This window comes from Heloderma suspectum, chromosome 2 (assembly GCF_057233095.1).
Source record: "Heloderma suspectum isolate Gila_16-S chromosome 2, 16-S_ref, whole genome shotgun sequence".
Classification (NCBI taxonomy): Eukaryota; Metazoa; Chordata; class Lepidosauria; order Squamata; family Helodermatidae; genus Heloderma; species Heloderma suspectum.
The window spans coordinates 34064846-34136934 of NC_139459.1; the positions used below are offsets into that span (position 1 = coordinate 34064846).

Consider the following 72089-nt stretch of genomic DNA (forward strand, 5'->3'; position numbering starts at 1 on the left):
AAAGGGGGCAGTGGAGCCAAAGGCAAAGGGAGCAAGGCCAAAAATGCAAAAACAAAAACACCCCCCCACTCTTGAAAATTGTCAGGGTGGACACTGGGCCCATAGAATCCCAGAGTAGTTCTGATTCTGAGGAAGAGGAGCACGCTCCTCTCCCAGGAGCGACTCCTCTTCCTCAGAATCAGAACTACTCTGGGATTCTATGGGCCCAGTGTCCACCCTGACAAAAATGAAATGACTCTTTCATTTTCAGAATTTCATGGAGGGAGGGGGAAAGGTAAAAACTCAGGACAAAGAAGCTGGGAAAGGTGAGCATTTCAGAGAAATCTTTCTTGGGGAGGGGAGCAGGGTTTCCACACACCTTTTTAAGTGTAAGCAATTCTTGAGGAGTCTTCTTTCTTTTTATTTTTGTAAAAACACCCCCTGTACTTGCAGGAGCCCAGGTCTCTTCTCCAAATTGGCACTTCTTTCTGAACTCTCAGGAGACCATGTGACCTCTCCAATAGGCATTCAGGAAGTACTCCCAGCTGCGTAGAGTCCTGGGCTCCTGGAAGTGCAGGGGGTGTTTTGTTTTGTTTTTTAAAGTAAAAAATAGATAGAAGAAGCCTCAAGAATTGCCTACACTTAAAAAAAGTATGTGTGAACTCTGCCCCTTCTCCAAGGCGAAAATTCTCCAAAATTCTCCCCCAGCCTGTGAAAGAGGCAGAAAAAACAATGCCTCCTTCACAGGGAGAGAAAAGGTTCCTGAAAATTGGGGGCAGGCTTTGGCACAGCAGTAACTTACAGCTCTTACTGTGAGCAACTAAGCCTTAGGAAAGGCATTAGTATGGGGGGGGGGGTGCATAAAAGCTGTCATGTGCCCAACCTCAGGTCTCTCTTTGTGATGGATCAGAGAAGTCAAAGTGCAAAACATTTTTTATTATTATTATTATTATGCAAGCAAACTACAGTCAAATCAGCAGTGCTTCAGGTTTCAGTCAGAATCCCCGAATGGCTGAGAGGTCTCTAGACAGCTTTGTACAACAGAGTGCAGACTCTGTTATACAAAGAGTGCAGGTCACGGAATAATGGGCTTAAGTTACAAGAAGCCAGATTCCAGCTGAACATCAGGAAAAACTTCCTGACTGTTAGAGCGATACGACAATGGAACCAATTCCCTAGGGAGGTGGTGGGCTCTCCCACACTGGAGGCATTCAAGACAAGGCTGGACAGCCATCTGTCAGGGATGCTCTGACTTGGATTCCTGCATTGAGCAGGGGGTTGGACTTGATGGCCTTGTAGGCCCCTTCCAACCCTACTATTCTATGATTCTATGATTCTATAGCGCAGGACCACTTAGGCTACAAGCCACTCCCTCTGGTTAATGCACAATGTTAGATTGTTGCAATGAAAACTGGCACTAGCCATCTCTTCAACAACCTGAGTGGCTGGCTAAGCCCCTCCCTTAGGGAGGGTCTTTCCAGAGGGACCTTCCCTGCATGGCCAGCCTTTTGGAACACCTCATGAGTTGACGTTGCTCCTCTTGCCTACCCCGACATCTCAGCCTGGGATCTTGTATTTCTAACTCTTCCTCCTGCTCTGGCATTTCCACAGGTGAAGAAGGCCCTGGCTGGCTACCTTCCAGCTGATTAGCTTCTACACAACCCCCAGTCTGGGAATGTCAGTCTCCTGCAACCTTGACGCCTCAGCATGCTTTAGCCTATGGGGGAATTGCACATTTCTGGCTCTGTCTTTCTTTATTTTTGCATATTTTTTTCTATGACAAAATTTGTGCCAAATTTAGAAAAGTTAGAAAAATGGTCCAAAAGTCTACAGAATTCACCTGATAGCAAAGGAGTCAGTCCACTGCAGAATCTATGGGTTGGATTCAGAAAAATCCGAACTCATTTGGTTCCATTGTGGATTTCTCCAACATCCCTAGGAGATCTTGGAGACTGAACTTGGCAAACCTTGCATGCAAAACTTCCTGTACTACTAAGCTCCAGCCCCCAGCCTCCTTTGTCAGGAAAATGTATAACAGGAAAGGTTGGTGGTGGAGGTATCTGGAGGGGAATGAATGTGTCAAAATCTAGCATTGGAACCTTTCTCTCTTTTTAACATCCTCTGTTTATCAGCTGTGTGACAAGGAGCTCAATCATTCATATTTAATTGAAATGTTTGTGTCCCAGGAAATCAATTCACAATCACACAGATGGACATTTAGATTTGGGAATGGAAAGCTTAGGGTCAAACCCCCACCAGTTGACCTAAAGCAATCCACTGTTTCTCAACCTAACCTACCTCACAGGATTGCTGTGAGGATAAAATGGCAGGACCCCATGTGCACTGCCCTGAGTATCTCAGAAGAAGGATGGGAATACAGAGGAAACACATATATGCATGCAAAGCCAATACATACAATCACTCTACTGTCAGTAGAGAAATTCCTATTGTATTTAATAGCCAAATTTGTCTGACTCTAAATGGGTGGGAGGTACAATTCAAAGGGAATACTTCTCCAATAAAACTGACTTCTTTCTTTTCCTAACTGAAATTGCTAATATATATTTATTTAATTTGCTCTTAATTCTTTGCATAGGTAAAGTTAACAGAAAGTGGAGATTGGAAGCAAGACATATCTCAACTTGAGTCAAACTTTTCTGTCACTCTCTATTTGGGCTGTAGGCCCTCTCTTTGATAAATGCTGAGTAGACATCAATCTCTTGACTGATCAAATATTTGTAGGTTAAAAAGTGTCATTGCAAGACAGACTGGCTTCAGAGTTCTAGCTTCTCAACTCATCTCTGGGTTCTTAATAACATTGTGCATTGTATTCGGCAAAAGCCTGAGCTAAATTGGGCTCCTGTGAACCATTTTCTGCTTTCTGATGCTTCCCAAGGTGAAGTGAGACTCCCTCCAAAGTCACTGGAACAAAACGTTGACTCACATGAGTCTTTGTTACCAATTCAAGCTTTGAAGGGCACATTTTACCAGAGGTTCCAAATCACTGTTGGGGGTGGGGGGAAGGGATTGGTTACAAATAAAAGTTATCTTTCCCCCATTTCTCTCAATTTATTGTTCAGTTCTGTAGCAACTTGCAAGTAGGAAGTGAGAGATTCTAGAGATGGGATTGGGCGGGGTGGCTTCAAGTTTTGTTCATGATTTTCAAACCTTTTCCTTTCTCCTGTAACTCAGTCCTTCTCTCAGACTTTTTCCTGCAGTGAAAAATATTACTTTGAGAGGGGAAAAGCGACTTTGGTTGAGGTAACATAGCTTTATCTTTTCTGTTGTTGTACTTTTCAAGCAGTTCTTTTGAATCACAATACTTAATAGTAGCAGGAGAAATATCCACCTCTCAGAAGATGCTTCAAGGCTAATGAGTAATAACAGGAACAGTATCCCAGTCTCAGAAGACTGTTCAAAGTTTTCTGCAAAATGCAAATTTCCTGCCTAAATGTTTTCTATATTGGTATATATAACCTATCTATATCACACATATTAATCTGTATAGAGTATAAGCAAACCTGGCAGACTCAATTCTCTGCAATTTCATCCAATCGTGCCAAGAAACTCAAAAGTTATCAGCAGTTCCCTTAAAAAAAAAGAAAGTATAAAGGTTATAGCACAAAAAACCTTGCACCTATTTTCTAACATTAGGCAGGCATAATTCCTTCCTAAGGAGCTGGTATGCCTGCAGATTATTTAATTTAATTCTGAAAAGGAGAAAATAGGTTATGACCATTTTTAGCTTTCCCATGATATGGGAGGCACAAAGTCTCAGATTTCTGAATCTTGACTTGGGTTCAGTACGCAAATCAAAGCAGGTGGCCTTCAAGGTTGTCCAAACTGAACTGGGCCATTTTCTGAAGCACCAAAGTGGGGGCTGAGTCAGGGCTCCTTCACATGGAGCTTTTATCCTGCAATTGAGATCACCTCTTCACAAAAGTGTGTGGGCTCTTTACATGATGCCATGACCCTGCCATGACCCTCCTGCACTAAATGCCCTTTATTCCGTTTTTAAATAGATCACAGATAATGAGCTATCAAATTACCCTGTTGTGTTCCGCTTGAGTTTCCTCCATGGAAAAAGGAAAAGCAGCAGAAGAGGGGTGAGATCAATGAAAGATAATGGAAGACTCAGATATGGGTGGGGAGGAAGCAAGTGAAAAAGGGAGTCGTCGTGATCCTGCATTTAAAATAGAAGCAGAAAGCCTGTTTTAAATGCAGGATTTTAGGCTGGTGTAGAGATGCCCAATGTGAGAATGGGAACAGTGGGGAAGTGTCAGAAGACAGAGCTACGCATGTCACATGGCCTGCCCTGCACCCCTAAGCTAACTCGCTGCAGTGGAAGATGCCATCTCATCTGCCCTCCCAGTACTGAGGTCAGATGGAGCTGCCAGTCCAGTTAGCTTCTGTAAGTGGAATGGAGGAGTATCAAAGAAAGACAATGGAAGACTCAGATATGGGGAGAAGGAGGGGGAAGGGGGTGGGGGGAAGGAAGCACGTGAAAAAGAGAGCCAGTGTGGTGTACTGGCTACAGTGTTGGACTAGGAGTCAGGAGATCCAGGTTCTAGTCCCCACTCAGACATGGGAGCTCACTGGGTGACTTTGGGCCAGTCACAGACTCTCAGCCCAGCCTACCTCACAGGACTGTTGTTGTGAGGATAAAATGGAGGAGGAAGATTGTATAAGCTGCCTTGGGGTCCTTGAGGAAAAAAGGCAGAATATATATGTAATAGATAGATAGATAGATAGATAGATAGATAGATAGGGAGCCGTCATGATCCTGCATTTAAAATGGAAGCAGAAAGACCCATTTTAAATGCAGGATTTTAGGCTAGTGTAGAGATGCCCTCAACTCCATTAGTTCTTAATGGTTGAAAACCTCCATAGTGGTGGGATTAAGATGCATACTATGAACTTTTTCAGGGGAGATCAGTGCTGTATTTCTACATGGAGGTTGGCTGGGTGTGGGTGGGAGACTTTATGTGGAATTATTGTCCTCTCCCATGGGAGTTCTTTTCCTTAATCCAATACATGTGAAAGATGCTTGGGTCAATTTTGCTTTACAGCATTACTGATGCAGTGGAGGGTCCTATGGCACTGATGTCCTCTCTGTGAGTTTCCCACAGGCAGCTAGTTGGCCATGGTGTGAACAGAATGCTGGACTAGATGGACCCTTGGTCTGATCCAGTGTGGCTCTTCTGATGTTCAGTTTATAGCAGTTCTGGTGTGCCAGGGCTGGCAGTGGCGAAAAAAGCTTTCTAGATACCCTTGAGTGCACATATAGATTCAAAAGCAGGAAAAAGTATGCACCAACAGTTATTTATTTATTTATTTATAGAATTTTACCCAGAACAGCTTACAAATATCAGCAATCAGACAGTCCCTGCCCTCAGGTTTACAATCTAAAAAAAACACAACACACAAAGAAAGGGGAGGGGGAACTAGCTCAGTTCTCAGAGTTACAGTCTGTATAACAGTCAGCTGGGATAGAAACAGTTCAGGTAGCCTGATAGAATGGCTGCTGGCTAAGTAACAGTTGGGGGGAGCCAAAGACAGCTGATGTCTCAGCAGAGGTGATAGAATAACCCCTGCTTCTCTTCTCTCCCTCTGCTCTCCAGCATCATGGTATGACTGCCAGACAGGTAACCATATGGCAGGGGTGTCTGACTTGATAGGGTCTGCCCCCTCCCCGGACAGCCCCCATGGGCTGGATGACATCAGGGGATGGGGCCCCATCCATGACATCAGGGTCAAGCTCCTGCTCCCTTATGTCCTAAGGTCTCTGAGCAAAGTGTCAGCTGGAGCTCCTCCAGCCAGTGTCTCAGCCAGGGAACCAACTTTGCTCCACCTAGGCTTTTCCTAGCTAGAGAACACCTGGGTGGAGTAAAGCGCACTGTGGCAAAAACAGCTTCTGTGATCTCATCCTCCGGCATGACCTCCATCCTCCACTCTTGAAGTTTATCCTATGTATCCTCCAATTTCATGGTTGTTTCTCCCTCTCTTTCATTCTCTTTCTTTGGTCCATCACTCACCCAGCACATTAAAAAGTGCTGGGATGGGAAAAGCCCATTTGTTTTTCACTCTGTGAGCACAAGGGGCTGTACCTCACAAGAGGAGGCTGCAGCTCAGCAGATCACCTGCTTTCCATGCAGACGGTCCCAGGTTCAATCCTCAGCATCTCCAGATAGTGCTAGGAAGGAATCCTGCCTTGGGAAGAATCCTACTAGGAAAGAATCCTTATTTTTCACTCTCCAAGCACAACAGAATGACTCCAACATGTTAAGGGGATAAGAATATTTTTGCAGCTTTGATCATGCCTTAGAGAGTTCAAAGGCCTTCGGTGTCATCCTTAAACCCCTCCAGCACTGATCAATATCATGATCAACATCAAGTTGTGGTGGTGGGAGAGACAGAGAGATGATGAGTTGCCTAAGGCCAGTTAGTGAGACCAAGAAGGCAATATTTGTACTGGGGAGTTCCTCTCCCAGCTCATGAGCCAACCAACTCTTAACCTGCAATGCTCTACATATACACCAGGGGTGGGTAGCAGTTAGATCAGAATCCCTTAGTACATCTCTGGATAATTTATAGTGAACTGGCAAGGGTTAACAATGGCTGAAATAATATAACTCAGCTCCCCTCTTTGCCCTAAATTAGACTGCAGAAATAATGAAAGCTTGGGGTAAGTTCTGGGCACCACACTTTAAGAAGGAGAGCCAGTGTGGTGTAGTGGCTAGAGTGCTAGACTGGGAGTCGGGAGATCCGGGTTCTAGTCCCCACTCGGCAATGGAAGCTCACTGGGTGACTTTGGGCCAGTCACAGACTCTCAGCCCAACCTACCTCACAGGGTTGTTGTTGTGAGGATAAAATGCAGGAAGGAGGAGGATCATGTACACTGCCTTGAGTTCCTTGGAGGAAAAAAGGCGGGATAGAAATGCAATAAATAAATAAATAAATAAATAAGGATGCAGACAAACTGGAGAGGGTTCAGAGGAGGGCAACAAAGATGATCAGGGGACTGGAAACAAAGCACTATGAAGAGAGACTGAAAGAACTGGGCATTGTTTAGCCTTGAGAAGACTGAGGGGAGATAGGACAGCGCTTTTCAAGTACTTGAAAGGTTGTCACAGAGAGGAAGGCCAGGATCTCTTCTTGATCATCCCAGAGTGCAGGACATGGAATAATGGGCTCAAGTTACAGGAAGCCAGATTCCGGCTGAACATCAGGAAAAAATTCCTGACTGTTAGAGCAATACGACAATGGAACCAATTACCTAGGGAGGTAGTGGGCTCTCCCACACTGGAGATGTTCAAGACAAGGCTGGATAGCCATCTGTCAGGGATGCTCTGACTTGGATTCCTGCATTGAGCAGGGGGTTGGACTCGGTGTAGGGTTGGCGGAGAATTTCTCCCCGAAACTTCGGGGGGCCGAGCGCCAACGTGTTCGGCCCCCCGAACAAGTTTCGGGGAGAAATCCTCCGCCCCCCCCCCCCGGGACGGGACTTACCTTCACTGAATGTCCCTCCCGGTGGCGGGTCCGGCCGGCGGTTCGGCAGGTGTTCGAGCGGGGCGGGAGCGGCAGCAGGTCTTTCGACCGGCTGCCGCCGCCTCCATTGCAATCAAAGAAAAAAAAAAACGCCCCCTGATAGGCTACGTGACGATTCACGTAGCCTATCACGGCTAGATTTGCAAAGTCAGCTGTGATAGGCTACATCAATCGTCACGTAGCCTATCATGGGTGACTTAAAAAAAAAAAAAAGCGCGTACGGATAATGGCGGCCCCCATAGGGAGCCGCCATTCCTGCTCCTTATTTGGTCGCTGTAGTCTACGTAAATGTTTACGTAGACTACGGCGAAAATAAGGGCAACGCAAATAGCGTTGCCCTTATTTTCGCCGTAGTCTACGTAAACATTTACGTAGACTACAGCGACTAAATAAGGAACGCGAATGGCGGCTCCCTATGGGGGCTGCCATTAGCGTACGCGCTTTTTTTTTTTTTAAGTCACCCGTGATAGGCTATGTGACGATTGACGTAGCCTATCACGGCTGACTTTGCAGATCTAGCCGTGATAGGCTACGTGAATCGTCACGTAGCCTATCAGGGGGCGTTTTTTTGTTTTTTTAAAAAACTTTCGCGTTCGCGGCCAGGCGAGGCGGGAAGCCTCCTCCCCGGCCTGAATTTCGGCTGGGGTGAGGCAGGAAGCCTCCCCCCTGGCCTGAATTTCGGCCGGGGCGAGGCAGGAAGCTTCCCCCCCCGGCCTGAACTTCGCTGGGGGAGCAGCGAAGCGCCTCCCCCCCACCGCGAACGTCCTTTGACGACAGGTAAGGGACTTTCGTCCACCCCTAAAGTCTCGGTGGCCTTGTAGGCCCCTTCCAACCCTACTATTCTATGATCTATGAAACCAAGGGTGGATTTTTGTGTATGGAGGGGCTGTGAGCTCCATTCAGTTCTTCAAGGACAGCAAGCTCCTTCAGTTCCAAGTATATGGGTTGGATCCAGACTAAGTCATGTTTAGAGACACACTGAAATCAATGGGACTTAAGTTAGTCATGAGTACATTAAGTCCTTATTTATTTCAATAGGTCTACTCTAAGTATGCCTAAAAGTTTTGCTCCAACTCCATGTCCTTTGCACGTTGCCTGGTTTCTACTAGTAAAAACCAAAGTAGATTCCACAAGCCAGAAGTCTGACCACCCCTGCTCTAGTTTACACACATGCCTGGGAGTAAGCCCCATTGACCTCAAAGGGGCTTACTTCTGAGTAGACATGTCTAGGATTGCACTGATTGTTCCAATCCAGTGCCTTGTGGTTTTGGCTTCCTGGACAATTGCATACCTGGAGGAAAGAAGGAAGATGCCTAAATGGAAGTGGGATCGTGACTGTACACAAGGGAGCATTTGACTGTATTCATATATGCCAAAGGAGCTTAAAAGGGCCCGACACTGTGAAAGAAGGTAACGGAATAGGAAGACCTGGCCCAGTCCTTAACAGGATTTATTCCGAAGCAGTACGTGTGTATTTCTAAAAGGTAAATGTTCAGGATCCGAACTAGATGAAGGCAGGTGTGAGAACATAGGAATGTAGGAAGCTGCCTCCTACTGAGTCAGACCATTGGCCCATCTAGCCCAGTATTGTCAGCACTGACTGGCAGCCTCTCTCCAGGGTTTCCACAGGATTCTTTCCTTGCCCTACCTGGAGAAGCTGGGGATCGAACTTGGGACCTTCTGCATGCAAACATGAACATCGAACTTGGGACCTTCTGCATGCAAACATGAACATCGAACTTGGGACCTTCTGCATGCAAACATGAACATCGAACTTGGGACCTTCTGCATGCTAACATGTGCTCTATCACACTGGGCCCCTCCAGAAAGAGAACCAGTGTGGTGTAGTGGTTAGTGTCGGACTGGATGATCTAGGTTCCATTCCCCATTCAGCCATGAAGCTCACTGGGTGACTTTGGGCCAGTGGCTGACTCACTCAACCTAACCTACCTGGCAGGGTTGTTGTGAGGATAAAAATGGAAAGAAGGAAGCCCATGTAAGCTGCCTCAGGATTTTGCAAGAATGGGGACGGGGGGAGGTAGGATTGAAATATAATAATATATAAATAAGGGCACAATCCTATACATGTTTAGACAGAAAAAAGTCCAACTCCCAGCACGCCCCAGCCAGCATGGCTGCCTGGGACATGCTGGGAATTGTAGGACTTTTTCTGTCTAAACATGCATAGGATTGCGCCCTAAACAAAAATCCAAACAAGTCTTGGCAGCAGCTGCCATAGATAGAAGGGCACTTTATAGAAGCACTGCAGTTGATGGACGACTGCCATTTGCTTCTCTAGGGGAGTGCAAAAAACTGGTAAACTGTCTAGGCAAGAGCATGTTTTGACTACAATTGTTGTAGATATGGACTAGTTTCTAAAACAGCAAAGGCACCTGACAATGGATGCAGCCACCCAGATAGTTACTGCTGGGGTGTATTTTACATGCGCACACACGCGCGCGTGCACACACACACACACACACACACACACAGATTTGGGGTGCAATCCTATGCATGTTTGGACAGAAGAAAGTCCTACAACTCCCAGCAATTCCATCCCTGGGAATTCTAGGACTTTCTTCTGTCTAAACATGCATAGGATTGTGCCCTTAGTGGCAATCTACTTCACTTCTAAACATTCAGACATTCCAAGGGCATGGAGATAGAGATCACACATCCCTCTAGGGGGGTAATCAGATGCAGGTTTAGACAGAAGAAAGTCCTACAACTCCCAGCATTCCCCAGCCAGCATGCCTGGCTGGGGAATGCTGGGCGTTGTAGGACTTTCTTCTGTCTAAACTTGCATCAGATTATGCCCTAAAGAATATAAGCCAAGTGAGCAAAAGGATCTAATACATCTCCTGTTTTATTTTTACCTTGACATTATATATAATATCAGGATATAATTCAAGCATAATTTCAAATGACATGATTTCAAGATCACAATCAGCCACCTCCTTCCTCCTCCTCCTCCTTTTTCTGCACATTTGTGAATTTATTTATTTTTGATCTTAGCCACAACCACATCTACTGGCTTAGGTACTGGACACCAACCCTGCGGAAATATATTTGAAGTCATTTCGAACCTTATTCAGAAGCCCTCTTCAGAACTGTTCCATGCAGCTCCCAAAGGCATTCATGCTGCAATCCTGTAACCACTTACCTGGGAATAAGTCCCATTGAACTCAGTGGGACTTGCATCAGATTAGACATTGCACCTTTCAAGTTTCAGGCTAGATGCAATATGGTACATTGTTGAAAATTATTGGTGGGGAGGGGGAGGGGAATAGTTGTACTTAGCTTTGAATTTAATCTATAAAAATGGCAAGTAAAATAAGCAATTTCTACGTCTAGAAGATGTATACAGATAAGTCTAACAACATTAATAGATTATGTTGATATTGATGATTATTAATTATTATTCATAATTATTATTCATAATAATAATATACCTGTGGTGACCAAATTTTTCACTCCCGATCCCAAACACAATTACTTGACAGAGTCCAAGCGGCTCAGGAAGTCAACTTTGATTTAAATGCCTCTCTGCTTTAGATTTGTGAGCTTGACCTTCTGTTGTGCAATGAATAAATATAACCGTTTGAAACGAAATGTTTATCCTTTTGTTTATAAGAGTATTAACCGGGAGGCAAAACAATATTGGGACTGTTCTTGACTGGAATTCCCTTTGGAAATTGTTTCCGTTTCTTTTTTGGTTTCTATCCCAATTTCGCTGGCCAACCTCCTTACGTCCAGCATATAATGCCCCCCCCCCGTTGGGCTTCTGCCAAAGAAACACACACACCTCTTTCCCAACGCAGTTAAATACAGCGATCCTTCCTTCTTGGCGGAACCGTTATCAAAGATGCGTCTACCAATTGTCGACTTCAAGAGGTAGAGAAGAGACGCTCTGTGGAATATGAAGAGTTAACCCCGGTTTTACCCAGCCCAACGTGAAGAGTCACACTAAGCACACCCAGCCAGAACAGACACAAAGTAACACTAATTAAAAAGAAGGAAAAACATTGGTTGTTGTGGGATCCCTCTCCCCCATATAGGTATAAAGCTGCAGGTTTTAGTTTTCTTTGCTCTAGAGTAGCCAAATGGATGTCAGTGGGACTACTTCTGAATAATAAATGGCTACCACCAAAGAGTCTGGAAATCTGTGTTTTCCCCATACATCAAAAAAGACAAGACAGAGAGATCATTTTTAACCCGTTCTCCAAGAAATACATCATGATCCCCCGCCCCACATCTTCTATCAAAAACAATACATATTTTCATTTGCTCTGAACGTATTTTTACCTTACTCCCTGAATTCAGATGTGTTTTCCCTTCAGTTCCTTTAAAACGCCTCTCCACTTCATCTTCTGGCAAACAGACAAGGGGGGGGGGATCCCAGCCTAGATCCGAGACCTCTTTTTTCTTCCTCGTCCCTGTTTACAGGTTTCTTTGTACGTCATTTAAGCTGAAGATTAAATGTCATTCTCCTCTCCCAGAAGTATTTAAACTTGAAGAAATAAAAATCGAATGGGGGAAGGAGAATTAAAAGCAGACAGGGCAATTTTCTGACAACGAGGATAGGCTGGAAAAATCAGCAATAGTCTCCTAGCTGTATAATTCCCATCGAGGTTGGTTAAGCCAGAAAGAATGCAGACATTTAAGGGAAGAAAAAAACAAGAGCACAAGGGACTTGCAGAGAAATAGCCCATCTATTCAAATCTTTTGACCCCCGTCGATTTTTTATATTATGATCGGGCGTCTTATAAAAGTTATACGAGTTTCCCCTTTTCTTTGCTACCCATAAAAGCCTTTCATTCATGTGGCCCACGAGGGAACCTCATTAGTCTAGAGCGCATAATTATGTTTGTAAGAAATGGAAAATAAAAGGTCACCAGATCTCGGCTGCTGGCACCAGGAGATTCGTTCCGGTTTCGGACACAAGGGGTCGCTGTTGCGATCGCGTCGACCAAAAACCTTACCCTCCACTCTTCAACATCAGAGGCTGAACGAGTGAGTGTGTGCGCGCGCGCGTGTATTAAAAAGCACAGATGTATGCATATACATAGAATATGTGCACTGAGTACACTCCAAATGGACATACTGATATACATACAGTGCAAATGGCCAGAATGGGAAACGTTTCTCATGATACATACAAAAGGAACAATCCAGAACCATTTGCATCAATGCGAGCTTTGCAGCTGATTTACATGGCAGCTGGTTCGGAACCATAAGAGATAAATGTTCAGTGTATGCATTCATGCACACTAATGTGTGTACGCTAATATAGTTGCAATACGCTATATATAGATGTATTATATGGAATGGAACGGAATGGAAGAGAGAGAGAAAGAAAGAGGGTCGCATTTCTGAAATTGGGCAATTGCTGGACGGAAATATTTTTTTTAAAGGAGAAGGTTCATCATTTAAATTTGTATCCAGATAACCAAGGGGATTGTAGCGTTTTCCCCTATTAAACCATTGGAGATTTAGATCAATTGTGCCCTACTTACATCTTCAAAATGGGATGGCGAAGAGGGAAGGGAACAAGTCAACTCCCCTCATCCATTTATATCCTGCAGAACTGCGGTTCTCTCTCCAGCTCCCACAAACACAGCTTCACCAATCAGTGCTCGCGGAATTTCTCCCTGTACATCCTCCTAGCCGGGGGCCAGGAAAAATCCGAGGGTCTCACCTCCGTGTGTGCTGCTGAGCCATGTTTCGGGGTTAGTCTCTATTCTAGTCAAATTATCTAAAGGGAGACCTCTCCCCCCCCCGCCCCTTCCTCCTTTCCTGATGGCATGCCAGGCTACTCCATTTGGGATTGCTATCATCAGCAATTTTCTCGGTAATTGCTTATTGGTTTAAAGAGCTAAACACTGCAAAGGGAGGGTGAGGGTGTTTTTCTTTCTTGGATTCCATGAAATTCACAAGGATCACCTAGCCGCTTCCCCTCCCGCCCCCATCTGCTACAGTGTACGCTGAATCGTGAAATATACCAGTTATGTTTGTTTACGGCACCAAGTTTTCCTTCTGACCTTATCTGAGGATCGTTTTCCGAGAGAGTTATCTGCACGGGAACGTTAACTCACATCCCCCCCTTTTTTTAAAGAAGTAAACTGAAGGGCATATTTGCCTCTGCTTCTGGCAGATCCCAAATGAAATCAACTTTCGGGTGTTGTTGTCCCCATCTCCGCCCCAGTTTGGTTTTATTCTAGAGACCAGTTTTCTAGTTATTCTAGAGTTATTCTAGAAAAACCAGTTATTCTATAACCATATAACCAGTTATTCTAGAGACCAGAATTAAGGGGGAATTAAACATTTCCCCCTTAATTCAGAAGCATCAGCAACACACGCGTTGGATTTCAAGCCTCTCAGGCGTAGTATTTACTGTTTCCATATTGACTCCACTGAAGGGCTTTAGTGAACGAGGCGGGGAGGGCCTGAGAAACACACTTTGGATCTCTTTATTTCCAAATGTTGGGAGTAACATAGAGGCATCCTACCTCCCACCCGCCAGGTGTTATCCCCAGGAGAAGGTCCACCTTCATAGGTAGTCTCTCTAATGGTACAATCAAGCGGGGCTGTTTTGTTTTCTGAACAATCTCCGTTGGAATGAATTGGGGGCTGAGCAAGTTTGTGTGGGAGCATTTCACACCGGATCATTCCCCCACTCCCAGTTTGCTGGCTGCTTGATCTTGCAAACGTATAGTAGTTGTTTTTGTAATGAAGACCAGTAGTCCTAAAATGCAAGGTAAACGTAGAAGTCAATGGATTCATTGGATCTCTTTAAACTTTAGCTGTCAGAGAATCAGCTTTGGATCGGGGTTATACGACGAGTTTTCTTGACTGGATAGGTGGACTTCGAAGTAATCGAGAATCGGATTAATACTCCATCAGCTTCCTAATCAGTTACTTATCTCCCGATCCAGAAGCCAACCGTACTAAACTTCCCGAGGACAGACAGGAGAATTCTGTTCAGTCTCCGAAGAAAGCCCTTTCCGTCAATGGGGCTTACTCCCAAGGGAAGGCACTTAGGATGGGGTCTCAGTCGTATTACTGGAAGTGAGGTTAGACCCTCATTTTGCTGGTCTCCATGAGTATATGGGATGTCTTCCACAATGTCCAACTGAGAAATCAGCAGAAACTCTCAGAGAGGAAGAAAGTGTTTGGGGTGGTTGTTTTTCCAGTTTGTTGTTTTGGTAGTAGCAGCAGTGGTGGTAGCGGCTGTGGTAGAAGTAGGGTGTGGTGGCGATAGTAATTATATTTTCTCCACTCTTTGTCTAAGAAGCTCTGGGAAGTATACCTAGTAGTAGTAATTTATTCTTCCCACAGTAAGCTCAAGGCAACATACTTAGCAGTTGAAGAAGAAAGACATATTTCAGTTTGGGTTTTTTTGTTTTTGTACACTACAGAGGCAAACTTTCTCCGGGTCGTTCCAATCCAGTGGAGTAAATTCCACAGAGATTCCAGTGAAACCGACTTCTGAGTAAAATGTTTAGGATCGGGGTGATCATCTATATTCCTTGTTAATGGCTAAACTCCTGTAAAGGCTCAGGAGCAGTAGTTCCCTGTACATTTATTGGGGGAGGGGGGGAGAGATGGAATAGAAACGATCCTTTTGAAGGAATGGCGGCGGGAACAGACGCTTTTTAAAGGCAGCAACAATCCGAGGTCAACTGGAGTCTCGCTAGCGCTTTTATTCTTCGCCTTGAATAATAATTTCCAAAGTACAGCGGGTAAATATCTAAGCAGCTAAGCTTTATTTGCCCCCTTTTCGTGGCATAATACAGATTGCATTGCTTTTAATCCACCCCTCCTCCCTCAATATTGGATCAGTCACCTGATCAATTTCGCTTCTTGTGTGGAGGGAGATTTGGGGGAAGGGAGGGGAAACAGTTCAGGGAAATCAACGTATTATTTCTTTCTAAAAACAGCCCGCGTGTGTGTGTGTGTGTGTATGTGAGAGAGAGAGAGAGAGAGAGAGAATGGTCCAAAGGCAGCAGCCTGCTTTATAATCCAATGAAGTGGGAGGGGTGTTGAAGCAAGGATGGAAAGAGAAAGAAGAGGTGGGGGAGATATATATATATATGCATGCATGCATGCATGCATGGGTTGTGGGTGAGGGGAGGGGAGGAAAGGAAAACAGATGTGGAGCGACGAAGTTGCCTCCGATTATTTCTTTTATTATTATTATTTATTTTTCTTCCCCCTTCTTCTGTCCTGCATTTCTGGCTCTGCCGCGGCTTGCTCCTGCCCCGCACGCACCGACCGACCGCCCCCCGGCAAGCGCTCCAGCCACTGAAATATGATAATCAGAACAGCTGCTTCTGTGTTCCCTCCGCCCAATCAGAGGCGAGCAGGTTTGACGTCTCCCCGGCCTACGTCGACCAATGGCGAGCGAGCGGAGTTGGAGCAGAGAAGTTTGAGTAAGAGATAAGGAAGAGGCTGGTGGCCGCGGCGCGCTGAGTCCCGCACGGTGCAGCGCCTCGGCCACTCGCTCGCTTCCCCGACCGGCTCTCTCGCCTCGCCACGGGTGTTTTGTTTTGGCTTTTCCTTGAAAAGAATCCGCGTGCTCCTCATAAGGGAACCCAGTAACCCCACCTCCTTGGGACTGATCCTCAGAGAGCGACCGATCGAGCAGCGTCTTTTCTTGCCACTAGACAGCATCTCCCCCACTCAAAAGAAGCAACACCTTTTTTCTCTGTCTGTCTGTCTGTCTTTCTCTCTTTTTTTAATCTCTGGAAAGCTCCATCGCAACCGTGCACCATTTCACTGTGGACACTATATCCTCTTACAGATATGGGAGATATGGGAGACCCACCGAAAAGTAAGGAAGATGTTATTATTAATTATTATTCTTCGCCATAAATAACAATAACAATAACAACAATAATAATAATAATAATAATAATAATAAAATGTTCTTCAAAAAAAGCGGGGGAAGGATAGTCCTGCCTTGCATACGAGAGAGATCGGGGACGTGTAAGAGTGCCTGGTGGTGACCCATTCGGCTTGTGTGACGCTGGAGTCGCCGTGGCATACTTGGTTGCTGTTGGAAGAGAGCATCAAGTCGGGGATGAAGAGGCGAGAGTGTGGAGAAGGAGGTGGGGGTGGATATGCGGCGGTCGGGCGTCCAACCCCGGGTTGAGGGCTGTGGGCAGATGTGGCTGTTTTCTACGCTAAACCCCTGGAAAACATTTGCTGGAAGCGAGTCCCTTTGACAATCAGTGGGATTGAGTTTCCCGTAAATGTACTGAGGAATCGCAATCTTGCACTGCGGGAGGAGGGGTGTAATCGCGGCCCATTCAGACTCCCCTATGAGTCTCCTGGCATAGACTTTTGGTGAGATACGGATGGCGACTCTTTAGCTGCTCCGAAGCGCGCTGGTTTTGAAGGGAGGCATTTCCATGTCAAACTATGGGATTTCCTTCCGAGGAAAAATGCTTCGGATCCGGCCGCGAGTTGACTTCGCCGCTCCAGGTCTACCTTAGAAGAACGCCTTCCCCTACCGAGGCGAATCAGCACTTTTGGCCAAAACAAAACAACAAAGTAAATGAAATTGACAAAAGGGAATGAAACTGACACATCTCACCCTGCCGGTTCTTGCTCGTAAAAGAGCTGAGAGTCACCAGAGCGTTCGGTTTCCTAGCCTTTTCCCTATTCCAAATCGTGAGGCGCAGAATTAATAACACACATGCATTCTTTCCCCCACCCTCGAAAAAAAGAATTGGCAAAAGGGGGTGTTTTGATTGCGTGGAAGGCGTGTGAAATGGGCACGTTCTTTATTATGCCAGTCCGTATTTGAATCTGCGTTCCGCCTCCTTCCTAAATGAGGGGAGCCTTTGATAGCACACACTCCAATTACCATCCTAAAATGCTACTCTGTCTCTCGCACGCCCTCTCCGATTCCACCCCCCCCATATAACGCAACGCTACCAACAACAACAGCACCAACGCGCTCCCAAAGAGTAGAAGCCCTTCGCGGGTGATCGACACTAATAAAGTGTGTTTATCACCGTAGGAGAGCAAACGGTTAGTCAATCATGTCTTTTATTATTTGCCTTTCAGAGAAACGGCTGATTTCCCTATGCGTCGGTTGCGGCAATCAAATCCACGATCAGTATATTCTGAGAGTTTCTCCGGATTTGGAATGGCACGCGGCGTGTTTGAAGTGCGCGGAATGTAATCAGTATTTGGACGAGACTTGTACGTGCTTTGTTAGGGATGGGAAAACCTACTGTAAGAGAGACTATATCAGGTACGAGGCTTCTTTTTCACCCCCTCCCCCCCGATCGCGTCATAGTTAGAAGTAAAATGATGAGACAAGAGAGGCATTCTAGCAGAGGCTTTAAAAAAATCTATGAGTTTGGGGGGAAGCCGTGCAAAAAAACATCCCCACATTTTTTTTTCTTTTCCAAAACAAACCGCGATCTCCTAAACAGTAACCAGGAGGTAAGTTGTTTTGTCGATTTCAACGAGACACTCCCAAGGAAACTATTAATGGTTTAGACTATTAGAGGTACACACACACACACACACACACACACAGAGAGAGAGAGAGAGAGAGAGAGAGAATAGTCTGATGTGTGTTTAATCAAGTAAACACACCGTGTTCAATTGGATCTCAAGGAAGGCTCCACTGAATGTACCTCGGCTCTAAATACATATAATTGGGAAGTAAATTTTCTCTTCCTCCCCCCCGCCCCATTGTAATCAAACTTCCTTCTAAGTAGGACAGGGCGGACACTCCTAAGAAAATGAGTCTTATAATAGTCTTTTCCGAAGCGATTCTCAAGTGGTCTTGAAAAATATGTTCCATCGTATATTACACTTTTTCCCGAGGAAAGACAGAGCCGGATTGTCGACACCTCAGGCCTAGACTCAATTACTTCAAAGGAAGCACCACTGAAATTGACAGCTCTTACTTCCAAGTACATTTCTGAGAATCCGGGCGTTTCCGGGCAGAATCTCTCCAGGAACGTTGTTCGGCAAGGAGAGCTGCTGAAATGGGTGGCACTGACTTCTGAATAGATGTGTTTTGGAGATCCAGGTGTGCCTGCCTTATTTATACTGGGCAACGCGGTGTATAATTTGGGGGAGAAGGGTGAGCGGCTACAGTTTGTCACAGTTTAGTTGGATCAAACCCTCTTTAAACTAAGCGCCCCCCCCCTTCATCCAACTCCAACTAATATCAGTATAATTGAAATTAAGTGTCTTTAGGTTGCTTTACAGCTCTATGGCTGTTGCGTTCAGGTTTATATATTTAATAAAGCTACAGTATAACAGCAAAAACAACATTGGCCCAGTTAAAACAGGCCCTTCCACCCCTTAAGAAATAAGAGATCCTGAGTGAATGAGTTTCCCCCTTGTACGCCACCCCTGAGCTCATTGGAGAAAGAGTGGTAAACAAACGATAAACTATTATTAGTAATAATAAATAATGATGAACCCTGTTCGGTGGCCTTAATAAAGGAAGGTTGCTCCTTATACGGGGCGGGGGGGGGGGACACAAATAAATAAAACATGACATTTAATCTTTTTAAATATTAACCCTTTGGGCGCTTTCGGACTGCCTCTCCTTTCTTATCTTATCTGCCTTGATGAATTGGACAGAGGAGATCAAATTGCCCCTCATCTGTTGGCGAACAATCGGTACATTTAGATAATGGAACAGCTTCCTTCCTAGCATGAAAATCTGGGAGCTGATAAAGTGGTACAGTGGCCACTGCTGACACTGTAGCTAAAACCTTTTTTAAAAAGAAACTCTTAAACCCCCCCCCCCAAAAAAAAACCGGGGCGGGGAGAAGGGGCTCCTTATTTTCCTCCAGCTTTTTCCGGGAGGGTGGGCGGGCGGAAGATGATTTAGGTGAGTCTAGGCTACTGTGTACCCTACTGGATTTGATCTTTGCAGAGGGGGCAAAGGTTGGGTAACCCTTAAAGCGTAGGCACTGGAGGGCACAATCCAGCAAAAAATAATTTATCCTGCGTAAGGTCCCTTAGCAACAAATGGCAAGAGATCTTCTCACTAGATTGTGCCCAGACCTTTTGCGTGTTTGTGTTTTCTTTCTGTTGGTAGTGAGTTCTCAATTAACAAGTATCCCCCTCCCCTCAGATTCCTTCTGAATCACTCCAAGACTCCCAAAGTATAGTTTACTATCTGGAGGTCAATTCTACCGAAATCAATGGGGTTTGCGTGTGGGGGGCGAAGTGTTAATCCCTCCAAATGAGAGAGGAATCCCTTCTCCCTCGGAAATTCCGGCGATCGAGTGGAGAACGAGTTTCTCGCGACTTTTTGCTTGTCTTTGTTTGCAAGAGATCCGGCTGTTCCAAGCGCTTCTGTCGGCCTCTGTTTAGAAGGAAGGGTCTTTTGGCCAAGCTGAGCTGTTTTTTCCTTCCCTCCTCAATCAAGTGGTTAGTTGGTCGGAAGAAAGCACTGTGAAAGATCACTTTTTTGGGTGGGTGAGATCAAATTCTCTCACTGATGTCAAAATATCATGGTCACTGTTTTCAGGAGACACCGGGCCGCCGCCGACTAAGCTTTTTACGCCCGGTCCCAAATGTCTTTGCAGCCCGATTCTAGTCTGGTTTACATAGAAGTAAACTCCCTTGACAGCCGTGGGCATTGGTTTCCCAGAACGTTTGCTTAGGATTCCAGCTTTAGCCATAACTCCCTCCGACCCAACCACCCTATATAGTTACCTGAAAGTAAATGCCGTTGATGTTCAGCTGAGCTTACTTCCGTGTAAGTCAGTGTGTGCTTCGGGTCGCAGCCGTGCTTGAGGAGCTGCTGACCGGAGAATGTGAAAGGGACTTTACTGCCCAAAAGCAATTGCTCTTCGGATTGGTGTATTCGGTTAGTTGCAACGTACCTAGATGAGGACAGAAGCGAGTTCTGCGTGACTGGTTATGCCTTTGCCTGAGATATTAACAGAGAAGGGGGTGCGTTTAGACTTCCAACGGTGCATGCCTACTCAGAAGTAAGTCCCATTGAGTTCAATGAGGCTTAGCTTCAGGTCAGTGGGTATAAGATTGCAGCCTGAATTATACATTTATGCGTTGTTTCTTCCATCCCTATCCCCCTCGTTCATTTTTTAGAGGGGGGAAGAATTGCACATCAATAACATATGCCTATACGTGGTATGTGTACCACTTATGGATCCATCAAGAAACCATACCGAAGCAGAGGCGGAGAGGCACTGCTTCATATAGAAAGGGGCAATATGTATGATGAACTACATTATGCAGTCGGGAGACCTCGTGTATAGCCCGTTCTAGTCTCCGTGCGCTTTTCAGTGCTTCTTAAGCTTCTCTGTTGATTAACAGCAGTGAATGATGCTTCTAGAGTAGAAGACACGTTCCCCTATTCGTTTAAAATTCTCCGCTGCAATGGCTGGTGGGCTATGCAAATACATTTCTACCTATCCATTAAGAATTCTGCTTTTAAAAAAAGGGGGGGTACCGATTCCACCCCCCCTTCAAGGAAACCTTACCTGCTGTATGAAGCAATTCCCTTTGATTTCAGCAAGACTACTCTAGAGCCCATGTTGAGGAGGAGGCGGGTGGCTTGCAGCTTAAATTATGCGGCGGTTTATCAGAAAACGGAGGGGGCGGGGGAGGAAACCCACAAGTCCCGAAGCAGTACAAATAACATGTTTGGAGGGCGGTTTTCTTTGTGGGCTCCCTCTGTCTTTCCCAGAGAGAAGCTAAGCCTACCGACCAGGGACGGCCGTCCTCTTGAACTTGACTTACACCAGAGTAAGTAGGGCGTAGGGACTGGCCGGAAAGGCTTTGAATCCAAGGCAGGCCAAACGCCCTCCTGCCTCGGTTGATGCAAGGCCAGCGGACCCGGGAGGCTTCTGGCCACGATCCACAATTTACCACTCCAGTTCAGGTCTTCCACGGGGTTACTCATGAGTAAAACAAAACCCTTGTGTAGTATATAGCCTTTTCATTATTATTATGACTATTACCGGTCTTTAGCGGCACAGAAATGTGATTCTTCTATTGGGCCTTAAACCAGCAATAATCTCCCAATAAAACAGGAAAAGAAAGAGAAAAAAACTCTTCAAGGGGCCGCGGATGCCTCCAAAAATCCCCCTTTCCACTGTCTATAAAGGGAACGTTTCCGTGCTTCACCTTGGATTATTTGACTTTAGCTTTCCGGATCTCTGGTGAGGCTGAGCAAGACGCAGAGAAGAAGATGGCATATTCAGTTCTTTACAGCCTCCCTACAAGGAAAGGAGTCCCCTTGAACTCAGTGGGGCTTACTAGTCACCGTGCCTAGGATTGGGATGTGTGTGGGGCTTTTGTTTCGCTGTTTAAAGCGAGCTCTCCATTTGCAATGTTTGCTCAGGTCAGCGGGTCCTCCCCCCCCCCCCCCAGTAAACGTCAAGGTATAGCAGCCTTAAGTTATCTGCAGTTGGCTGTCGTTCTGTGCCAGGTTGCAGAGTGGAGCTTTGCGAAAAGCCCTACTGTCTATAATCCAGTCTATGGGGGCAGATTCTCTCCCTCCCCCCACGACACACACTCCCCGGGTCCAAGACAGAAAGATACCCCCTAAGGCGCGCGCGCGCACACACACACACACGTACGTTTCTATATTTTTTACTTCAACCTTCCTGGCTGGTGTGCTGCCCGACGGTGTCGGCAAACCACCGAGCCCACGTCGATTCCTCCCCCTTTTCCAGCTTCTGCTTTCCCAAAGGGGCGTTTGAACGAGCGGGAGCAACGCTGCAACCAGGAGGGCGTGCTGGGTTGGAGGAGGTTAAGAACCGACCGAGGCAGGCTAGCTGGCCGGGCGCAGGCAGGCAGAGCTCGATTCGAAGGGGCGGCCGGAGTGAACTCTCTTTCTCTCTTTTGTTTTCCTGTTCTCTCTTTCCTCTGCCCCTCTCCGCTTCCTTCTCCCCCCTCGCCGGCGGGGCCCGGGCTCAGGTTATACGGCATCAAGTGCGCCAAGTGCAACATCGGCTTCAGCAAGAACGACTTCGTGATGCGGGCCCGCTCCAAAGTGTACCACATCGAGTGCTTTCGCTGCGTGGCCTGCAGCCGCCAGCTCATCCCCGGGGACGAGTTCGCGCTGCGGGAGGACGGCCTGTTTTGTCGGGCGGACCACGACGTGGTGGAAAGGGCCAGCCTCGGCGCTGGGGACCCGCTCAGCCCCCTGCATCCCGCCAGGCCGCTGCAGATGGCAGGTACTTCCCGGCCCCATAGGCAGAGACTCTGGGAACGTGGAGGGCGAGGGCGGGGGTGGGGGGGGACCGCTTTGGGCCTTTGTTCTGTTTCTCTTTCTTTCCCACCCACTTCTGCCTCCCTACCCGTGGTTCCCCGAATATCACCTCCTTAGTGTCCAGCGCTGCCTTCGTTTTCAGACCGGCGTTCGCTCTATGCAGGGAAATTACAGCGCAATCCTATCCACGTCTACTCAGAAGTAAGTCCCATTGAGTTCAGTGGGGCTTACTCTCGGCTCAGAGGATCGCGGCCTTGGTTTTCTGTAGGGATCACAAACACGCACACACAGAGATTGGAGACTAGGTCCCGGTGGTTATCTTGGTGAAATGATGGCAAGGATAAACACACAGCCTTTGCACAAGAATGCAGAAAACTGCTATGCTATCCAAGCTGCAACCCTATAAAGACTTACTCGTGTGTCAGTTAATAGAACGTTAAGACGTACTTCTAAATAAACCTACAGGATAAGGCCATAAGCCTTTAGGTATGGTATGTATACACACACGCACACATATTATACCTGTATACCCATTAATTAAGCACAGCACATTTTAGCTGCAGAGTTAAATACTCCCATTGAAATCGAGAGGATGGACATTTGCTTGAGGTTGGCTGGATCATGCCCTTGACAAATAGTTCGATTTGAGAGAGAGATTAAATAACTGCACAACTTTCCTTTGAAGCCAATGGGACATGCAGCCGGCTCCTTGGCATGTTTTCCTGAAAGTAAATCCCACCTAGTGCCACATAGTACAATAGGGCTTCCTCCCAAGTAAGTGGGAATCTTACAGCTCAGTCTCAAAACGGTTTACTTAGAAATAAGTGTCCCTGAATGAAAAGGGGCGGACCCTCTAATAACTATAGGTAGTCCACTTTCAGTTTCCTTAACTTGCTCTGGATTATGGCCTCTAACTTCCATGGAAGTTGGACCAAGGGATCTCATGCATGACTACTTGAAAGTAAGTTCTGTTAAGTTCAGTGACACTTACTCCCAGGTAGGTGTGCATAGGATTCTAGCCCTACTTTCCTTGTCCTTAGGAACACTGCGGGGAAAAAATACACCAGATTATATACTTTCAGTGAAGTAAGGCTTCATCCCAATCCTGCTGTGAAGTCAGGTCTATCCATGTTTATTTTAATAACCTACTTTCAAGTAAATAGGCAGAGGACTGCCAGGTTAGAAGTTCCATTGAAATCAGTGAAGCATATGTATTACCGTCCAAGGTGATAGATGCAGATATCAAAGTATCCAAGACACATGAGCTGAAGCAGAGCTAAATTAACTCACTTCTACAGCCCTTTCTTGAAATTAATTGTGCAATCATATGTATGTCTACTCAGAAGTATGTCCCACTGAATTCCAGGGGATTTTCACCCTGGTAACTGTGTGCGTGCGTGTGTGTGTTGCAGCCTTAGTCCTAGTGAACTCAGGGGAATTATTTATGATTAAACTTGCTTAGGATCCCATCCTGCGATTAGTGTGCTTAGGATCCAGAAACTAAATATTGCCTATTCTTCCAAGTTAACTCCCTGTGGGCCTGGCTACTAGGAAGATATATCAGAATTGGCATGGATTGTATGGGAATTATGTGGGGTCCAATTTTCCTCCTGTTAAAGTCCATGGAAAATATTGATTGATTGGGATCGGAAGTCTACTAGAGTCCAAAGGGCATTCAGAGGTAAATGGTATGTTATCTGTTTTTTTCTGAAGCCCAGGAGTAGTAACATATTTAAAATACACCTGATGGCTTAATATAAACAGAAAGAAACATTTGCACATATTTTGTATGCCTACATGCCTGTTTATATAGAGCTATGTATCTTGTCTGTCAGGTATATGGTCCGGATAATCATATGGTGCTCCTATCTGATATCTTTTATTGTAAATAAAAGGAGTCAGGGAGGGAGGGAGCCCACGAAAGAGAAACAGGTATAGAGTTGGATTCAGACTTGGCCATAATTAGAATAGACCTATTTAACTCAATGGGAGTTGTTAACCAAGTTGTCCCCTAGATTTCAGTGGGTCTACTCCAACCATGACGAAGTCTAGATCCAGCCCCCTAGACCACAGCACATGCACTACAAGGATTCCCCCCCCCCCAACTGTACATCATGGGTCAGGATTGACTCAAACGTAAGCATTTTTAACCCTGCAGTCCTGCGCGGAGGTTTCCCGAGGCGTAAGTCACTGCCCTTGCAACCTCTGAACCTCCAAAACAAGCCCCATTGAGTTCAATGGGGCTTATTCCCAGGTAAGTGGAGATTGCAGCCTAAGACTTTCTTCTCTCTGAGGAACCATGTGTAGGTTCCGGCTTCCCCTTTCAGGATTTTCTCAGCACGTTTCTAAATTGCGGCGAGGTGGGTAGGGGAGCGTGCGTGCGTGTGGTGGTGGTGGGAATCCTGTTAGAAAAACAAGAAATGAAAAAAGGGGCGACCTGAGAGCGAAGGCGCCTTCTCCTCTCTCCTGACCAGGCAATGCCTGCCTGCCACTCGTTTCCACAAGGTTCTTCCCAACCTGGTCTGTTTTGAATGCAACATTGGGGAGGGTGGGGGGGTCGGTTTCTGAAAAGAGGCGGAGGGAGACTAATAACTGCAGGCGACTAGTTCAACCTGTAATTTAAAACTGTCAACAACCTAATCTTTCGTAATTGGCCTTCAAAGGGATTCTGTTTTCTCCGGTGATTTGGGTGAGAATTTCAGCAGGAAAACTTTCGAGTCGACCCATGATGAGGTGGCATTATTTTACTTTTTCCTCCATTTTCGACTCGAGCTTTTCAGCCCCTCTTTTCGCCGTGCCCCTCTGGGCTTCAGGGAAGAGGTCTTATTTATTTTCCCACCCCCATCAGGGGAAACAAAGCAAGGCTGGCGAAGAGGCGCCTGTAACTTTGAGGCTATTCTTGCTATTCTGTCTGATTCCGGCCCGGCCCGGCCCGGCCCGCTAAATTAGAGTGAAGGCAAAAGTAACGAGACTTGGGCTGCAATCCTATGCACGCTGACCTGGGCGTACGTCCCATTCAACTCAGTGGGCCTTACCTCTGAGTAGACCATCCTAGGACTGTACTGTTAGAAGACGATTGGAATTTTAAACTTGAACTTGGGTTAACCTGTTTGTCTGTTTTTGTTTTTGATTTAAATGAGAGGAAGGAAACATCATCTGACTGACTCCTGTACACAGGAAGTCCCCTTGATTTCAGTGGGATTTCCTTCCAAATGTCCTTCACAAGTTTAAGGCGGAGGAAGCTGAGTTTTCTTTCGTTTTCTTTCTTTCTATGACAGATTGACTAATTTGAGATAGAGAAAACGTGTGTGAGTGTGTGAGGGGGCTGAGAAGAGAAAATCGGTAGCACAGAGGTATCATCAAGTTATGTCCCCTCCCCACATCGAGTTAATATGTATGAATGCAAACCCACCCAGGCCCCTCCTCAAAAAAAGGAAAAAAAAGAGCATCCAAGTGCTTTTGAGTGTGTGTTGGACTGTTTTTACATTTTTAAACATGATTTTTAAATTCATAAAAGTAAGTTCTGCTAATTTCAGTAGCACTTGCTTCCAAGTAAACATAGTCAAGACTGAAATATCGGAGTGCACTTTTTTTTAACACATTTGCTTGGAAATCCGTCCCAGAGTGAACGTTTGTCTTCCAACCAACAGTGCAGTCCTATGCATGTCTACTCGGCAAAAAGTGCCATTGAGTTCAGTGGGACTTGCTCCTGGATAACGATGTAAAGGACTGTTTTATAAGTAGCTTAAACTGCAATCCACTGTACACTTACCAGGGAGTAAGCCCCCTTGGCCAATAGTGGGAGTTACCTCCGAGTAAAGAAGCGTAGGATTGCACTGCCCTAAATTACAACTTTCCTTCCAAAGCGCGAGTTTTACAGACCAATCCTCTGCACATTTACTCATAGGTAAGTCCCCATGCTGTTTAGTAAGGGCCCTAGGATTACAGCCTTTGCAATGGTGCTTCCATTGTATTTTTTTAAAGAAGGAGGGGAAAGTAGAACAGTACTTACAATTTTTTTACTTTATTTTGGTCTCGTTTATAGCACCGTGTGGCTTGGAGAGTATTTCCAAAGGAATGCCGTTAAACGAAGCCACGTTCCCCATCCCTCTTTCCTACATCTCTATCTCTGTGTATTTCTAGTGGAAGAAGTCGATCTCAAATCTCATTGTATCACAATTTAAACAGGCTTTTATGATGCTAAACTGGGTGTTATGAGAATGGGAACATGTGGGTGAGGTCGCTGGTCTAATGGTGGAAGAAGAGACAGGAGGAGGACCGTAAAGCAATAGTTCGACGTGTGTGGGTGTGTTAATACCGAGGGGGGTATAGATTGTTCGTTGTTGCATACTTTAGCCTGTATTTTATACATTAACCTGGGCAGAAGATGGACTAGATCAGGAGTGGACAGAAAATAGATCTTCAGATTTTTGGATTTCAACTCCCAGCATTCTTGCTGATTGGCCATTATGGCAGGGGCTTCTGGGAGTTGAAGTCCAAAAAGTCTGGAGACCTACCTTCCACCCATCCCTGTTCCCCAATGCCTTTTGATCCCTTTTGAGCTCTCAGATTCTGATTGGTGGCTCCGCTGAGGGCGGTGGTAGCAGTCTCTCCCTTCCTGTGTTCCTTCCAAACTACTTGGGATTATTCTCCAAGAAATCTGAAATGGCCCTGCCACCCGCCCCCTTATGAACTACCTAGTTCCCACAATGCCTTCAACATGTCGACGCGGGCGTCAATCCGGTCAGTTTTCAGGGGAATTTAGGCTCTCGGCAATCTTGAGTGTGCGCACTTAATAAGCTCCGGTGGGGGAGGGGAGACTTGCCGACAGGATCGAGCTCCCCAGGGACTCCGCCTCCCATTGAGTTAAACGGCAAGACTCCCACCCAAATGCATGACTGTGGGTTTATCGCACTAAGCAACCCATCATCCTTTTAGGGTGCAATCCTATGCATGTTTAGACAGAGAAAAGGCCTACAGCTCCCAGCATGCCCCAGCCAGCATTAGTCCATTAGGTGACTACTCTTGGGCTTCCTAATCATCACCTGTCACTACAGTGCCATCAGTGTACATGGTGCCTTACACAGCACCAAATAAGGGTGCAATCCTATGCATGTTTAGACAGAGAAAAGGCCTACAGCTCCCAGCATGCCCCAGCCAGCATTAGTCCATTAGGTGACTACTCTTGGGCTTCCTAATCATCACCTGTCACTACAGTGCCATCAGTGTACATGGTGCCTTACACAGCACCAAATAAGGGTGCAATCCTATGCATGTTTAGACAGAGAAAAGGCCTACAGCTCCCAGCATGCCCCAGGCAGCATTAGTCCATTAGGTGACTACTCTTGGGCTTCCTAATCATCACCTATCACTACAGTGCCATCAGTGTACATGGTGCCTTACACAGCACCAAATAAGGGTGCAATCCTATGCATGTTTAGACAGAAAAAAAGGCCTACAACTCCCAGGATGCTTTTTATTTTTCTGTCTAAACATCCATAGGATTGCAACCCCAAGCGAACATGCAACCAGCCAGGAGCTTACAGTCTTAAATAGGCAATGGGACCAAACAGAGGTCAGGGAGAAAAGAACCTGGCAACATGGGTGCTTGGTTACAGTTGGTAATGAGGATTAAGACCATAAGGGCACAAACCTATGCATGTTTTAATTTTTGTGAACCGCCCAGAGAGCTTCCGCTATTGGGCGGTATAGAAGTAAATACATAAATAAATGCGTGTATGTTTAGACAGAAGAAAAGGCCTACAACGCCCAGCATGCTGGGCTGTGTAGGCCTTTTTTCTGTCTAAACAGGCATAGGATTGTGCCACAAACAAAAGCTCTTTGGGGGAGGGAGATTTCCATTTATTTCAAAAGCGTTTATTCCAGAAGAAAGGTGCTTAGCCTAAGTGGTGCTGTCAGGCAACGGCTTTAGGGCCAAAGTCCGGGGTCCCACCCGACAGAGATAAGCAGTAGGGCCCCCGAATGCAGGCAGCAGGGCTGTCTCGACGCAATAAACAGCCCCGTCTAAAGAAGGGGCCCCTTAAGACCATTAAACCCAGGCTCCGAACTGGCCTAACTGCCCTGCTGCTTAGCGTCACGCGGACTGTTGATCGCTGCTGGGTTGGCCCCCTCGGAAAATCTGTGGGAGAGACGGGCGGGGGGAGAGTCTGTCTTCTGGTCCTCCCCCGCCACTCACAGGGCTCCTGTTCCTTCCCCTTTCCCTCCCTCCCTCCCTCCCTTACAGCAGAACCTATCTCTGCCAGGCAGCCTGCTCTGAGGCCGCACGTCCATAAACAGCCCGAGAAGACCACCCGCGTTCGGACCGTCCTCAACGAGAAGCAGCTCCACACCTTGAGGACCTGCTACGCCGCCAACCCCAGGCCCGACGCCCTTATGAAGGAGCAACTGGTGGAAATGACCGGCCTCAGCCCCAGGGTCATCCGGGTCTGGTTTCAAAACAAGCGCTGCAAAGACAAAAAGAGGAGCATCATGATGAAACAGCTGCAGCAGCAGCAACCCAACGACAAGACCGTAAGTGGCCGCCGCCGCCCGGCCGGTAGGGGGAGCCCGTTCCTGAACGAGCGCTTCGTCAAGCGAGGCTCTCCTTCGGCTGAGCAGCCCCCGCCGAGGGCGCAGGCCTTAGCTTTGGGGGCGCTCTTCAGCTCTCCCCACCCTACCCCAGTTTTGGCCTGAATGCCTCTTGAGGTCTGGGGGCGGATTGTGTGTGTTGCTTGTCAAATGGGTGCTGTGGTTTCCAACAAAACAGACGAAGGCTACCAGAGCAGCGTCGAGTACCAATTAGCCGTGCTGTCATTCCAGTTGAAGTGCGAGAGAGAGACAGAGTTGCCACCATTTTTTTACTTCCTCTGGTTCCTGTGCGTTTAAGAGCTGGTATGGCAAGGAAAAAGTGCCAATGGAATGCTTCACCTGTTGAATCCCGGCCTAGGAAGCAGTTGTTAGAAGTACAGTAGTCCGGTGGGGGTGGGGTGGCTACTCCTACTTAGAGAGTGAAATGGCAGGGAACGAAGGGCCGTTTCTGGGGCTTGGTGCGGGGAGGCAGTACAGGTTGCAGGGGTTACTGGGCCGTTCTCTACGCTTTTGGTTGTATAAACGTAACATAATGTATTATTATTGATAGAATTAATAGTCTTATTGATATAGGAGAAAGCCCACAACAACAAGGGTAAACAATATACACCAGCCCCAAATTCGACGGTGTGTTGTTTTAATAATCACAGACTTCCCCAGCCTGGTGCCTTCCAGATGTCTTTAACTATATCCCCTATCATCCCCCATCAGGTTGACTGGGGACAGCGGGCGTTGTGGTCCAACACATCTGGTGGTTCCCAGTCGGCAGCTGATTGGCCACTGTGTGAACAAAATGCTGGACTAGATGGACCCTTGGTCTGACCCAGCAGGGCTCTTCTTATGTTCTTATAAGGGCACCAGGTTGGGGAATGCTGTTTTAGCGAATTGATGCTGCAGTCCTGTACGCAATTACTTGTAGAGTTCAATGGGATTTACTTCTGAGTAGACATGCATAGGGTTGCAGGGCGAGGCTCCAATCTGCACACCGCCTTATTCCAGAGTAACACCACTGAACAAGTTCTCGAGGCAGCGTGTCGCACAGTTCATATATCTTTAAGACATGTAACTGCAGTTTTGTGGGACGGGAAGGATCCCTTTGTAAAGACGTTATTTCCTGAATCCACGTTCGCGTTAACAACAGTAGGAGAATGTACCGTGATTTTAAGAAGGCTATTGAAATCAAGCTAATGTTGAGTGCTGGAAACTAGGTCCTAAATATATGGAGCAAAAACTAGTTGGATGAAGATCTATTGAAAGTATAGCAGAATCCTGTACATGTTGGAAGTAAATTCCCCAGGTCCAATTATTGCTTAGTAAGTGTGCAGAACCCTAAATTAGTCATGCAGACGTCCCAAATGGGACTCCATGGGACTAAAGGTATATAAACCTATGTACGGTTACCTGGAACAAGCCCCATTGAATTCAGTAGAACTCCCTTCCGGGTAGCCCTCCGCAAAACAGCTATACGTCCCTAGACTGCATTTCAGTTGAATATGCGCTTCAGCCCGAATCAAACGTACTCTTGGGGAGCAAGCCCGTCTTACTGAGCAGTGGGGCTTACCTGCGAGTAAACAGGCTTCAGCTCAAAGCTTTACATCCAAGGAGATCGGACTAGTTGCAGCATTCGAAATTAATATCGGAGAGGAATCTTCACAAACAGGATATACAAATGATCCGGCACCCGCTAACACTATCTTACAAAGCCTCCTCCACCCCCCTCCCATCACATCCCATTTAGGTGCTTACGAAGAAGCTACAATGGTTGTACTGCTTCGAATCTAAAGCCAGGGAAAGAGCGAAGGGGAAAGGAAAGGCTCTTAATTAATTTATTTATTTTTAAAGTCCGCCTAGCTGGTTAAGTGGAATTTAGAGAGTTGTGTTTTACCGCGGTGGACTGTAATAAACCCCGATTTAAAGGGCTTCCTAAGTTGCTCAGAATTAGGAAGTTGTTTTGGACATAACCCCCTTCGAATGCCTGCAGGCTTGATCTCCCCCCCACCCCTTCTATTGTTCCAAAGTATAGTGGTGGGTGTTCAGGAAACAATGAGCGGAGCCCAGTCGAACCAAAACTCCAGGGTTACGTTAAACTGATTGACGCTCGCTCCCAAACCAGCTTTCTTGGAAGTAAGTTCCATTGCGACCAATGCGTCTCTCACTTCCAGTTCAAGGCCGGGGAAATGTGAATTCAGCCGAGACGAAGAACCTCTCCCCATCCGCCACAGTCCGGTTACCTGGAAGTACCCGGACATAAACCGGTGGCATCCCACTGACGCCGGTGCAACCGAATTGGTTTCAGTCCAAGCGCCTGAGTTTTTTAATTGGCCTCAAATCGATCCATGGTCCCTGTATAGCCCGAGCCTAGACATGCTTACTTGGAAGTAAGTACCACGGTAGACAATGGGGCTGACTCCCAAGTCGATTGATACCAGCGGCGACTCCATTTCATTTGGGTGCTGGAAGCCACCAGTGGTCCGAACAGTTAATTTTAGACTTATTCATCTTAGCACACGCACCACTTATTTAGATGGCAACGTGTATTATTTCACTTACTTCAAAATTTGGTGAGACGGCCCTGCTGCATTTGGGGGGGTCCTTTTGCTGAGTTCAGTCCCCGGGCCTCTGCCCCAAAGTCCTTCCCAGGTGGCACCACTGGATTTCACTGTTGCTAATTTTCCCTGGTTGCTTCCTACCTCTAGCGACGGGGAGGGTGGGACAGAGACGGACGATGACACTAATTTCGCCCCTCCTAAGCAGATCTTAACTTTCAAGTTAACCTTCATTGAAGGACATTGATTTCCGAGCTAAGTATGCTTGCGTTGCAGGGCTGTGATCCTGTTTACGCTGACTTGGCAGTAAGTCCCCCTTTTTCAATCAGAGGGGCTTATTCCCTAGGAAATCTGAACAGAATGGGCGTGTATGCTACGGACATTGTGATCCAGAAGGCGGTTAAGCTCCAAGCTCCAGATAGACTGACAGGGGCTTCTAAAAGGATGGAATCCATCAGTGAAGGCTGGTGACTCCAATGTCGGTGGGGCGGTAGATCCACTCTGGGTTTCAGTCAGAAGGCTAAAAGAGCTAGTTAGAATTCTGACTGAAACCTAGAGCGGATTTACCGCGCCACTGACATCGGAGCCACCCGTCTCCATACGCCTGGAGTAAGGTATTGTGCTCGATCTACAGCTTTTCCACCTTTCTTGAAGAAAAATTCTGGGAGACAAGGAAAGAGTCGCCCTGATCTCAAACACTTTTACGTCGACCGTAATTACAATAGAACAAACTTCCTCCCCCACAACTACCTGGCGCCCTCCAGCTGTGTTAGACTACAACTCCCATCTTGCTCATGATGGCTAGGGATGATGGATGTAGTCCAACACAGCTGGAGGGTGTCAGGTTAACAGCCCGGTCCTCTAACTATGGTTGCTAAGATGTTGTTCTTAAGGCTGCCATCCAATGCACACTTAGTAAAAGCAATGCTTACTTGCTTCTGAGTAAACACGATCGGTCCCATTGGTTTCAAGTAAGTGCGCTTAAGATCTCAGCCTTACTCCCTCGTAGGTCTACAACGAAACTGCCCCCTCCCCTTCATAGTTTCCTGAATCCACTCCACTTCCCGGGCTTCCTGGCGAGTAAGGCTTCACAGCCTTTTCAAAAGAGCCTATTTACACAGAAGGAAGCCCCAAGTAATTGTACAGAGGATCGGTGCCTTAGCCCGAGGCAGGTGGGACGCTGGGGGTGTGTGTGGAGAGAATTTATATTGAAGTGGGAATAGAAGGAGCAACGAGTAATTCTGGGAGATGGAAGGGATGGAATCCACGTGTGTGTGTGTATATTCGTCAAGGAGGCATTCATCCCCCCCGCCCACTCAAAAGCCTATGGTCCCACTGAAACGTGTTTACTGGGCACCCTAAGCGTGATAAGCACAATGCAATCCTAAACACATTTATTCCAAAGAAAGCCCCACTACACTCACTGGGACTTACTCCAGGGTTACTCGTGTAACCGAGGATCGGACTTCCAGGCTGCCTACAGCCCTAGCACGGATCTGGGAGGAAGCTCTACTGAAACATTACTTCCGAGAAAAGCTGCATGGGCTGGTGGTGTGTGAGTGTTGCTTGACCGGGGCTGGAGGCGGATCTTAAAAAGACGGAGATCCCGAAACGTTTTTTGTTTTCTTTAGCACCCACTACCAGCCTCGATTGATACATCAAAGAGAGATTCTCTTCTCCTCCGCGCCCCCGTCTCCCTCCCTCCCTCCCTCCCTCCCTGTTTTTAAAATAACACACAAAATTCCGCGAAAGGCAGATTAACAAAGTCAATAAAGTCGAGAGTTTGATAAGCCCGAGAAGGAGTTTATTGACTCTCCTCGGCGCGGCGAGACAATCGCGGTTTCTGAAGCGCGGCCATTCACTGCCTGTGCCGCCTTGTTTACAGAACATTCAGGGCATGACGGGGACTCCCATGGTGGCGGCTAGTCCGGAGAGACACGACGGGGGCTTGCAGGCGAACCCGGTGGAGGTGCAGAGTTACCAGCCGCCCTGGAAAGTCCTGAGCGACTTCGCCTTGCAGAGTGACATAGATCAACCGGCTTTTCAGCAGCTCGTAAGTGTCAGTTCCCCGCCGCAATGAATGGGCGGCTGTGTGCACAAAGGCGAGCAGATCTGATCCTCTGGTGATTGCTTTAAAAGTTGGGTGTCCCCACTTAGAGCCCCCTCCCCTTCCCTTCCCCGCCAGATTTGAAACTCCTGGAAGTTGATTCACATCCTGCCCTGTTCTAACACACTTCTGTGTCTGTATTCACGTGGGTTAACCTGGCATAGAGATTGTCTAGTGTGAAAGGTCCCAGAACAGATGCACACGATTCCGTGCCCATGTGCTAGAAAGAAAGCCGTGCAGGAAGAACGGGTTGCATCTGTGTGGATTGGCTCAGCTGACAGTCTGCATGCTGGTCTCAGTAATTCCTGGGCACAGAGCATGTAATCCTTTGGACCATTGCAAAATCAGAAACCTGTGCAGTGTAATTATTATCATCATTATTAATCATCATCATTATTATTATCGTTGTTGTTAGGGCTATGACAGTTTAGTTGATTACTTAGTTAGATCAATTCATTAAAAAAAAAAAACACCACCAAAATGTTGATACTAAAAGTGACTCCAGTTAACAGGAAAACAGATGTTCCTAAAAAAGGTGATTTTCATAGGAGTAATTATTAAAAACTGCAGATGGCAGGAAGAAATGTAGAGGAGACATTTTCCCACCCCCTTTCTCTGTCACACACAGGTAGGAATAACTCTCTTAAGATGGTTCCTGCTGTTGTGACAGAGGAATTATGCTTCCTCTCCCTACAAAATTAGTATTTCTTTATTATTGCAGTGCTTCCATGTTGCCTCTTAATCATCAGGTTCTCTGGGCAGCTTACAGAAAGTCTACACATATGTGTGGATTTAATTTATTTAATTAAATACATGTTGGATTAACTGAGTAAAATGAATTGAGTAATGGCCCTAATTATCCTTTTGTTATAAGTTTTCCAGAATTAAAATTGCTTTATAAGCCTTATCTGCAGTTCTCTATTCAATTAGGAAACTTATATTCCATGAATGTCAGTGGGATTTAAACATTCAAACTGTGTGCTGTGTGCACACCTTTTTCCTTCTTAAGGTGCACATAGCATTTTCTTATATCAATCTAATTTTTACTATTCTAATTTAACCCTTAGAAAAGTAAGGTTTCTATAACTTAGGTTCAGTAGTGGCAATGGACAAAAGGCATCCCCCCCCCCCCCCCGCCGCCACTTCATCCGCACAAGAAAGAATTTGAACCTGGGTTTCCCATAACCAAATCCAACCACTGTCTCACACTCCAAAGTTGTGACTGGGAACCTTGAACTACTTGAGATGGTTGGCTTTTAAATCAACATTTCCAAATTGCCACCAAGTTATTTTTGAACCTAACAAAGAGAGTACGCTGATCAAATGTTATGCCTACAGAGGGATCTGGCTTGCACTGAACAGGTTGTAGATTGGGGCTGTATAGCAACTCTTCAATACGATGGTGAGACTTTAATAAATCTAACGAGTTATTGACAATATTGTCCAAAGGGTAACAGTATTGAAAACCAACCCAGCCAACAAAACTTACATCCCTAAAGATATTAACTTCTGTAAAATATTACACAGGTTACCCACTGTTTTCATCTTATACTCATATATATTTAGATGGATTACTTTTATATATTGTAATGTTAGCCTTTAGAAGTTTGTTGTATAATTTAACCCAGTTGTATACATCTTTATATTTATATACCTTTAAGCATATATTTCTAAATGTCCATTGATCAATAGATGCTTTGTTTCTTTTGTAGAAATGTGGTTATATATATATATATAGTTACATGCAACAGCTGCATAGTGTTTATCAGCTGGCTTTCACCAAAAAGCCAACAGGAATTTACCAGTCAATTCTGTTCTTAACTCACTTCCTTATGCCTACATCATTTGGCAGCTCATATGGGACCATATCATCTGCAATACTTAGGCCCAACCAGGTGATTTAAGGACAGAAGTTCAACCTTAACTCAATTTCCTGGCCTAAGTGTGTTAAAACCAGATCTTAAAAATGATAAGGTATGTTATAAATGGTTTTTCAGTGATTAAAATTCATAGTAGCAATGATAGAACATTGGGTAGAAACGTGTTTCCCAAAAATATAACAGGATAACATTTTGCTTTGGAAATATATACATAGATAGATTGTAAATTCCTTCATTTTCACAATGGCATCTCTAATGCTTCAAGGAGAACAATACCATTCAGAATGCTTGTGCCACAATTTAAGTCATGACTTAGAGTGCAATCCTATACATGTTTAGATGGAAAAAAAGTCCGACAACTTCCAGCATGCCCCAAGCAGCCATGCTGACTAGGGGATGCTGGGAGTTATAGAATTTCTTTTTCTGTCCACGCATGCATAGGATTGCACTCTTTGGTAGTGCCTTGGGACTGGAGACCTCAGTATGCTTACTAAATACACTTGAACTTAGGGGAACTTACTTCTGAGTAAATCTATTTAAAGCTATCCCATGAGTTTTTGGTGCTTAAAGTTGAAAATATGAATAGACCTCTTCAAGGTGGTAAAAATATAATAAATTCAAAAATGACCAGTTTGCCATTTGTTTGGCCATCTGGGATGGACCGCCTCACCCTGTTTCATGGTAGAGGCTATTTAGTTTTCTTGCTTTATTCCAGGGACTGTATGTAGTTAGGTAGAATTTTCATGCTGTAGGCCTTTCAATGGATCTTTTAATGACATAGGAGATGGATGGACTTCGTGGGAAGAAATGAGTCTACGGAGATACAGTGGAAGATTTTAGGACATGATACAGTGTAAAAAAGAATACATCAGCATGACAAAGATGGGTAAAGGCCTAGAGTGGGAAGAAAATTACATATGGAATGATTTATATATAAAGGGCATCTGTTAAAGGAGGTGAAGTTCAGTCAGTAGCCATTTTGTGTTCCCATTATACTGTATATAAATTGCAACAGAGGATCTAAAATCCCAGTCTTACTAATACTGAGTTCATCAAGAGACTTCTAGACATCCCTAACTGAGCTGCACAAAGAGCTGCTTGGTTCAGCTATGTTGTTCGGCCTGCTAGCCTAGGCAAAGATGATCCCAATCCCTTGCAGTGCCACACAGGATTGTGGGGGGCAGCTCAAAGAATGTGAGGAGCTACAATGTTGCAAGGGATTGTAGAACACACTTCTCAGATAACAGGGAACATCTGAGACTGACAATGTCTTCGACTGGTCCCAGTATTCCTGTCCCATTGAAATAAATTATTCTTAATTCCCATTGGGATGTTGGCTGGCGTAACTTTGATTGGAGGTAGACTGTAACTTCTTTGCTCGCTTATTTATTTATTTATTTATATTGATTAGTAATACTTATACCCCTTAATATAATAAAATCTCTAAGTTGTTTGCATATAAATATTAAAAATTACATTTAACTACATGATTCGAACAATTTCAGCTATAATAACAATACAAATCATATTTAAAATACATTATTAAAAACAATTCTAACTACAATAACAGTTCAAAACAATACAAGGAACAGTAAGATAGAGCAGCATATGATCAGTTGCAATTAATTACAGGCCAGAGAAAGCCTGGGTAAACAAATGTGTTTTCAGGAGGCATTGAAGCATATTTTCTGCCTCCCAAACTGCATTGGGGAGCATTTTTCAGAGGGAGGGAGCCACTACTGAGAAGACCCACCTTTGAGCTATTATGTGGCAACATTCTGTTGGTCACATAATGACCAGCAAAGCCTCCTTAAGATACCAGAAGGCAATCTGAAATTGTGATCCTATCCCACTATCACTTCTGGTAAGCAGGTTTTTCTAATGTTCAGCCAGAGGTGACAATGGGACAAAGCAAATGCATGTAAGTACACCATGGGAATGCATTTATTATTTTATTTGTTACATTTATATCCCCGCTTTTCCCCATGGAGCCCAAGATGGTGTACATGATCCCCTCTTCCCCATTTTATCCTCACAACAACCCTGCGAGGTAGGTTAGGCTGAGAGTCTGTGACTGGCCCAAAGTCTCCCAGTGAGCTTCATGGCAAAGTTGGGAGTACAACCCAGGTCTCCCCAGTCCCAGACCAACACTCTAACCAGTATACCACACTGGTTCTAGAAGCAGTGTTTGTAGTTCACCAGATACACTGGGCAGTATCCAGTGCTGTCCATGCGATACTGGGACCTACTGGTAGTGCAATGGGAAGCTAGAAGTTCTGGAACAATGGAGCAAGGCAGGTTAGCAGAGCTTGCAGAAGGAAGCTTTGCTGACCACTCCCCATCTGGAAATGAGATTTTCTGTTCATTTTTGGAGTTGCTTTAGCAAGCTCTAGTTCCTGTTGTGCTAGTGTTATGTCCCACGGGTGCAATGGAACAAGTGGAGGCATAGCAGCAATATTGGATATTGCCCAGTGATTCATCACAGGCATAGGGTTAGCTTCCACTGTTAAGGATTTTTTTTTTTCCAGTTTAAATGAGCAGATGGGATGGCTTTGTATGTGCAAAGGGATACATGCAGATAGCTTCTTCCTCCTCTGTGTGTGTGTGTGTGTGTGTGTGTGTGTATAAGAGAGAGAGAGAGAGAGAGAGAGAGAGACTTTTACAAGAGTTCTAAGTGAGCAGGGGGGAATGCATGCACACACACACACACACAAACACACACACACAACTTGGACTCTGGATTGGTTCTGGATTCCAGCCAACATGAAGGAAGTAATATCCAATGCAACTTTAGGAATCTTCTGATCATTAGCTGCTCAGTTAAGCCCCAATTTACTGTCCATTTTAACAACATCAATAACAATAACAACAATGCAAGGTGGCTCACATGGTCCTCCTCCTCTCTTTCTTTATCCTCACAACAGCCCTATGAGGTAGGTTAGGCTGAGAGTCAGTAACTGGCCCAACATCACCCAGTGAGCTTTATGGCTGAGTGGGGAGTAGAACCCAGGTCTCCCCAGTCCAACACTCTAACTACTCCACACTGGCTCTCCAAAGAAACAAACCAAATGATTACTTACATTTAAAGTGAACTGTAGGTTTACTTGGGAGTAAGTCCCACAATGTCTAATGGGGCTTATTCCATAGTAAATTTGCATAGGTCTGTTAATCCTAAAGTCTATTACTTCGTAGTAAATTCTATTGACACCAGTGGGCTTAAATTTCAAATTTCATTTTGGGCCAGGGCATTGAGTTGGAAGAATTCTCTTTAGGAAAACACATACAGCCCATAATAAGACTTAACATTAACTTATGACCGTCAAATGTGTTCACAGCACTTCTTAGGAATCCTTACAATTCTGTGAGGTAGGCCCATATCGACATGTTATTGTTGAGGGTCTCTGGTTGAGAAGGAATGGCTGGTCTCTAAGGCTCGTGTGGCCTCGTGTGGCGCAGAGTGGTAGGTGGCAGTATTGCAACTGAAACTCTCCCTGTCGACTCAGCCTTCCATCCTTCCGAGGTCGGTAAAATGAATACCCAGCTTGCTGGGGGAAAGGTAATCATGACTGGGGAAGGTAATGGCAAACCACCCCACTATAGTCTGCCATGAAAACACCAGCGAAAGCGGCATTTCTGTAGGAGTCAGCAATGACTCGGTGCTTGCACAGGAGGAACCTTTCCTTTTCCTCTAAGGCTACTGAATGAATTTGTGGCAGAGGCCACATTTGAAGCAGAAGGCTATGCATGTTTACTCAGAGGTAAATTCCACTGTGGCTAAACATGCTTACTTTCAGTTAGGATTGCAGCCTTAGGCATCACAGTAGCTATTCTTTGTGTAACGTCTCCTGTTTAACAATACTACATGCATGCCATTTTCCAGACGTACACAAATTGGGAAGACAGGACTGGCTACAGCTTTCCATCCCAGCTGTCGTACACTGGATATACTCAGCAAAATAATATGTCTGGGACTGTTATATGTGTAGATCAACATATAGGGTTCATATATTTTCCTGCACAAAAGCACATTCTGTGCAGCAAAATGGCAACAGATGATGTGGCCCTGTATTACTTACTCTGTGTCTTCATTATATTTGCATCCTGGTCTTTCCCTGAATCTCTGAAGAGATTCAGGGAAATAAATCTAGAAAAGTCACAACTTGACTAGAATGACTGAAAAAACTGCATTCTTCCATATTCCCTGCCATATTAACAACATCTTTAAGTAGCACATTATACGTTAACAAGCATTTTTGTGAAAGCATGCATGCAGCAAGTAATTCACATGGAATTCAGTTGGGCTTACTCCCTAGCACCTTCATATAGGACCACAGCCTTAGAGTAGACTTCTCTGGCCCTGATCTACAGAACTATGAGTGCAAAAGGCCTTCACCTTAGGCTTGCAAAAGAGTTCAAATTCCTTTGAATCTGACCTGAGGATTCCACAGTGGACCAGTTTTTTCCAAGTTATGCTCATTCTGTGGACTTGTGGACCAGTTTTGTTTTGTTTTTTAACTGGGGGAGGGGATTTGCACAAATTTGCACTCACACTAATGTGCATTAGCACAAGTGCACACTTACACTAATGCACACTAGTGCTAATGCACACTTGTACAAGTGGAACAGAATGCTTGCGCATCCCTTAAAAAATCTGATTCTATCAATGAACAGACAGCGGAACAAAAGACACCTGCCAATCCACAAAACACAGATGGGATGAGACCCAAATCCACCCTTTGATCTGCCCTAACTCTAGCTAAGAACTGAGATTTTTTTCCCTCTCTAGTTCTGATGAGAGATGTAGTCTAATCAGTTAAAGCAGGTCAAACGGTGGATTTGGGCCTAATCTGGGTGCTCCCTTCCGAGTTTTTGAGCCATCACAATACTGATCACCTCTTTGGTAGAGATGAAAAGGTAATCCCCAGGTCACATACAGACTAAGCAGGATATCGGGCCACGGCTTTCAAAGCACTGAACATATGAATGCACAACTGCCTAACATGGAGACAACCCACGGGTGGTCAGCGTAGCTCCAGATTGTCTATTCAAATTTGCGGTGACTTTCCAGAGTCTCCAAGGTCCTTTAGAGCCCTGTGGTCTGAAATCCTTTAAGGCCGGGGAGGGGAACCTCAGGCCTGCAGGACAGATGCAGCCTGCAGGGCCTTCCTATCTGGCCCATGGCTGGATTGGAAGGGGATGCCAAGTATATGAACCTGGGACATTATACAATCATATATATGATCTGGGGTGGGCGCTCTCAAGACCTTGTTCCCTCCTTTGCATTATTGATAGCAGGACCACGCACATTGCTCTATTGTGTGGATTTTCCCCATGCAGTTGTCACTAATGGAATCCTATTTGTGTTTACTCAGAAGTAAGTTCCATTGAGTTTAAGGAGGCTTACTCCCAAGTAAGTGTGCACCGGATTGCAGCCTTAATGGAGTATGTCTTCATGGAGAAACTTTCTTTTTCCATGCATGGATCATTCTCATATTGACCAGGCTTAATGCCTATAAAGATTACTCTCAAATAAGTGGCTTCTTCATTCTGATCTAAGGTGAGGCAAACATTCAAAAGAGAGCTGAATACATTTGAAGTTGTGAAAGGAAAAATTACACAGGAGTGGGGGTGAGTAGATGGAGCAACCAAATTTTGCCATTCAGTTCAATGCCTCTAAACCTATGGGTTTTTTTTTGTTGTTGTTGTTCTACCAAGCATCCATCTGCTTATGTACTGTTGCAAGTGGAGACCAGCTCTGGTATAATATAGTGAAGTTTGCTGTAGCACAGTAGTTAGGAGTGGGGAGCTATGAGATGATATCTTACTTCAAATTTCTCCCTAAATATGAGCTCGCTAAGGGCGCAATCCTATGCATGTTTAGATGGAGAAAAGGCCTACAACTCCCACCATGCCCCAGCCAGCCATGCTGACTGGGGCATGCTGGGAGTTGTAGGCCTTTTCTCTGTCTAAACATGCATAGATTTGTGCCCTAAGGCTACTATACTCACTTATCTGGGAGTAATGCCTCATTGAACTCAGTGGGACTTACTTCTGAGTAGATGTATATAGAATTGCACAGTTACTGGCCTCAGTCAAGCTACAGTTCTCTCAGCCTGTGTTTTCAAGTATGGGCATAAAAATATTGACATACCCTTAAATGATTGTTGTGAGGGTCAGTGCAATGAATGTGAAGTACACTGAACACTAAAACTTCCATATAATTACATATAAGATTGATACTTCTGGCAGCCCAGCATTTTCCAAAGTCCAAGACATTCAAAAAATCTCATTTCAGAATTCTTTGACTTTCACACTGTGGGATTTGTCCAGTTTTACATTTCCATCACTTTTCATTTCAGAATTAATTGGTTGGCTTCGTGTCATTTCCCAAATGATTAATGCTTTGTTTGGAATGTTCACAAATCTACTCTAAGGTAATAGTGAACGATCAGGATAACACCATGAGATGGGAGAAAAAACACTCAGCCATATCTTTCAAATGAGAAGCCTTAATTAATTTGTGCAGATATGCATTATTTTTCTATTTTCACACTGTGGTTGCAAAGAGTAGTCACTGCAAAAATAGGTAGAATGTAAAATAATGGAGGTTAGCATGTTATGGGAGTGCTGGTACAATTTTGATGATGATAAGTAATAGTTATATATAATGTCGACATATACAGCTCTCTACATAAGTAAGAGACAAGTCTCTGCCCTGAGGAACTTACAGTGAATGCAAAGATCTTTTGAAAGCCAGAGAAATAAAGACCTTGGGTTGGATCCAGAGTTAGTCATGTTTAGAGCAGACCCATAGAAATAACTTAAATCTCATTCATTTCAATGGGTTTACTCTAAGCATGACTAAGTCTGGATCTACTTTCCTTTCCTTTTCTTTCTTGTAAACCTCCCCCTCTCTCTTAATATTTGGCAGGTTAATTTTTCAGAAGGAGGCCCAGGTTCCAATTCCACCGGAAGTGAGGTAGCGTCCATGTCCTCTCAACTCCCGGATACACCTAACAGCATGGTAGCCAGTCCTATTGAGGCATGAGGAACATTCCTTGCGATGTTGTGGTCCTTGAATCTTTTCGCCCCCTGCTGGCGAGAGTGGGAAAACTATCACATTTGGGGACTCGGAGAGGGAAAAGAAAAGAAGAAAAAGAAAGAAGAAAAAGTATTTAACACAACTGTGTTCATGAACCTAAAGCAAAGAAAACTCCATGAACTGTCTGGGGAGACTTGTTTGTTTTCTTGTTTTGTTTTGCAATGATAAGGTAGCAACACTGTGAAGACAATCATGGGATCTTACTAGAATAATACTCATAAAGAGCAAATGAAAATGCTTTCTAATAATAATATTAATAATAATATTAATAATACTCCCACACAGAAGGATCGGGGAGGGGGGGACACGTTTGTGAAACGTAGAGGATTTGGACCCCAGGATCTCCGACTGTTTTCCAAATGGCATATTTCAGTGACTGCACATCTTCGAGGAGAAGAAGAAGAAGAAGAAGAAGAAGAAGAAGAAGGAGAAGAAGAAGAAGAAGGAGGCATACTCCTCCTCCTAACATGAATGGTGCTCTTCCTATACCGGCCTTTCCCTTGCCAAAAATAAATAAAAAAAATTAAAAAGAAAAAACATAAAAGAAAAAGTTAAAAGGAGCTCTGGTAGGTTGCATTTCCCAAGATCAAGAAAGGACAATCTCTTCTCTAGCCCCCCTCACGACAGAACGAGAGCCACTACCAAGGTGTGGAGCTGCGAGCGGTTTGGAATCTCTCTCTCTCTCTCTCTCTCTCTCTCTCTCTCTCTCTCTCTCTCTCCTCTTTTAACAAAAGAGTTGTTTGGATGCCTGGGTCTCCAATAGCATGTACTGTAGCTTTTTCTCGCCCTCTCCCATTTTTTTTTTTAGTTTCTGAAAGGGGGTTGGGTTTTGTTGAAATCCATCTTCTCTCCCGAAATCTCCAGTGACTTTTTCTTTTTCTTTTTTTTCAAGGGAGGGAGTGGTAGGTTGTTGTTGTTTTTAATTCCGATTTAAAATCACAACAAGGTATACCTCTCTTTGGCCACAAAAAGAATAGAGTCTTTCTGGATTGTGTCTTTGATTGGCATCCGTTCAATAACATTCTTCTTCCTTCCCCCAAAGATGTGTATAGTTCTTGGATTCGAAAATTGTGGGAGGGTTGTCTTTTTGTTTTGTTTTTTAATGGACTGCATTTTCTCTCTCTTACTTTCTCTCTTCGCTGGAAATAAAGAGGGGGGAATCTTTTTTTGTTTTACTCTCGCATTGCAAAAATTATAAAGTAATTTATTATTTATTATCCGAAGACTTGCCACTTTTTCATGTCCTGGTTTTGTGTTGTTGTTGTTTGGTTGTGTGTGTGTGTTTTTTCTTTTGCTGATTTTTTAAAAATAAAGGGCACGATCCATACTGAACAGTTCTCCTACACAAGCTCCTATATATATGCGCGCGGGGGGGGGGGTAATTTCTTGTGAAGGAGAATGTATTGGTGGATTAAGCCTAAAGAAAGGATGAAGGTTGGGAAAGGGTTTTACAGTGGTCTTTGAAAGTTTATGTCAAATTCTATGTGGGGCTTTTATTTTTATTTTTTATTTTTGTCCGTATTTTTAGTTTCCTCTCCTTAAGTATTATGTGAAATAAAAGCGCCGTATGTAGAATGATTATATCTTCAGGACTATTTCACTAAATAAACGTTTGGTATAGAGAAACAATAAAATAATTGAGAAGAATGACCAAAGCGCTCTCTTTTATATATATAATATAATAGAGAGAAATATTATATATATATATACACACACACACACATACACACACACAGAGTGGACATATTTACAAGTTAGCTGCTAAATACGTGAAATAAAATCTCAGCCAACAAGGGGATGCAGCTTGAAACAAGGGCAGTGTGATATTTTATTCCACGTATTAACAACCAGCTTATAAATTTCCATATCTGAGCATGTCAGTGATAATAATCCAACACACCTCCTCGCCCCCGCCACTCACCACCCAAGAGGAAACATTTCCTTAGAAAGAAACTAACTTCTAGAGAACTTACTTCAGAGTCAACGTTGTAAAGCTTTTCCAAGCGCACGTTGCACCACCTTTAAACTCGGGGCAGTTTTGCAAATTACAGTTAAATATATCTGTTTACATGGTTGTTAAACTCAGCGCCTAAAGGTAATTAGGTTTTACCTAAAGGTTTTAGGTGTAAACGTGGCAAACACGTGTTTGTGTAGCCTCGGTGTCAAACCCGGGTTTGCTGTCACCTAATGTGTGAAATGGCCCTTTCCATCAAGGGGGAAATGTGGAAGACCTGAGGCAGTCGGGCCCGTCTCCAATGATTTTAGCAAGAATGTCTAGGCTTTTTTTTTTTTTAAGTATCTTTCTCTCTGTCTCGAAATGCTATATACCAAAGTCTCATCTTCTGCTTGGTTTTTTACGTGATCTCTGTTTTTATTTGGGAGAGGAAAAGAGGAAGATAAGGGGTGGGGTGGAGAGGTTACATTTTGCTTAACAAGTGAAGGATGACTGTTATTCATCAGCGTCTTGTTGTCAAGAGCATTGGAAAAGGCTGCAGGGTAGATTCTGGCTTGAGGGGACTTCGGCGATCCGTGTTTGTTGTTTTTCTTTCGACTTCCGTTTTCCTTCAGGTTTTGGAAGGGGCGGGAGGAGAATGCTAAGCGGTGGTGAAAGCTAGGATGGAGAGAGAAAGGGGGAAGAGAAATAAACAGCCTTGTCATCAGAACAAAGGCGCAATCCCCGTAGCTTTTTAGACAATACTTTAAAACTCGCATCTGAAAGCTATGTCGTTCTTTTCTTTTCTTTTTACTGTAGAGTAGGTACATGGACCCCGATACGGATCGAGACCTTAGCGTAAGGATATGGGGCTTTTAAGGCCCGGATCGTCTCCTGCATCTACTCTACAGTAAAAATGGAGGAAAGGGGGGAGGGACATAGCTGTTAGATACGTATTTAAAGTCATGTCTGTCCAAAAGCCTTTCGTAAACTGGGTGAACTCACCGTGAGCTTCTGAGCAAGCAGTCAGAGTGTGCTTTTGGTTAAGTTCCTATACAAGCAGGGCTTGCTTTCCAATAATTCACGCACAGAATCCGGCTCTACGATAAACTGTCCCTGCAAACCTGTACAAATTTCGCCTGGGAGTAAGCCCCATTGAACTCAGTGGGGCCCCTGAATAGACTCGTGTAGGATTGCGCCGTGTGAATATTACTTCACCGCCCTAGAAGTGAACCCGATTCACACCTCATTGAACTGAAACCCTTGACCCCCCCCCCCCATCCAAGACTCGCTTAAGGCTGCCTGTCCCGGCGCTGAGATTCTAAAGGCAGTTAAGCCGCAACTCCCTACTTCATCCTGTGGATGTGTGGGAAATGATGGTTGAGAATTTTTGCCACTCAACTGCCTTAGGATCGCACCTTTTCGGCGCTACTCACAGCATAGTTAAAAACAAAACCAAACCCGCGCAGATTCGGATCGGACCCAGTTCTTTAACGGCTGGAAACACTGCATCGAATACTGTATTAACATTGTTGTTTTATTTGTTGATGATTATCATGATGCTATACCGACGTCAAGCATGGGTGGTGTAGCTCGTAGTACATAAGAAGGCTGCGGTGTTATGTCCACTTGCGCAGGAGTAACTCCATGGGATTTACTTTTGAGTAGATACGTCTAGGAGTGTATGCTGGAAGTCTGTGTAGGTTTATAAAGTTAAGTCCCGTAGGCAGGCCCCGAAGGGTTTACAGCCGTGCACGGCAATCCTATGCATGTCTACTCAGAAGTAAACACTATCGAGTTCAATGGGTCTTACTCCCAGGGAAGTGTATATAGGACCATAGCCTGAAAGTCAAAATAGATGAAGAAGAAAACAAGAGTGGAAGAATCTGCAGAGAAAGAATAAGTTGCTTTAAGTCTTTATTCATGGCATTTAAAAAATGTTTCCATTAAAGGGGGGGATATAAGAGCAATTAAAAAGTGGGGGGGATGCTCCAGGCAGGTCTAATTTCTCCCACCTACAGAGCAGGACGTGGATCGGGGCTGTTAATGTCACCAGCCAGTCAACCCCCCCCCCTTTTTTTCCCATTTGAGCAAGGGATGGGCAGGGTCTTTTTGTTGGTTTTGGTCTGTTGTTGTTTTGGTGAGAGAGGATTATGAAGCATAGGATGGACTTTTAAGATTTCCTCGGTATTATTTGTCTCGCTTAAACGAGCGTTTCAAATGGATGTTTCCAGTCCAAGGTATTTGTAACTCGCCAGTAGCTTGCAGGGTGGGATGGGTGCTACAAATCCCAAATGCATACAGACATCCTACACGCATAAGTATAGATCCACCCCCATCTCCAGCCAAAGTGGTTAGTAGATCGCATCAAAAGCTTCACCTCTGGGGGTTGGGGGCGGAGATATAGAAACAAAAATGGCTTTAAAATAACGTTTTAAAAAGTCCCCGGCAGGGAAAAGTTGATATAAGAATTTACGTGACAGCCTCGGCTTCCTTCTGAGTAGACATGTGCAGCATTGCGCTGTAACAAATGCGATACTACTCAAAAGGTTTTTTTTTTTAACCCATTGGATTCAATGGGCTTACTTGCCAATGAGCGTGAAGTAGAATTGCAACCTTAGTCTCATTGAACTCTGCGACACTTGCTTCCGAATAAACATGCAGACAATTGGGCTGCAGGAAATAAGCATGTCACTGTCGTCCTATACACGACAGTGTATCCAGGGGAAAGCCCCATTGAACACAGTGGAACTTACTTCTGAGTAAATATTCAACGTTGAAAAGTCCAATCGGCTATACGAGTATTTGCAGAGCAAGAAGTAAGCCCCATTTAATTTAACTGAGTCCCAGGGATGTATATACGGGACTGAAACTTTATCAGTTTCCTCCCCCCACCCCATTGATTATATATGCCAAAGTCTAATATTTTATATAATTATACTTGATTATTTAATTAAATAAGAATATCTACATTAAAAATAGATGTTGGAACAAGCTGCAATCCTTATATTTCTGTACTGAGGCAGATTCCCAAGGCTCCTAGCATGATCTGGAGAGAGAGGCGTGTGGAAGGTCTGCCTGTTATTGGGATTATGCCTTTCAAATATCTTTATAAATACTTCCATGGTAGATAACAGATGCTTTTTTCATTTGCTTCTTCCGAGTTATTCGTGTTGCCTGCAAAACCTCTTTGCAGTGTAGCTCCCAAGGGCACACTAACAATAAACACGATCCAACTGAAAAAGCTCTGGTCTCTTACTCGAAAACAATGATACTTACTTCCGAGTAGACATGACAAGGCTCGGGCTGCCGCCTGCACTTGCTGGGGTGGGAGAGTTAGGGTGCAATCCTATGCAAGTTTAGACAGAACAAACAAAAACTCCTGCAACTTAGCTGAAAAGTTGCCGGAATTTTTTCTGTCTAAACTAGGATAGGATTGCGCCCTTAAGCACAGGTTAAAACCCCCGCCTTCAGGGCTCGATCCTATGAGTGTTTACTTGGCAATACAACCAGCTACATTCAATGGGGACTATTTCTAGGTCGCCGCGCATAAGAGAGAGCCACAAAATCTTCTGTTTGACTGGATCGTGCCCATTTGTCGATCATGATAGTACTTCCATGTCTTGGATGGAAGTCAGTTCTATAGGGATCCATTTGGGCTTACTACCAAAGAAGGCTGTAGTTACTTGGCAGTCATGCCTACTTGAACAAAGTAGAGGGGCAGAACAATCCTATACATGTCTACTCAGAAGGAAGTCCCATTGAATTCAACGGGGCTTACTCCCAGGTATGTGAAGACTGCCGCTTCACTTAATTAATTAATTAATGTATAAGATCTGGCTCCCGGTGTGTTTTAAGGAGACAGCTGTTGGATGGTTGTAAAGCGTTTCATGTATTTGCGGCAAGTTGGTTATCATCAAAAGACGGTCCAGACTATTCAGTAGATTAATTTTAAAAAATACACCTCTTCTCACTTTGTTATTGTTGCTCTTGTGCAGCTACAGCAGCAAAAATCGAGTCTGGACCATTGGAGTTACTTCTGAGTAGCAGATCTGCACTGTAGATGATGCTCTGAGCTGTTGGGTAGAATCCCTCTTTATATTTTCCTATTCTGGTCTCGTTTTATCTCTGGCTGAGTTCCTGTTGAAGCCAGGGGGATTACTTTGGTGTATAAAGCATCCTTCGGTGAAGTTGATGCCAGTATTTTACCCGGCAGTTGACAGTATTCCAGTCGCTTGGGACTGCATCCTACAGGTCTCGATCCTCCAACCCGTTAAGCCGGAGTATTTGGACTCTTCCAAATCTTCCAGCTCCGGTGACTTCCTGAATCCCAGCTTTACACTCTTTATCGTGTGTGTGTCTGCACGGACTCTCCTTGAAATTATAGGACTTGTCGTCTAATCGTTTTCAAGGAAGGAGTGTTCCGCCTGCCACACCATCCCATTAAACACAACGGGGCTTCTGATTTAAAAAACAAACCAAACCAAAACCAAAACAGACGCATGTCTAGGATCGGGCTGTAAGGCTGAACTTCCTTAGAGTGCAATCCTATGCATGTCTCCTTAGAAGTAAGCCCCATTGTGTTTACTGGGACTTAGTCTGAGGTAAAGTGCCTATATAGAACTGTAGCCGTAGGAACTTATTTGTGAGTAAACATGTTCAGGATCGCGCTGCGGACAGAGGGGAAATCTCTCTAAAACGAAATCTTGAACAACCTCCTCCCACGCTAGAATTCCCAGACTTTCCTGGTAGTTAGTTACTCCGGAATGAAACGGTTTTCAAAACTAGTTTGCTGCAGAGCTGTCGCCTTATGCAATGTTGTTTGTAGTCCATTTGATGTGCACGCCCCCTCCTTCGGCGTACAATTCAGTGGCATTATGTGTGCGCGCGTGTGCGTATAATCTGCGTGTGCAAAGGATTGCCTTCGTTAACATCTTTTGTCTTGGGAGGTTGGAATATATCTGTAATGATCTAGCTTGGTGTTTGAACTTTAGAGGACAGACACTATTGTCCTCGAATAACGCAACAGATAATTCAATCGCCCTTTGGGCTCTGATGGGAGGCGTAATGGTAAAGCGAAGGGCACCTTGGCTTGGCTGTCCGGCGCGGCCTAGGAAGTTTGTCACCTTTCCTTTTCCGTCTGCAAACACTTTGCTGACGTTCTGTATGGGGCGCTTTCATTTCCGCTTCCGTTTTTAGGTGGTTGATTGTAAATGCCATGGTTTAGACAGGAATCACTCAACCCGATTTAATAATAATAATAATAATAATTAGATCATTATCTTAAGTTGGGGTGCTTAGCCTGAAGATAAGAATTTGGCAACTCTCTGGGACTCAACAGACACACATTAGAGGACAATTTAGTCTAAAAACTGGGAATTACTTCTAAGTGAGCCAGGAGTTTGGAAGGAGATAAACCCTCTCCTTCCAGTCTATCAGTCTTCCTATTTCGCTTTAGTCTGTTATTGCATCTCTTGTTTCTGCATCAGCTTAAAACAGAGAAAACAATCTAACTGGGAGCAAGTTATGTGTTCGCTTATAGTGTGATCCTGTGCATGTTTACTCAGAAGTAAACTCCTACTGAGTTCAATTAGGACTTACTTACAAGGAAGTGTGCATTGAATTGCAGTCTGTCCTAAACCCACTTACTAGGCTAGGCAGTAAGCCCCCATGAACTCCATGGTTCTCACTTCTAAGTAACATGTTTCAACTTGTGGTGTATGGCTGGAAACACAGTTATTTGGGAGTTAGTCTAATTGAACTCAATGTGACTTCCATAGCAATCCTAGGTGTTTCTACTCCAAAGTAAGCCCTACTGAGTTCAATCTAAGAGTGTATAGGATTGACTTCTGAGTACACATGTGTAGGACTGCACTGTCAATATGTAGGGGGTATGTAGCATTGAGCAAGGGGTTGGACTCAGTGGTCTTATAGACCTCCAACCCTACTATTCTATGACTCTATGGATTTGTTACCCCTTAGTTCATTTTAAGCATTCTTTTATATATAGAATCAGGATAGTTAGAGAGTGCCAAAAGTCCCCCCCACACACACACATGTTATTACTTATTTATTTTAGTATTAGAGTGCTAATAATAATAATAAACACCATGACAGAATGAATACATTAAAAATAAGTTAAAATTTCAGATCTATAAAAGCAGCATAAAAAGAATCCAAGTAAAACAGATCAATCAAAGTTTAAAAGCCTGGGGCATGAGAAGCCTTCGTCTTGTGTGGGGAAAGATGTCAGAGTGGGTGGCAGGGGAGCTTATCTGGGAAGAGCATTCCAAATCTAGGGCCACCACTAAAAAGGCCCTTTCTTTAGTATTTGTGTCTCAGGCAATTGCAATTATTTTGGATTAGCTGATCTGAAGTAACATGGGCTAGTTTATATATACTGTCCTCAGTTCTTTCCAATTCTCCATACGTCTCCATCTTCACCCCCCACACATATGCTCACTGGGCCATATTTTATTTCAACCATTCCACTGCCTTATTCAAGGTCTATGTTAACTAAAAGTGTGTTTTATGGACTGACAGTGCAATCCTGTATGTGCCTGCTCAGTATTCTGGAAAAATAAGTTCCACTGTGTTCAGTGGGATTTACTCCCACATGTACCTAGAACTACAGCCTGACTTGGGAATCAATCAAATTGAAATTAAGGAGAATTATCCCCAAGTTAGGTGCATTCAGGATCGGGGTCAAATACATTAGATCCCCGAAAAGGAGCAACCAGTACTACTGGTGAGTCAGTACTGCAGAGTCTCGGAGTAACCTCCCTAATATCGGGGTGCATGGCAACATTAATATTATTCTTACTGAGCTAATGTTTGGTCTTTCAGTAGTACCAGTGTTGGCGTGATTCCTTGAGAATGCCGCCCCTCTCCCCCTTTGAGGTAAGGCAACAGGATTAGAATGTGGGACTCTGAGGGGAAACAGTAGTGTTTCTATTTGCAGTCCAATGCAAATAAATATCTGGTGTCTTCAGTTAAAAGATTTCAGTCGCAGGACTGGGAAAGGATGATTCTTTCTATGATTTGGAGGATGGTGCCAGTGAGGTTTGGGTTAGATGGACCAGTAGACGGACTTGGGAGGGGCGGGGGTCAACTTCAAATGCTTATAACTTCATGGTTAGAAGCAGGGCTTTGAAAGGATCTGTTCCTTGTGTTCAAACAGAAGGGATTTAGATTTATTCCATTCAGCTCCCATTAGACTTCAGTGGGCCTGCCCCACTGTCGATTCTTGGCGGCTTGACTTATAAGTGAATTCTTATGATGAGGATGATGTTTCAGACCTCCACATCTGGTTAAAAATCAGAGGACTTCAGTTCAACAGGATGATAGATCCTGCTGAGAAATGGTTCCATACTTGGTTCGTGTTTGCCTCTCCTACCTATTTGTATTTCGGCTTTCCCTAATAACAACATGGTTCTCCTTCTCTTTGTTCCGGCAAAGTATTGCAGTTTATTTGGACTCTTTGACCTTTTTTTTTTTTAAAAATTACTTAACTCTGTGAGAAACCTCAGGAAATAATCCAGTAAAAAAAATGAAGCCTTTTTCAGTTCCTTGATTTTAGTGGGTGGGATTTAAGCAAAAGTTCAATAACAACAGCAAGAACACCCCCACCCCCTTGATATCAATAGGACTTAGTTTAGGCTGGATCGTGCTCTCTGTTACAATATGTCATTGTTCAAATGCATATTATAGGTTCGTGGGCTTCTTCCTATTCCAAAACCACAATAACTATTCAACAAGGACACGTTTAGCACAGAAACCCAGATGCATTTGGAGGTGGTGGTTACAATTCGGAGACCTGTTCAAGATAAGTATTTGCCATGATACGTGTTTTAGAAGGAGGGTTGAGTTTCGGTTTGGGATAAAGAAAGGTCAAATAAAATTGAAAAAATAAATAAAAACAAAACAAATAAAACAGGAAGCCTAATTAGACTTCCCAAGCGCAGCAAACTATTGGTGGGAAGTTGGAAGGCATGCTATAGCCCGATCTTAAAAGTGTCTACTTGGAAGGAAGTCCCACGGCATTCCATGGGACTTACTTCCTGGTAAGCGTACTTTGCCGCTCTGTCTGCCGATCAAAACGAAAGTCTAAAAAAAAGACCATTGCGGGAAATCACGTACTTCAAGCCTGGTTGCATTCTCCAATGTCAGTGTAAAGCCCAAAGTCTGTTGCGCGGGGTGGGGTGGGGTGGGGGTTGATGTTGGTCTGAATTCTGAGGAATGAATGAGGGGTGTTGGAAGGAGATCCGGTTTAGTGCTCTGTGTTTTCTTTCTTGTTGTTTTCTTAATAACAAAGCAAGCCACTCAATGGGTATTTGTCGAGCTCAGGCGCCACAAACATCAACTCAAGCCAGAACAATGTCCCAGTCGCTGATGGAAGAGGATCCCTCTTCACCTCCCGGGGCACTGGAAGGGTGTGTATGTGTGGACTTAGAGGAGTTGGGGAGGACAAGAAAGAAGGAAAGAAAAGGACACCGGGGGAATGGGATCAGGACGGGATCCTCTTTCTGCGGTCTCGCACTCCTGGGCCATCCAGCCAGGTTTCATCCCCGCGACTTTCTCGTTAAACGGAAAAGATAAACTGCGAGTTGTGTTTGCACAAGGCCCTGTCCATCCCCCAAAGAAGCTTTTCCAAAACCGAGACGCGTGTTCCTTTAGGTCACCTCATTGTTCCGGAGTGGTCGGTAATGAATGCTATAAATGGGTGCTAAGCATGGCTATATACACAGACGCACACTGATGGTTGATGTTCGCAAACTCTTGATTTACTAGCGGGGATTTCACCTTCAGGCTAATTGCTAAATAGCCGAGAGGTCTCACTCTGTACACGACATTTTCTCCCCGGTCCCTAAGTACTGGCTTCGAAGGAGCTCAGGGATCCCACCCGCCAGGCGACGGAGTTTGCCTTGCGAATCTGGGCTTGGGTTTTAGGATTCGATTTGGCATAAACAGTGAAAATCTAGGCATGTCTACTCAGAAGTAAATGCCATTGCTCTCAGTGGCACTTACTCCCAAGTAAGCGTGTATAGGATTGCAGCCCGACCCTGCCAACCTATCTATGTGTACTCACCCCGTTGAGCGCAATGGGGTTTACTCCCAGGTAAATTGGCATAAGATTGCAACCTAAATCTCGTAGATCGCAGCTGAACATGGGTGCTTAAAACTGGAGCCTCCCACCTTAACCTAAATGCCATCGAAAGAATCCTATGTAATTCAAGCAGTTAGGATTCTGTGTGTGTCTGTCCACGTGCGCGCTGGGGATCTTTATCGTCATCGTAATAGTTTTTTTACTACCTTCTCCCAGCAGGACTATTCAGCAATATTTGGTATTTTTTTTTTAACTTTCTCAGTAGCGTTGTTGTTGTTATAGAACGAAGGAAGAGTTAGTCCTATGATAATTTTCAGCACCTCTGGCCGCAGGAATATTAGACCATCATTTTCATCGTCTTCTTGACTGTTTTTTTTTTTTTAATATTTTTGGGAGACCAGCTTTCCCCGAATGGGGAGATTTTCCTCAGCCTCCTAACACCACCCTCCCAATCCCCCCCCCTCCACCTCTTCCTCCCGGCCAGAGACCAACTTTCCGTTCCCCAGAACCAAACTATGAAGTGTTGGGGGTTGGCAGAAGGAGCCGTTTCGCTTGTCAGTGTCTCCGTCCGCCTCTCGAGCTGTTCCTCCGCCAAGCTGGTCAATTTCACGGCAGAAGTGCCTGGCCTATGGCGAGGAAGAGGCAAGAAGGAAACGGGACCGGGGGGGGGGGGAGAGGCGGGGTGGTGATGGGGGGGGGGGCGCGCGCGCGCCAGCTCGGGTCTTCTGGCCACTGTGCGGTCTTCTCTCCCGCGTCTCCTTCCAGGGCCCACAGATATGGGGAGGCAATAGGAAGAGGGCAATCGGAGGCGCTTGTTCAGGTTGGTAGCTCTCGAGGCTAATCCAAACAGCCCCGGTTTGACTTGTGTGGGGTCCGAAGTCTAGACAGAGCCGGTGACTCGGCGGCTCCTTATCTCTCCTTGGGATCGGCTCTCCGAGAGACTCCCCCCCGCGCCTCCCTAGCAGCTCTCGGATCTGCGAGCCCAAGAGCCGCCACGCCTCGCAGACAGGGCAACAACAAACGCCGCACCTGGAAGCTTTAGGGCCCGGCTTTATTGTTTTAAGGGGGAAATGTTTCAAAACAGTTCACCCCGCCTGCCGGCTTGCCTTCCCTTCCTCGCCCCTTTATTGGTCTCCTCCTCACGGACAAAAGATGAAAAACCGGAGGGAATTCCTTGCTCAAGGAGAAGCCAAAGCGGTCCTGGGAATTCGGGAGAGGATCACACCTGATCGGGAGGAGGGTGGGGGGCGCTATTTATGAGAAACAGAGAACAAACAAAAAAGGGCGAAGGGTTGAGGGAGCTTGTGTCGCCCAAAGAGTGCGATCCACAGACTGTTCGGGCAAGTGACATTTCGTCTCTGACGTCTTTAACTGCACTTAAAATGAAGTTGGAGGTTATGTTAGGATACAACAGTCCTATACGGGCTTACCTGGAAGTAAATATAATTGAACTCTATAGGACTTCCTTTTTAGTAGGATTGCACTTTAAGCCACATCGAAAGCCTGTCAGAATGTTCCCCGCGCTGTAGGGATCGGGCCATCGAATCGATCTCTTCAAACGACACAGCACTGATTAAACGGGCTGAAATGGTTTATGGTTCTACGTACAACTCCCCCACGCCCGCGAAATTTGGAGAAAAAGAGCACTGACCATAGTCCCCCCCCCCCCCCCGCCCAAACAGTGGATCAGGATGTCTTTCTCTTTCTCTTGGTTTGCTTATTTTCTTCAAGTTTTACCTAGAGAAAGAAGCTCAGGCTAGCTTAGGGGGTAACTCAGCTCCTCCTTTTGCATCATTTAAGTGGCGATCGAAACAATTCAATTAAGAGGGAGGGAGGGGGAGGGAGGGAGGACGTCCGGTTAGGCAAGAGCTCTCTGGTAACTGGAAATTATGTTTCTCTGGATGGACGCCTTTCTCCTGCGGTTGAGGATATTGCAGGCTGCTGAGTAGGCTGGAAGCAGATGGGATCAATAACAACAACAACAACAACATACCTCCTCCTCCTCCTCCTCCTCCTTCTTCTAGCAGTACAGCCATAGGACAAATAAAAAAAAATCTTTTTTCTGTTGTACTATCTGAATGACTTGTTAGCTGAGTGACTTGTGAGATTGTACTTATTTATTTATGTATTTATTTATTTTATTACATTTATATCCCATCTTTTTTCCTCCAAGGAGGCATACATAATCCTCCTCCTCTCCATTTTATCCTCACAACAACAACCCTGTGAGACAGGTTGGGCTGAGAGTCTGTGACTGGCACAAAGTCACCCACTGAGCTTCCATGGCCAAGTGGGGACTAGAACCTGGATTTCCCAGCTCCCAGTCCAACACTCGAACCGCTATACCACACTGGCTCTCAGGTTGTATGATTTCCCCTGGTGTCCTTGGAATGTAGGACCATGTTTTGGTGCCACTTGACAATCCAAGTGTGCCAGATTTGGGGTACCATGGAAAAGGGGCACATGCTCATGTATTTATTTCTGGTTATGATTATTATTTTGTCATGGAGGCTCACCTGGAGTTTCCAGTTGGTCTGCTGATCTGTATCTTCAGCCAGCCTTGCCACCTTAGATAGCTGAAAATGGCTGGAGGATGCCTACAGCAGAGGGGCAGGACGTTTCATTTAGTTTACCCTGATGTATTTGCCATCAGTAACTAGTCTTCTGGAGGTAATGGGTGCTTACAGATGGAGGGCTCCTAGTGCTACTAATTAGAACAAGGGTGTAGAACTTTTTTGAGCCCAAGGGCCAAATTCCATTTCAGAGACACTCTCAGGGACCACATTCCAGTGGTAAGTGGGGCTGAAGTCAAACAGGGTAGGACTAAGAAACCAAAACCACCAGCATATTGTAGCTTAAAGTTCTTACTGCCAGAAACTGAGCCTCAGGAGGGGCATTTCAACCTTTTAGAATGAGGAGAAAATCTGCACTAACACCATGGAAACCACCCAAGGAGCCCATGGGCTGCAGTTAGAGTGTTGAACTGGTACTTGAGAGACCTGGGTTCTGGCCCCCACTCAGTTGTTGAAGCTCACTGGGTGACTTTGGATCAGTCACTGTGTCCTTTGGATCATTTCACTCCATTGATGTAAATGGATATGCGCCCCTTGTGTGGAGAAGTGTGGTAGCATTTGCAGGACAAACAATGAAACTGTATGGAGGAGGACAGAAGATCACCTCCACAGTGGAATGCTACACAAGGTTGCACCTACATCTAGGACCATGAAATGGTTAAGTTATACTCTCTCTTGCCACAGAAATTCCAGGCCAAATGTATTTGAGAGTTGTGCTCATATAGCAGCTTCCCCCCAAACAGAAAAACACACATAAACAAGAGATTGGGGGAGACCATGAAGTATCAACTACCAAAATGTGTGCACTCACTTTACTTCCTCTGGGTTTATACCATTTTTTCTGTGCCACCCATGCTGTTCCTGCTAGTCCATGGCAATCGGCACAGCTCTCAGGCTGGCTCTACCATGAGGCACAGTGAGGTGGCTGCCTCACGTGGCAGATGTTGTGAGGCAGGCAGTGGAAGCAAAGGGTGGAGGACAGAGTGTTGTGTGCCATAGAGTATTGTGTTACCCCCTAAGCTAGCCTGCTGCCCTGAGGTGCAGTGGAAGATTGTGTCCCATTGTTGCAGTTGAAGTAAGATTCAGCTGGTCAACTTCTGTAAGTGGAATGGCGAGAGGGAGGCCGTCTTGTCCATTTCTCAAGTAGCAACATTTCCTGGGTCAGCCCTGCAGCTCTTGAGTGGACTGTGCTGAAGGAACAGTAGCAAACAGCAAGGATATTTACCACACCCAGAAACAGTGATGATCTATAAGTACTTTAGCATACAGAGGGCAAGTTTAATTCAAGATCCTGGTTGTTCTGATGAATAAAAAAACCCAAGGCTTCAAACTTTAATTGTCTTAATCTGCAGATCACTCAACTAAAGCTTTGGTTGATTAATTTCTGGAGACTAGTTTTAATTGATGGGGCTGAGAATTAACGGCACACTTGCTTACTTTTGAGGGCTATTTTGTTTTTGGTGTGCTACTGTCATAGAAAATCAAAGGAAAAAATGCTCAAGGTGGCATTTCCTTCTAACTATAACTGGAAGATTTTTTTTAGAGTGTGAGCCGAGGTTTTGCATTCCTATTAAAAAATAAATCAGCTTGTGGACAAGGTATGCATGTCAAAGGCATTTTAAAAATGGAAGACCAAGGGTGGTAGGACCAGGGATGTATATTTTGTAGGGATGAATGTATATTTTGTAGGGATTGTAAAATCTGTTCCATCTGTGTTTTGCAGATTGTCAGGTGCCTTTCATTCTGTCGTCCACTTATTGGTGGAAGCAGATTTTTTCCATTTTCCCAATTTTTCTCAAATTTGCATTTGCGCAAATTTGCCCTTGCAAAAAAGCACAAATCCCACCCCAAATATGCATCTTCATGCTTTATCCTATGGGGGAAATGTGCATTTTTGGCTGTTAAAAAAAAAAAAAAGTTATATATTTGTCTACGACTAAATTTGAATAAAATTCTGGAAAGTAAAAACAAAACAAACAAAAAACAAAAAAACCCTCAGTCCACTGCAAAATCTATGGGTCAGAATCATAGAAATCTGAAGTCATTTGATTCTGTTGCATATTTCTCTGACATTCATAGGTAGGACTGAGAGGTAATCTCCTGTGTTGATAACATTACTATGGTGGATGATATGAGATGTAACAAGCAACCAAAAGACCTCTTTAGAAAACAAAATCAACAACACCTTGCTTGTTTTCATTTATACTGTTTGAATATATCCAGACCAGGATATATGTGCCCCTAAAATGGTGTCCCTGTTCTCATATACTCCAATTTAATGGGGTTGTGGATGTAATAGTCAGCTTTTGATAGCATTTACGCAATAGAAACCAGGGCTAGTACATTAGCGGGCTGGGGATAAGTAAGGAGAGGATGTCAGAGAACAACTGTAGTTGCCTTCAGAAATTTATGTACTTCTTAACTGCCCTGTAAAAAACCCACAAACAGAGAATCACACAGAGTCACAGAGCAAAATCTTTGAACCAGAAATATTTCTTCTGGTTGTTTTTTTTTTTTTTTTTGAAGCAGAGGCATGGAGCATAATCCCATTCATGTTTACTCAGAAGAAACTAATGAAGCTTTCTTCCAGGCAAGTATGCATAGGAATACACTTTTAAATCGGAGCACCATTACAACAACCAGTATGTCATGCCTCAGTTTGTTCCTGGAAGATGTGGCCTTTCTAAGAAAGTATTGTTTCTGGGCATGAGCAGAGTGTCTTTCCTTTCCTAAATATGGAATTATTACAAGCAGCCCCTCTCCTCACTTCACATAAAAGTCTTTTAGAGCAAATGGGATTTTAGAGCAGATCTGGAACATCCATGCAGGAATGGGACAGAAGCCACTAGGAAGTTTTCTTGCCCAAGGCCCATTGAAATGGAAGGGTGTTGCACAAAGGACTGTAGCAGATTATGTTCTTGGCTCTAGCACTTCTTATTTTAGAAACAAACTGCATCTTCAGTACCTGAGGGGTTTATTCGTATGATCATTAGAAGTGAAACCTATTTGTTACTCAGATTTTTTTTAATTAACCCCCCCCCCCATGTGCAATATCTATTCATCTTTGACAGGAATATATGAAAGTGGGAAGGGAATCAGTGTCCCTGTTCTTCCCAGCATCCATGTGCACTCCTTCACACCTGCACAAATCCAGCCCAAATCCAGCCAAAGTTAAGCACTTTTAAAGTTCCAATGTCAATGGGAGAGAGAACGGCATCTTCAAAATGTTTCCATTTTAAATCAGTAAGACTAAACTTTGGCTGGATTGTGGCCCCAGTTTTTTGCCTGATGTCCTTCCAAGACATTTAGCCATAGACAAAATTAGGGTTTGAACTCTCAAGAGGGGGGTAACAATTAAGGATGAGTAGGGATGGGCAAACCCCCTGACATATGGTCTAAGGGGTCCACCGTGGGGAAATCTGGGCCACTGGGGCCCTCACAAATTTCCCCGGAGCCCCAGCACATCCTCCAGATTTCATGGGGCAGCTCTCTGGCATTATAAAAGGCACAATAGGATAATGGCAGCTGCCATTAGCCTATTGTGGGAAAATTATGGCTGTAATTGGTGTATTTTACACTATTTCTGTCCCTAAAGCCACTTACTTCTACGTAAATTGCAACTGTAAACAGCCACAATTTACGCAGAAGTAGGTACTTTACAGCCACAAATAGCATTAAATGTGCCAGTTATGACTGTAATTTTCCCACAATAGGCTAATGGCAGCCACCATTGTCCTATCACATATTTTATAATGCCAAACAGCCACCCTGTGGGAAATCTGAAGGACCCAGAGGTGAGTGGAGCCAGTCCGCTGCACACTCTACAGATCAGATCCTTGGGAATCTGGCGTCACTGGAGTCCACAGTGGATTTTTCCAGCATCCCTAGGAAGGGGTGGATCTGTCACTTTCGCTTTCTCCCACATTCGAGTTCTTTAAATCTTGAGTTCCTTCTTTCCTGAGTATGAGCTTCCAGAATATGAACTGTAATGAAATTCTGACCCTTCTGCACCGACTAAATTCAAAAGGTACAATTATTCCTATCGTGGAGAGGACCTTGATGTACCTGCCTGCCATATAGCTGTTAAAGATAAGGACCCTGTCAGAAAAAAAAGAGGTGGCAATCCGAATTCAGCACAAACATGGTTGAATACACCAGTAATTTAAGAGCTAAGCTTTCAAACCCCTGAGCTTGGATGGATGGATCTGTCAGTTTAGGTTTGCCCCACATTCCATTAAAAAAAAAAAATCAACTTCTTTTTGACCCAAATATGCAAATTTCAGAAACTTCATATCAAAACCAAACAGAATCAAAATTGTCACCCGTCCCTAATAACCATCTATTCTAGTTTTATTGCCGAGTATTCCCAGGCATTTATTTCAAGCATTTATGCTTGCTAATGTGAAATGATGAAACGTGGGTGGTTTTAGTCCCTGGTTTTACAATGCAGTGTTTTGTGGATTCCTGGTTTCTCCTCCTTCTCCTTCTCCTTCTCCTTCTCCTTCTCCTTCTTCTTCTTTGTAGAGATACAAAATATTTTACATCAACTCAGGGTACAGTTCAGAGCTTTCCTGTTTAGCCACTGTAAAATACAATACTTTAAAACCCACTTCTACCATTTCTAGTTCTCTCACCTTTGAAGTAGTGGGGAAATTTAAAGAGAGGGTATAAATAGTCTCGTTTCTTTCTCTTTTCTCTCTCTCTTCCCCAAAGAAAGTTTCTTTAACAGTACCTCCATCCCTACTTTCCCCTTCTCTCATGGGTAAAACTTGCTGTTTATTTTGATTTGTCACAAATACTAGGTGTTGTTTGAAAAGTGTTAAACTTAGCAGGCCCATACAGATAATGTGAGACGGGTCACTGGGCATGATAAAGAGTAAGATACGGTGGGAATTAACCTGAAACGTTTATGGAAGCTTTCCACCCCTACTCCCGCCTCTCCTCGTCTGCAGCCTATCAGTTAAGGACACTGTAAATATAGGACACAGTTTATAATTAAGATGACGTTTTAAAAATAAACCCATATATGGAGGCCAAACAATTATTTGAAATGTTTCATACTGAAGCCCAAACAGGACTACCCTTTCTTGCATAGAGTTGATGTTATTGTACCAATAATTCCATGCCATTCACTGATGTCCTTGTGTAAAGCAGAGACAGACCTTACCATACAGGCACAGCCTAGGGTGTTACAGTCCTTGGCAGGGGCATTGTTAAGCCTGGGACCATGGGACCATGGTCCTGAGCCTATTTCTCAGGCCACTGGATCTACTCCCCAGAGCCCGAGTGCCCATTGGTGCCAATTGAATGCCCCCCCCCCAGCTTAATTGCCACACAGGGGACACTTTTCAAAGGAAGGGTTAACTTTCCCTTCCCGCACGCTGCACCCCCCCCCCCATGCATGGCAATTAAGCTTTAAAAAACCCTTTTCATTCGTTTGGGATGATCTGGGTCAGGGTGCAAATTAATCGAATACTTTATTTTATTTGATGATTTGACTGGCTTTGTTTCCTGTGAAATTTAAGTAAATTTGAGTATTTATTTCCAAATCTGCATATGTAGATTGTATGCAAATCTGTGTCCTATGGATCCGGGCCCCCAATCTTTGGGGTACCTACTAACAGCCCTGGTCCTTGGGGTTCCAGTCAGGCCAGAAACAACATGCAAGTCCAATCATTTGTACTGCTTTCAGCATGCCTGGCTCCCCTTAGTGAACAGAAAGTATTTCCCAGAATTCCTTGTTACCTCATAGGGAACATACTCTCAGTTAATATGAGGATGTCATCACCCTTTCCACACACCATCTTGTCCTGTCTAGGGCAGGATGGTCAGATTTTAGGCTTGGGATCTACTTTGTTTTTGACAAGCACCCTGAGATCCACCAACTGGAGCCTGGCCCCAAAGTCACAGACTTAGAATTAAAGAATTCTGAGCCCAGGAAATTTTGAATACCAGAACTGAATGGCACTCACTGTCCTTCCATACAAAAATCCACTCCTGGTTACCTTAAGCTTTTTTTTCATTTCAGCAATCAAATTTAAGGTCATGGATGGAGGGGGAAGTAGTTTTGTTGCTGTTATTGTTAAACAATTGGGAGTCAGAAATCCTTGCTGATCTATTAGGGAGGGGGACATAGTTCAGTGGTAGAGCACCTGCTTTGCATGCAGAAGGTACCAAGTTCAATCTCAGTTTCTCCAGATAGGGCTGGAAAAATCCTTCCTGAAACCCGGAGTGGTGGGGGCACTGCCAGTCAGTGTCAACAATACTGGGAGAGACAGACCAACTGTCTGACTCTGTGTAAGTCAGCTTCCTGTGTTCCCATTTCAACTCACCCAGTACATCCAGATCTATCTTCTGCCCATTTATGACATGAAAACACCTTGTGGTAGGCCTTGGACAACTCTATTCAGTCATGGAAGACTTAGAGCTGCTGGTTTTGGAATTTCCTACACAATGTGGCATGCATATGTGGCATGCAGGCATCCAGAAACCTCGGTGATAGAAAAGCACCACCTGCAACTTCATTTTCCTCTTACTGTTCTGCAACTGTTCTTTAGCAATCCAGATCTGCTGACAAAACCCAAGCTCTGCCATCAGAGGATGAGTGCAGGTGAGCCGGCCAAAGCTGAAATCAGTCAAAGTTGAAATAATGATGGTCATGAAACCTTCTGAGCTGGAAGAGGAGACAGGGGCACCAGTCACTGGTAACTCAGGTTTACATAGTCAGTCCCTGAAAGTCCAGGCAGTGGCAGTTGTACTTTTCCTAACTCTACCAGGTGAGAAAATTGAAATGCTTTTGATCAGGAACAGACCATCCAGGTGACTATCATTTATGAATCATGAAACAAATAGTCGCAAATATTTGAAATTAGGTGCATGTTCTAGTTTTGCTGTATTTTTGAACAAGGAATGTCAAAGTTAATTCAAATTTCTGAAACTTTAACTCAAAAATAGGAATGGTTTTGACTTATTGACATCACTTGATGTTTTGGATTTGGCAGACTTCAAACATAAAATCACATCAGCTGTCAACTGTCAAAAATGCTTACCATTGCATGTTATCTATCAAATGCTTAGAAACTAACAAAATTGTCATTACATGTGAACTATCAAATGCTATCCAATGTTAAATAATCATGCATTTTAACTATCAAATACAGTTTTAGGGGACATATCAACCTTTTTCAAACTATCTTCAGGGAAACTCCAGGTTCTTTAGAAGCTTGTCAGAGTGGCCCCATTGAATAGAACAGCTGAAAGACCCACAGTACTGAGGGGAAAAAGACCCTTCCCACTTTTGTGTACTCATTCATTGGCCACAAAAAATGAGAAGGGCATTTTGGCTGTTTTCAGGAGTGCAAAACTCACTGGCACTCTTTTTGGGCTGGTAGGTCACATATTTATTTTCTCTGAATATCTGGAAGAGTGATGGTTAGGGATGATGGGAGAAATCTGCAAATGAGTTCAGATTTTCATGAATCTGACCAGTGGATTCCACAGTGGACCAGCTTTTCCCCTGTTGGGTGGATTCTGCCAACTTGTAGAACATCTTTCCAACTTTCCCAATTTTGCCCAAATTTTGTCCTTGAAAAATAAGAAAAAAACAAAACAAAACACCCAACAGCCAAAAATGTGCACTTCCCCATAGGTTCAAGCATAATTTTGCAATTTTGCAAATTTTCGTATGTGCACATTTGTGCAAATTTGGAAATGAAAAAATAAATAAATCAAATTCCATTGATGGGCTGGCTGTGGAATGAAAGGTGCCTAACAATCCATGAAATACAGACAAAATGGATTTTACACAATCCCTACATTCCTAGTGATAATGCAGCTTTGTTCCAAGGGGTAAAGGCTGCCTCTACTGGGGTTTGCCATTTTTTTTTTTTTTGCCAAGTTAAGATAAATCAACAGCAACAGTGGTTTGGATCCAGCATCTGCTTTCCATGAGAGGAAAGTCCTTCCACATAATTTTGGAAAGCTCCCTGCCCCTCACACTACAGCTCACCCCATTCTGCAAGGCCTCCTGACTCTCTGTGTAGTATTTTTAGGGGCCTGGAGGGGCTCCCATAGGGACAGTGAGGTCCACTTTCACCAGTGCATTTCATCCTGCTTAAATCTGGATCCAACCTAGTTTTTTCCCCAGAACGTCCACTGGCATCATGCCACATCATGTCACAGTATGGTTTCTGCCATGCTGGGCAAATAAATATGGTGGCCACCAGTTGGCCCAGGGGGACTGTCAAAGTGGGCAGACTTCACCCTTGCAGAATCTACTTCATTTTTTTTTTTTAACCAAAACAGTGAAGGCCACTAACCAGAGCCATGTGTAAAATAATGGTAGGTGGCAGAGCCAGACACATATTGGCAGCTAGGGATGTTTGAAAAATCTACAAAGAATCAAATGAGTTCAGATTTCTATGAATCTGACCTGAAAATTCCACAGGGGACTGGCTTTTCCTGAGTCACATGGATTCCACAGACTTCCGGACCAGTTTTTTACTTTCCAGAATTTTATGCAAATTTAAACCTAGAAAAATACATAATTAAAAAAAAAAGGGGGCCCAAACTGCACATTTTCCCCATATGCTTAAACATGAAAATACACATGGGCTGGGGGGAATTTGTGCGTTTTGGGGTGATTCGTGCTTTTTCACAAAATAAAATTTGCACAAATTCAGGAAATTGGAAAAAATCTGATTCTGTCAATGAGCAGACTTTGGAAGGATAGCCACCCGACAATCTGAAAATGCAGACGGAATGGATTTTACAAAAATCTGTACATCCCTAGTGGCAGCCCCTTCCCTACTGCATCCCATGAAGCATACTTTGGAATGATCTGCATATGTAAGTACAAATCTACATTCTAGTGACTACAGATATTCCAATTTTCCAACAGACAACTCTAAACCTGGCCAGCAGAATGTATTAAGACCTGACAAAAGGCAACCAACTAATACTCATATTTTACAAGGGAGGAACACCGAGACTGACAGATATAATGATTTTTTTTTTTTAAATGCACCTTGCAATTTTACACTATCGGACATTGCGGTAGTACTCTTAAGCATAACATCCTATTTTACAGCTAGGCAACCCTGAGGCTCAGAAATATGTCACCTCTGCGCTTCCTGTGCAATGCACAGCCACAGAAGAAGGTTGGGTGCATCCTTGAACCCACTTCAGTTCACAGTGGGAGATGGTAAAGCTCAGTGCTGCCTCACACGACATGCATGTGCACCCTACAATATGCCCCCAAATCCTCTCTTAATGGTTCTGTGGCTGATACACAAATTTCCTTGACTGATGTTGATGTGGAAAGTGCCCTGAAGGTAGAAACTCTTAAACCCAATGTGAAACACGTTGGCTGTCGCTACTTTTTCCAAGTACTAGATACCATTGCATGTGAATGATGAAATACCGCAAAATTATCAATGGGTGGGTATCACACACACACACAGATGCACACACACACATCTGCCAAGAGAATATTTGAACATTCAAAGGGCATTAGAAGAATGTTCAACATGAAAATTCACAAAGAAGAAGCCCGAGAAGAATGTCCTTGAGCAAATCTGGTTCAACTCTAATTTGTAACTTGAGTCAAGACCAGAGGTGCCCAACCAATTTGAGGTGGAGGGATGGACTGACACCCCCCAGGGCCCTCTACAGGCCACATGATGTCAGTGGGCATGGCCACACCCACTGATGTTGTTGCTCTCATCCTTTTTGCCTCTCTCCATTCCGAGAGAGACAAGGAGAAATGGACTTGGCCAGTGGTGAGAGTGGTGGCCGCTCCTCCCAGTGCTGGCAGTCCCTGGCTTCATGTGGTACAGGCTGCCCCACAGAACTCGACTGGCATTGGGATGAGCAGTTGCTCCTCCCGGTGCTGGCTGAGCCTCCAGGTGCATATTTCATGCAATCAGATGACACTTCCAGGCACAGATCAGAGCAATAGCATGACCCATTCACAGTAATCAGGCAATAAACCTGTGGAAATATAAATGTAATGTATTCTGGAAATGCAAGGGCCACTTCAGAATGATCCTGAAGGGATCTCAAAGGAAGCACATTTATTCTTTAGCCATGATCCCGCCCAGTCCATTACCTTGTACCATCTGGCCGCTTATGTTTCATACCTATGAAGCCATTGTACAGCTAGGTCAGGGTGACTTTAATATCGAACTAAAAGGGGATGGACTGTTCCCACTTCCAGACTAGGGGTTGTATCCAATGTTAGTCCCATTCATTTCAATGGATGTACTCTGACTAACACAGGAAAGGATACAAAACTAGTGGTGTAAGTACACAGAGGCCCTCAAGAATAGAGAGGTTGGCCATCCATTGTCCTAAGTCTAACCACACATTGGGCTAAGCACCACAGACACAGCAGGACTTACCTGAGGATTGGATTGCCCATCAATGTATGTGAACTGCCAGAAGCACTAAAGCAGGGATGGAGGACGTGTGGCCCTCCAAATGTTGCTGAATTGCAACTCCTATCATCCCTCATCATGGGCTATACTGACTAGGGCTGATAGGAGTTGCAGTCCACAAAGATCTGGAGGGCCACGCATCCCCTACCCCTGACTTAAAGGGAAGCACTGTACACATGCCAAATGCAATCACCTACCTTTTATTTATTAACCATTGTGAGTCACCCTGAGCCTTCAGGACAGGTTGGGCTAGACAGTGAAGTCAACAAATGAATGCAATAATACAATCTGGCTTTGGTTTGTCCCTGATCCTGCTGTTAGAGTTGCAAAACAGGCTTTTTGATCCTCTTAGACAAATTTGTTCTCTTTAATTTGCATAAAAATGTATGTCAAGTTTCTATCCCACGTAGATAAACATCCCATGTCATCCAACCTTGTCAGCCAATCAGTGCATTACTAAAGAGCAATTTGTTTGGGGAAAGTAATTAGAAACATGAGCCAATCTGCCAAAGGATCGAAATGCTGCAGAACAAAACAGGCGCTGGCCTTCTGGTTTGTAACTCTCCCAACAGAGGCAATTGTATAAATTGGTGCACTGCAAGTAACGTATAAATCAGCGCATTTTATGCAATGTGCCTGCATACTGATTTAGAGGGTAGCTGAAAATCATTCTTAAGTTAAATAAACAAAAGGGGTCTGATCAAGCACCATGGATGCCTGTGCACTTTAATTTAAATTTCAGGGTCAGCCCAGTCCCACAGAACCCAATTCAAGCTGAAGCACTTAGATCAAAGTCAATTTATGGGCCAGTGTTTTGGGCACTTTCACGACTGATGCTAAGAACTCCTTTTTTGCTTTGACTGCATTTAAAGCAAAAATGGATGAGTATGGCAACCTAGCAAAATGCCTGTTGCTATGAGGAGTGGGATGTGTACAGAAGGAGGGCTGTCATATATGTGTGTGACGCAATCCCTCTCTATGTGCCCTGCTAATATCCTGTGGCATAGGGAGAATGGAGAGAGGGTTTTGGCCGTACTACAGCAATGTCCCCCAAGAGCAGTGCTTTGGTTTTTCCCACAGGAAGGCAGAGAAACCACTCATTGGCATGGGAGAAAGCAAAGGGGTGCGCCTAGAGAGAGGGAAGGAGTGGTTGACAAAACTTCCTTCCTGATCCCAATGATTGCAGCTCTGCTAATCAAAACCTTCAGTTTTCTGCTCCTGTGTTTGCAGCATTGCCTCTTCATTTGCTTCACCCCATCCTGAGAGGACCAAGCTGTGTGTTTCTTAGGGTGGCCATTTGCACATTGCCAAAGAAGAGGAATTGCATCACCCAAAAAGAGGACAAAAGGGGATGCTGATCAGCATAAAATTTGCATATGCAAATGTGTAGGTATTAGGAATGTACAGATTGGGTAAAATCCGTTCCATCCATGTTTCACAGGTTGTCAGGTGCCTTTTGTTCCATCGTCCATCCATCAATGGAATCGGATTTCTTTAGTTTCCAAATTTGGGCAACTTCTCACATGCAAAAATGCACAAATTCCCACAACATGTGCAAATCCCCCACAAAATGTGCATTTTTACACTGTAGCCTAAGGGGAAAAGGTGCATTTTTGGCCAGGTTTTTTTTTTTTAATGCATATCTTTCTACGACAAAATGTATGCAAAATTCCCAAAGGTTAAAAAACCAGTCTGCAAGTACGGAGAATCCACCCAACAGGGGAAAAGCCAGTCCACTGCATAATCTGGGGGTCAGATTCATAAAAATCCAAACTCATTTGGTTCCATTGCAGATTTCTCTGACATCCCCAGTAGGTATACATGCACATTTAGAAGTAACAACTTTAATTGAAATAGAAATGTCCATCTCACCATAGTGGGTGCTTCCAGACTAGGCTTTTATTGTGCAATCACACTGCTTCATTTACCAAATTTTACAGGGGCTCCAGACATCATCATAGTCAAGGTGTTGCTTTCCTATCTTTTCCCACAGCTTCTTCCATCTTTTTTCCTCCAGAAAACAGCTCCACAATGCTTTTTTATTGTTAGTAGAGCTGTGCATGGAGCCCCTCCCCCACTCCACTTCGGATGCAACTTCAGATCTTCCAAAGTGGCCCTGCTCCACTTTGGACCAATTCAGACCCCCTCTGCTTTGACTCGGATCCAGATCTGAAGTGAGATTTGGACATCCAAATCACTCGTTTGGGGAGTTTCTCCATTGACTTGCATGGGCAAACACAAATGGCCATAACTTTTTTTAGTTTTTAAGATTCATACATGAAATTTGGGGAACTCTCAGCCCCCCTGGAGGGGACTCTATCTGCCACATTTCAGACAGTTTGCCCTAGTGAGTTTTTTGTGCTAGGCTTAGGTGAAATTTCATTTTTTTTCACAAAAAGTCTCAAAGCAAAGAGCTATAACTTTTCACATTTTCCATAGAAGCACTTGAAATCTGGGCCCCTCTCAGCCCCCCTGGAGCACATCCCACCTGCCTAATCTCAGACAGTTTGGCCCATTAGATTTTGTGCAAGGCACAGGTAAAATGTGCTGTTCTCAGAAACTCAAACCAAAGTTCATGAAGGGATAATCAAGTTAGGTGTTCAAGCGGTGAAGAGGCCACTATCCCTAAACTCTACTGTAGGTTTCTTTGAAGTGCAAATAACCCCTTTCCCATAGTTCTACTTTCCTATTCACAGGTAATAACCTCAGGGTCTCGTTGGCTGAATTTCCTGGGAAAACACTGGTTAGTAGGCAGGAAGCAAACAAAGACAGCAACCCTGCCAGGTGGGCACACTGACTGGAACAAAGATCAATGACAGTTGTCTGCTGGACTGAGAGAGGCAAGAAACAACACAGCACCCCTGCCAGGAGGGCACAGCAGCACTTCGCCCACCTCTGCCCTGCCAAGGCCCTGAAGATGCCTCATATTGGGCTTGCTTGCTTTGCAACACATAGTGTAGTATTATATCATTTAAATAATCGCTGTTAATGTGTGTACTCCTTTGCCCACTGTTTTGGAAATGTGGACTGAGTGTACTCCTTTGACACACACTGTTTGCTTGTCCACACAGCACAAGCGCGCATGCAGACACACACACACACAAGAAAAGCAAACACTAAACTACAAGCAAAGTGTGTGGGGGGACTAACTATAATCCTAATAGAAAAGGTTTTTATTTTTATGTTATTTTTATGGAGAAAAGAGATAAAAAATGGGAAGGAATACAGGAATTGAGAAGGGGAGGTGGAGGGGAGCCAATAACAAGGAAAGGAAAGTACTATATATATAGTCAGAATCAAAGTAAGGGCAAATTAATAGTTGAGGGAGAATTGAAAAGGTGTGCGGGGGAAGATAAGCAACTACAGTGAAATTTTCTGGATTTTTAAATGAACAAACAATGAGAACGATTGGTAAACCAATTACAGAATGGTGGAGTGGGGAGACACTAACACAGCCTGTCATAGCACCTGCTTTCTTCTCGGCTTCGTTCTGCCAAAGAGAGTAGAAAAGGTTAAGGCTTCCTCTGCTGTGCCTGGCAGAGACTGGCACAGTTGCTCCCAGTGCCCCCAGCAGAGGCAGGACAGGACTGGAGCAGTGAGAGAAATGCCATGGAGCTTCCCTCTCGGCTCCCATCCTGCCACCACTGCCACTGCCGCCACCGCCACCACCATCATTGCACGCAATGGCAGCTTGTCAGGGCAGCGGGAGGCTGTTCAATTATCAGATGGCTCGCGCACCCCAATGGATCGTCTTGCACCCCCCCCAGGGTGCATGCACCCCACTTTGGAGACCACTGCTCTAGCCAAATAACATTCAGACAGTCCTCTCCTCTCCAGTAACACCACCTCTCTCACAATGAGCAAATGGAGGCCGACTCACAGCAAAGCTCACTCCCCCACCCTCCTCCTCCTCCTCACTCCTTATCTTCTGCCCCTCCAGGTGGCCAGATCTCTCTCAAATTGATACATTTGGCACCTCCATGTCCTCTCCTCTTCCCTCTCCCCCTCCCCCCCACATAATCTTTCAGAAGTTGATACATTTTGGAGACAGCTTGACTGGGCTGCTCAAAAGGCATAAGAAGAGCTCCAAATATAGAAGGCAGACAGAGGCGCCTCGTAGGTGACCTGCTTCGGTTCGGGGTGCCCCGGTGCTGTTCTGATCTGCTTCGTAGCAAGACAAGGCACCTCTGAATCGGCCTGCTTCATCTCATTATTTGGGCTTCAGACCGAAGCGGTGCACAGCCCCAATTGTTAGCACTAGAAGCACCCTGTCACCTGGTGACATGTTCAGTAGTCAGCCTGCTGTCTAGATGCAAACTGTTGATGAGCAACTTCAAGGCCCTGCTCTCCATTTTTATGGTGGTATATCTTTAAACCAGATTTGGAGTGGATTACAGCTCTTCAGATTGAGAACACATTCGAACAGGGGATTGTCCTCTGTATAAGAGGACATGTGGCCACCTGCTGGTGTGCTAGAATGTTGGGTAGATGTTTGTTATTTTCTTGTGCCATGCTTCATTCATTCATTTATGGACCTCTTTTCCATAAGATTGTTCCCATAGTAGCTTACAGTATATCAAATGAATAATGATAAATATAAAATTCAAAACATAACACAATTAGGAATATCAGTAAGTGTCAATATACATAAACAATATTAATAAACCTCAGTTGTACTTAAAGCAGGGGTAGATGAACCACTGCCATCCAGATGTTTTTGACTACAACTCCCATAATCCCTGAGAATTGGCCATGTTATCTGGGGCTGATAGGAGTTGCAGTCCAAACCAACTGGGGTGCACCAGGTTAGACCAGGTTACCTGGGGGTAATCAGGTTAGACCAGGTTACCAGGTTACCAGGTTACCAGGTTACACTCTACACCTGTACTAAAGCAACCTTATACAAAAATGATACAATTAAATGCATACCCAAACCCATATCATTAAAAACCAAACCAGGAGAAATAATAAAGACTAACACAGAAACAGAATATGGTATATAAAAAAGTAAAATAGATATATTTTCTACTCTATGAAGGCACCATTTACCTATACACAT

The 72089-nt window shown here is 44.7% G+C and overlaps 1 protein-coding gene across 1 annotated transcript; it reads left to right on the plus strand.

Moving 5' to 3' along the window:
- Nucleotides 1-15947: 15947 nt before the first annotated feature.
- Nucleotides 15948-43487, plus strand: ISL1 (ISL LIM homeobox 1). Its single transcript, XM_084832058.1, has 6 exons — nt 15948-16360; nt 17602-17791; nt 22465-22724; nt 29004-29290; nt 33779-33946; nt 42812-43487. Exons 1-6 carry the CDS (start codon nt 16333-16335, stop codon nt 42926-42928), a joined length of 1050 nt encoding a protein of 349 aa, XP_084688184.1. The 5' UTR covers nt 15948-16332; the 3' UTR covers nt 42929-43487.
- Nucleotides 43488-72089: the final 28602 nt, after the last annotated feature.

Excerpts from the sequence above, each read along its gene's own strand:
- ISL1 (XM_084832058.1), top strand. The coding sequence starts at position 16,333 with ATGGGAGATATGGGAGACCCACCGAAAA. Across the intron at positions 29,291-33,778 it reads AGCAACCCAACGACAAGACC|AACATTCAGGGCATGACGGG; the intron begins GTAAGTGGCCGC and ends CCTTGTTTACAG. Across the intron at positions 33,947-42,811 it reads AACCGGCTTTTCAGCAGCTC|GTTAATTTTTCAGAAGGAGG; the intron begins GTAAGTGTCAGT and ends AATATTTGGCAG.